We start from the raw sequence: 72,089 nt of genomic DNA on the forward strand, positions 1-72,089 counted from the left end.
CAACAATATGTTATTGCATATGTTGTTGTATATGTATTAGTGGAGACAGGGTTGCAGGTACCAAACATCGACTCCACCTGGCTCCATAGGTCTGAGTGTGTATTCATCCCAATGGCAAGTTGATCGGAGATGACATGAAAACCCATTCTACACTCTAGGCTTAGCTGATCACCTTGTCAGTGGTGTTGTGGCATAAGTTAGTGGCTAGTCTTGTATTGGTATTTCCTTGCGTCGAGTTGCTTGTTATGTGTGAGTGTATGATTTATATTTAATTAATTAAACGGATAATGTGATTTATTAGTGTCTAATTAATTTATCCTATAGTTGGATTAATGGTTATTTATTTGATTATTTTATTAATTGATAATTATTTATTTTTGAGAGTGGTATTTAATTAATTGGGATTAATCTAATTAATTTAATTGATTTATTGTTTAATGGTTTATTTATTATTTATTTATGATTTATTTATTGCTTTGATTTATTTAATTATTAAATTATTGTTGAAATTGATTTATTTGATTTTATATAGTGGTGCTATTTATTTGTTGTTTATTATTAATTTATTATTTAATTTGATATTTAATTAGTACTATGGTTTATTAATCTAATGATAATTATATGTTGCATTAATATTATTTGTATAAGCAGGATATAATAGAAAGTTTACTTACCCTTGCATGTGATTCGTTAATTTTTAATTGGTAGGTAAATAATATTTGCCTCGAACTATGCATGGTAGGAATATTATATTATTTCTTGGAATTTTCTAATTAGTCATATTTTCCTTATAGTTTTGAGTATGATTTTTATTTAATGGGCTTTCTGAGAAGACTGTTGAGTTAATCATCTGACAGAATTCTGGAATTGATTTTCGATTTGGATTGGAGATTGTTGGAGATTTGGATTGCTAGTCGATTTTTCTCTCCTTTGATTTCAACCATTATTGGATTTGTGTTTGCAGGTTTGTTCTTCTTTTCCTTCGAATTTTTTATTTCTAGAAAAGCATGTCTTCACTGTAACTATACAAAAATTAATTGTTGGAGTTTGTTTAATATAATTTGGGGGAAAATTAGATTGAATTTGAAAAAATAGATTTGAATTGGAAAGGAAATTTGGAAAGGGAATTTGTAGATTATTGTTTTCAAGTTTTGAGATATTGCTTGTCAGAAGTGCATTTTCTATCTTTTTACTATGAATGGTTATTAATCCTCTTTTGTGATCGAGATGTGATGATAAGCCTTTAATTTGTATGATATTCCCTTTGTGTAAAGTACTATTTTTATCTCCTTTGCTTTAGAGCTATGATTTTGAGATTTTGAACTCCCTATAGCTTGTCGAGAGACTTTTTATTCCGCTGTAACTTGCACATTTTGTATGTAGTTCATTTGGAAGGGTTTGTGGTTGTATTTGGGCTTTGAATAACATTCATGATGTCTCTGTGAGGTTGTTGTTGAGCTATTTGTTGGTCATTTGGTGGAATTTATTATGTGTTGTATTGATGTTTTATCATTGATGTCAACACTAGTTGTTTGGATACTTTATTGACACCCTTCTGGTCTTGATAGGTTAAGAGATTTCTGGTTAACTTGGATCCGGCATGATTCAACAAGCTCCGGTATAGTCTAGTGATGGAATTGTCTTGTTCATGATACTTATACTCATATTTGGTCATTTGGTTTTGGTCTAGAGATCAGATGATATCATGCTTGCTTAGAAGCTTGGTTTCTAGTTTCGGAGAGGGTTTCACCAGTAGAGCTTTTGATGGAGATCTTTGATGAATTACATAAGTGGTGTTGGTGCAGCTTCTGATGGAGTCTCAGGATGTTGTTGGTGATCATGTTCGAGACTTTGCATTTGGAGATCATTGTTGAAGTGTGTGGACCTATACTTGGTCTCGATTGATCTAGGTTATGGACTGACATTAATGTAACGTGTGGATAGGACCTATTGATGCATTTCTAAGATGTCCTATGTGTTGATATTACTTGTTTGGTCTTAGGCCGACATGGTTTGTAATTATGTAATTAGTTTATTGTCTGGTGGCTGACCTGATTGTTTATGGTCTAGGTTTTGTATATATAGATGTAAGATCTCATTGTAGATCATCATGGTTAATGTAAGAGGTCATGGTCAAGGAATGTAATGTGCGAATAAATGTAATGTCATTCAGGAAGAGGAGTTGGTCGATCATTGGATATCGAATTGGGATAATGTAAGAGGATTTCGTCCTCTAATATTGAGCTTAATCGGAACTGTAATCAGGCATAGGAGATGTTATCTTTTGTAGTTCAACACTTCCCTGAATTGTAGTCTGGATTTGTATGTAGTCAGTGAGACTCCTTTTGTGATAAGCAGTGTGCTCTAGGTTGTTGGCCTTCCTGCAAGTGCATTCCCCTTCATTGTAATTCACATACTTAATGTAGAAGTATTATCTAACTGTGGGTAGGCTTCCCACTATGGTTTTTCCCTTTACCGGGTTTTCCACGTACAAATCTTGGTGTTGTGTGAATGGATTTTATTCTATGATTATTGCTTATGCTTAATTGGATTAACTGCTATTCCGATATTATTGTTTTGGGTTTCGGTATTAAAGTTTAAATTGCTAATTACTTACGGTAATCTGAGACAATTGATTCACCCCCCCTCTTCGTTATCTTTTGGTTATCTGAACTATCTAACAATTGGTATCAGAACTCTAGTCCTCTCTGTAGAAAGCTTAACTGCTTGAGGAAGATCCTATGGTGACTAACAGTTCAAGTTCATCCAATTATTCTGGAGCTATCTTTTGAAGGGATATTCTGAGGCTTGATGGAACAAATTACACAGTATGAAAGATTCGGATGGAGACTCATCTGAGATGTCTTGGCAAGGAGATTTGGGAGATCACATAGAATGGTGTCATACCCTATAATTTGGGATTTGGAAATCCTCCTCCGACAAAACTAGACAATGAGCTTGAGAATTATTGTAGAGCAAGAGAATCCCTCTTGTGTGCATTTTCTGATCAGCAAATAATGGGATTAACAGACAAATCATTTGGAAAGGCTATATGGGATAAGTCGAAGACTCTTAATGAAGGTGACCCTACAATGAAGATTGCTAAACTTGATGGTTACTGGGTGAGATATGAAAACCTGAAGATGGAAGAAGATGAAAGGATTACTGTATTCATGGAAATGGTAAATGAGATTGTTATGGGAATTCAATGTTGTGGTGGAGCTCTAAGCGAAGATGAAATTATTTCTAAAGTCCTGAGAGCCCTACCACTGACTTACAAAATGAAGGCTACTACTATCAATGAGTTGGGAACAATGGCTAATACATCTGTCAACAGAGATACTTTTGTTGGGAAACTATTTGCTTTTGAGCTTGAGGAATTTGGACCTTTTGGAGCTGTGAAGACTGAACCAACTTTTCATGCATCTACATCTGCAACCGATAAGCAATACTGGAAAGCTTTATATGCAAAAGAATTAGAAGATATGAAGAGAGAAGATGATGAGTTTGAGCAACTTGGAGCACTATTTTCTAGAAGAGTACCAAAAGGACTGATAGGAAGTAAGTATGAAGGAAAAGAACCTTTTAAATGTTTTGCATACAATAAGATTAGGCATTTTGCATCTAAATGTCCTAAAACGAATTCAAGATTTGAAGAAAGAGTTAAAAGATCATTTAAGCCTAACCCTAGATATCAGAACAAATATAGATTCAAGAAAAAATGAGACAAATCATGCTACATAGTGGATGAGGAAGGCATTACTAATTTAGATGATGAACCAACATAGGACTTTGCTAGTGGATCCAACAATTGGAAAGAATGGGTATTCTTGGCTATCATGGAAGATGATCCGGCACTGGAAGAGAATGTACCTGAAAAGAAGGCACTTGCTACTAAATTTGAGGAAAATGATGAATGGGTAATTAATAGTGGTTGTTCACATCATATGACTGGAGATAAAGGGAAGCTTCTGTCTTTGCAAGAATTTGATGGTGGACTAGTTAGATTTGGAGATGACAAGTCATGTATGATCAAAGGAAAAGGAACTATATCATTGGGTGGTAAGAACAATACTGACAATGTTTATTATGTTGAAGGTTTAAATCATAATCTTTTGAGTGTAGGACAATTGGTAGATAAGGGATTTCAATTATAGTTCAAGGATGGAAAATGCAAAATCATTAACAGATCTCGCTTGGAGATTGCAATCGGTACATAGACAAAAGGTAATATATTTCATTTGAACTTCGGTGAGAAGACATATTTGATTACACAGATTGATGAGAGTTGGATATGGCATAAAAGGTTGTGTCATGTGAATTTTGATTGCATTGTAAAGATCAGCTCAACAAAGGCAGTTAGGGATATACCTAAGATTATGAATCCCTATAATCCGATGTGTAAAGAATGTCAAATGGGTAAACAGGTCAAAACCTCTTTTAGGAGTATACAAGATAAATCAAATGATGTTCTTGATCTTATTCATATTGATTTGTGTGGCCCTACTAGAGTTAAAAAATTTCATGGTGATAGATATTTCATGCTAATCATTGATGATTATTCTAGAATGATGTGAGTTACTTTTTTGAGAGAAAAATCTGAAGCATTTGAAAATTTTAAAATCTTTAAGGCTAAAGTGGAAACTAAGATAGGATTGAAGATTAAATGTTTGAGATCAGATCATGGTGGAGAATTCACATCCAGTGAGTTTAATAAATTGTGTGACAAGCATGGCATAAGAAGACAATTTTCTACTCCCCAGACACCTCAGCAGAATGGAGTTGCGGAAAGGAAGAACAGAACTATCTTGGATGTTTCTAGAACAATAATGATGGAAGTTAATCTACCTCATATCTACTGGAGAGAAGTAGTGATTTCAACAGTTTATACATTCAACATAGTACACATCAAAGGAAAAACCGGTAAGAAATCTTATGAATTATGGTTTGGCAATACACCTATAGTTAAGTATTTCAGAATTTTTGGTAGTAAATGTTATATTAGGAGAGATGATACTATTGGGAAATTTTATCCTAGAAGTGATGAAGGCATATTTATTGGTTATTCTAATGAAAGCAAAGAATATAGATATTATAATAAGAGATTGTAGATAATTGTGGAGAGTGATAATGTCAAAGTAGATGAGATGAGAAAAAGTCAAATCAGAGTTCATGAGAAGGAACCGGCAGTGGAAATGATTATATATGAACCGGTAGCACCTTTACCAGAATAGAGAGTTGAACCAATTACTCCGGCAACATCAAAGAATTCTATAGTAACTGAAGAAAAGGGAAGAACAACAAAAAGTTAGAAGACTCCTAGGTATGTGAGATTGAATCATTCTGAAGATCAAATAATTGGGGATAAGAACAATGGAGTGATGACAAGAAGAAGATTGGCAACTAATGAGGTATGTTTAATTTCACAAGTTGAACTGGTATCATTAATTGAGGCATGTAAAGATGAACATTGGTTAAAAGCTATGGAAGAAGAATTACACTAGATTGAGAAAAATAACACATGGACTTTTTTGGTTCCCCCGCCTAAAAGTAAAAATGTCATTGGAACTAAATGGGTTTTTAGGAATAAATTGAATGAGGATGGTCAAGTTATAAGGAATAAGGCTAGATTGGTTTGTAAAGGATATTCTCAAAAGAAACGAATTGATTATGGAGAGACTTTTGCACCTGTAGCTAGGATTGAAGCTGTAAGATTATTTCTTACCTATGCTGCTTACAAAAACTACAAGGTTTATCATATGGATGTTGAATGTACATTCTTGAATGGGGATCTTGATGAGGAAATTTATATTGAGAAACCTGGTGGTTTTTCACTATCAGATGATACTGATATGGTTTTCAAGTTAAGGAAATCTTTATATGGATTGAAACAGGCACCCAGAGCTTGGTATGCAAGGTTGGATAAATATCTTTTGAAGCTTGGCTTCACTAAGGGTAGTGCTGACAGTAATTTATATTATAAAATCATTGATGATGATATACTGATTGTTGAAGTATTTGTTAATGATATTATTTTTGGAGGTGAAGATAAATCATGCATATAATTTTCTAAGAATATGGAGAAAGAATTTGAGATGTCTATGATTGGTGAGATGAATTTTTTCTTAGGTTTGCAGATTACTCAAACTGACGAAGGCATTTTTATCTGTCAAACTAAATATGCTAAGGAATTGTTGAAGAACTTTCGTATGGGAGATTCTGAACCGGTAAGTATGCCTATGGTTAGAAGTGAGAAATTAACAAGAAAAGATGTTTCTGCACCGGTAAATAATACAAGATACAAATCTATGATTGGAGGTCTGCTCTATTTGACTCAGACTAGGCCTGACATTATGAATAATGTTTGTATTATTTCAAGATTTTAGAGTGATCCTAGAGATAATCATGAGATGGCGGTGAAAAGGATTTTTAGATACTTGCAAGGTACATTAGAATATGGCTTGTGGTACCCTAAGGATGATAACTTTACTTTATGTGCATATACAGATGTTGATTGGGCTAGAGATGTTGATGACTGGAAAAGTACTTTCGGTGGACCTTTCTTTCTTGGAAAGAAGTTGGTTTCATGGATCAAAAAGAAAAATTCATGTACTTCTATATCTACTGTTGAAGCTAAGTAGGTTGTTGTTGATACTAACTATACACAAGTTTTATGGATGAAGCAAATGTTGAAGGACATAAAGGTGGATTGTGATGCACCAGTAGTTATTCATTGTGATAACTCTATTGCTATTGATATATCAAAGAATCTGGTATTTCATTCTAAGACAAAGCACATATCTATCAGGTATAACTTTTTGAAAGAGAAGGTGGAAGCAATGAAGTTAGACTGGATTATGTGAACACTAAAGAGCAGATTGTAGATATTTTCACTAAACCTTTATCCAAGGAATCGTTTGAGTACCTGAGAGACAGATTATGGGTTTCTGCCCCTCCGAGAAAGACTTGATTGATGTGGTTCAACATCGGTCCAACATGTATTATTTGAGATACTATTCATTCTGGCACTGATGTGGGATGCTACTGCTCAGGGGGAGTAGTCAGCTTTGAGATTCAGAGGCTTATATTTTTGCTTTGATATTTCTATCAAATTTTTGGGATTGATGTGAAAAATTTAAAGAGATAGAAATTCAGAGCTTTATAGAGATATTATTCACAAGGCGAGAGATATTGATTATTGGTTGTCTTCAACAGGGGGATACTTGTTTGGCATTTCTTGGTGCTTAGATGTTTTTCACATCTAGTGTTGCCATAAATGCCAAAAGGGGATATTGTTGGCCATTTGGTGGAGTTGATTATATGTTACAATGATGTTTTGTCATTGGTGTCAATACTAGTTGTTTGGATGCTTTACCGACACCCTTCTGGTCCCGGTAGATTAAGAGATTTATGGTTAACTTGGATCTGGCATGATTCGGCAGGCTCCGGTATAGTCTGGTGATGGAATTGACTTGTTCATGATACTTATACTCATATTTGATATGGAGATCGGATGCTATCCTACTTGCTTAGAATCTTGGTTTCTAGTTCCGGCAAGGGCTTCACAGGCAGAGCTTTTGATGGAGATTTTTAATGAATTGCATAAGTGGTGTTGGTGTAGCTTATGATGGAGTCTCAAGATGCTATCGATGATCATATTTGAGACTTGGCATTTGGAGATCATTTCTGAAGCTTGTGGACCTATACTTGGTGTCGGTTTATCTAGATTATGGACTGGCATTAATGTAACGTGTGGATAGGACCTATTGATGTATTTCTGGGATGTCTTATGTGTTGATATTACTTGTTTGGTCTTAGGCCGACATGGTTTGTAATTATGTAATTAGTTTATCATCTAGTGGCCGACCTGATTGTTTATGGTTGAGGCTTCATATATATAGATGTAAGATTTCATTGTAGATCATCATGGTTAATGTAAGAGGTCATGGTCAAGGAATGTAATGTGCGAATAAATGTAATATCATTCAGGCAGAGGAGTTGGTCGATCATTGGAGATCGAATTGGTTTTATGTAAGAGGATTTAGTCCTCTGATATTGAGCTTAACCAGAACTGTACTCAGGCATAGGAGATGTTATCTTTTGTAGTTCAACACTTCTTTGGATTGTAGTTTGGATTTGTATGTAGTTAGTGAGACTCCTTTTGTGATGAACAATGTACTCTAGGTTGTTGGCCTTCCTGCAAGTGCATGCCCCTTCATTGTAATTCACATACTTACTACAGAAGTATTATTTGGCTATGGGTAGGCTTCCCACCATGGTTTTTCCCTTTACCGGGTTTTCCACGTAGAAATCTTGGTGTTGTGTGAATGGATTTTATTTTGTGATTATTGTTTATGCTTAATTGGATTAACTGCTATTCTGGTATTATTGTTTTGGATTCCAGTATTAAAGTTTAAATTGTTGATTGCTTCTGGTAAGCTGAGACAACTAATTCACCCCCCCTTTTCAGTTGTCTTCCAGTTATCTAAATTGTCTAATACTATTAGGTCTCCCTTTTGATGTCATGTCTTCTAGGTGCCATTTTAAGCACTATAGGAGAAAGAACTTCATGTTATTTTTTAGTTTCGAAGTTTGTAGTTTCATAATTTTGTATTCCCTCTTCATTTTTTCATCATTATAGACCTCCTAGGTTGGGATCATGTGTCATTTTTGACCCTTGAGTAGATCTAGGCAAGTGCACTAACCATATGTGCTTATTTCACTAGGTTTTTGGCAATTTCGCCAAAAATGCTACTAAATTCACCAAAAGAGCTAGAAAATGGACCCAAAACACTAGAGTACATACCAAAAAAATTGGTCTGCATACCAAGGGTGTGATTCTACATACTAGGGGCATTGATCAGCATTCCAAGAGAGCTAAACTGCTCTGGAGGTGCAGGGAAGCTAAGTTTGAGCAATGTGAGTGACTTTTTAGGTTTTGTGCATTCTTCAGAGGCATGTATGGTCTGTGTTGAGCTTCTTTGAGTTGTACTCTGATAAGAGGTTTGTGCCTTACCATTGAGGTGTTTCTTATGCGATGTATTGCTCTGAAAAATGTTGTCCTCAATTTCAACACAGCCAAAATCGTGAGGCAACCCTACGAAACTAGTCCGTTCCATACCTTACGACCTTCGAGAGAGCTTGATCGACTCTGTCGATTAGCTCATTTAGCTTCCTTCTTTTCATTTTTAGTGTTTTCAAAGTTTTTCTAAGTTTGCAGTTTTACCTGCAGTTCAGACTTTAACGTCCGAACTGCAAGGTCCTTCTTTGCAAAATTTTGTACAAAAGTCCGATGTGCACATGTTGGTTTTAGGCCTGCGGTTCAGACTTTAAAGTCCAACCTGTAGGTAGTCTTCCTTTGCAGTTCAAACTTTAAAGTCTGAACTGCAAACTATTTGGCTGAAGAGTGCATGTCGGACTTTAAAGTCTGACTTACATAGGTTTTTAGCCTGCATGTCAAACTTTAAAGTCCGACATGCACTGCGAGTTAGCAATCAATGTAGTATTTATTGTTAATTAAAGGGTTTATTTAATTTAATTTTGTGCTTCATTTCTTCATTGTTACTTGTGATTTCTTCTTCTCCGCATGTCCTCCTCTGTTTTCGCTCACCGCAACTCAACTTTGTTCACATCACCATCGCGTTTTTCGATCATTGTGGCAGAGAAGGTAGGGTTTTGTGTTTTATTTTCAGGTTTTTTCTTCTTGTTTGTCTTTTTTTTTTCCTTTTTTGCCTTGTTTTAAATTTTTTGGTTTTTCTTGGTGTATCGAGAGGGCAATCGGACTTTAAACTCTAAATGCCCTCCTAGTCTTATCCTTCTCCAACCTGCATGACAAGGTTTGAAACCTGATCTGTAGCTGGATGGAAACTTCTTTGCATGTGGGATGATAACCTTCGAATATTGTACCTTAAAGTCTGATATACAAAGAATTGAGGATTTGATTGACATGTCGGGTTTTAAAACTAAACATGTCAATCAATTGTAAAGTTTGATGTGTTGGTTTTTCCAAAAGGTTTTACCCTCGCACATCGGACTTTAAAGTCCAATGTGCTAATAAACTTACCCTGAATTTGCACATCGGACTTTAAAGTTCAATGTGCTAATTAAGATGTTTATCCCTACACATCAGACTTTAAAGTCCGATGTGCAAATTTTGTTTTCAAAAGAGCATGTCGGACTTTTTTCCTCGACCTGTTGTTTTTGGCAGTTTTACTCCTAAGCCTGTTTTGAGTCCGGTTTTTCAATCTGATTGAGAAAAATTGATTTTGATAATGATGATAACTATCAAAAGAGATAATCCTCAGTGTTGAATGTAGTCATCACGAATGTCAAATCTCCCTCAAGATAAACCCGAGCCTTTCACGAGTCAATTGGAATCTTCTCCGGGTAAAACATCAACAAAAAAGATGAAGTACAAATACGATAAGTACTTAAATATGTACCCAGAGAGTTCATTAGACTCAAATATTAAGGAAATCAAAGACACTGAGATTGGACATGTGAGTATGCAATAATTTATTGACCGAGTTGAGAAAGCTCTTGCTCACTTAACCAATCTGATCAAATCTGAGTTGCATAAATATGCATCCTTCCCAGTTGCAGCTCACGACTCAGAATTTGTACTTGCAATAGCGGATCACTTTGATTCGAATACAAGACAGGTGAAGGACACAGATCAAAATGTCATCATGACTCTGGATAGTGTATTTTTCAATAGTGTCTTCAAAGGCTCTTCAATTGAAGAGGTAGCTGACATTTCTCAAGAGAGTGCTCAAGAGTACTATGAGAAAAATGAAGTTAAATGCAAGAAAGTGGTCAACACTGTGTACCTCTCTACTTCCATACATTCTACTACCCCACGATGGCCCAATTCCTTCCATAGGAGTGACTTCAATGAGGAATACAATGACATGGTTACCATGTTGTCAAGAGTAAAGGGGCTAAAAGACTCTCATTACTTTCAAACCTGAATGTGTTACTATATGAATATAATTAGGAAAGGGGTTGCAAGAATTGATTGGGGTGAACAGATCAGCAATGCGCTCTGTTCTTAATTGAAGGAGGTCAAAGTAACACTGAAATTCTACATGACCTCATACTTGGTTTATGCAGCTGCTTCTATGAGGCAATATCCAGGTTTGTCTACCAAGGGTGATAGAAGATTGGTGCCTGTCTGGGAATATTATGATCAACTTACCATCAAGAATCAAGGTAGCCACTATAGAAGAGTTAATGATGCCTTCTTTACTGTATGGAAGTGCATATTTGATAGGGGCCTGTAGAAGCAGAGATTATCAGAAGCTGCTTATAACAGGGTATCTCATTTTGGATGTGTTTTCCTTCAATTTCCTACTTTCACTTACATCCGAATTAGATGTTTCTCAGGTGAGCCTTTTATTCTACCAAGATTTCCTTCTGACAAGATCATTCTCATGGAGTTGTGTAGACAACTAATTTATGTGCATGAAAAAAAATCACAAGCACATAAGATTGGGTTGAAGTTACCAGAGTTAATCGATAGGTACTCAATCCTAACCAACCCTAAAGCCAAGAACATGGAGGAAGAAATGCAATGGAATATTATGTGAAGATTCAAGGCACGAAATAATTTTGACTTTCGTGGCATAAAGAACAAACTCAAGAGGAACTATACCCATGTCTATAGGTTTGAAGATATTTGGGCAAATTATCATAATGAGGAGGATATAATAAGGATGGATTTCAGCCGTCTTACCTTGGAACAAATTGAAAACTTGGATTTAGCAAAGATCCCAATGACCATGGAAGACACAGATGACATAATAGACCCTGTCTATTATGAGAAGAAGATTTTTGATTCTCCGCTTCCTCCTGTGCAATGGTCAAAGAAGGAAAGAAAAGCTATCACTAAAAGGAATCTTGGCAAACACCTATGCTTGGCTGATAAAGAAAAATATTAGGATGAAACAGCTTCCTACTAGTTTAGGGGATGATGATAATAGTGATGGCTCGATCGGCAAAATGGCTATAGTTGAGACAAGAACAAAGAGCAGGGCAAATCCACAAGCACTATCTTCAGCTTCAGTGATAAAATCTAAGGGGAAAGGGCCCAAGATTAAATTCATAGTTAAAGGTTCCAAGAAGAGTGAATCATTGTCAGTAGTACAGGAAGAAGTGACAAAAGAAACAGAACAACCACCTGCCAGTGAAGTTGAAAAAGAGAAGGTGATTGAAGAAGGTGAAATTCCTCAACAAGAGGAAGCACAGGTTGAAGAAATATCACATCCAGGTGGATTTGATGCCTAGATCACTTCACAGGTGCCGACTCATTCTGAGGTGATCATCCACTCTATTGATTTTGACTCTGATCAGGAGGATGAGGATTTTCAAGATCGAGATCTAAGTATGGGCATGGAGCAGTCAGAGGCTGTTGAATATTTTTTCACACTAACCAATTTGGATGATTTTCCTTCATCCACCATTGAATCTACGATGTTGGATTTTAATGAAGCCTTGGAAGAGGCACTTGAAGAACAATTTGTTGGCATATGCACACTCCAATGAGACATTGTAGGTGATTGAAGGTTTTGTCATTGATTGCAACCTTACAATCCTATGACACCAACAAGGCATTCCACCAGCACTAGCAAGATCAGACTCTACACTGGCACTCAGATCACTGGCACCGGCAGTGAAAGGAAGCATACCGACACAAAGGCCGACAAGTTTTTTGTTGTTTATATATTTTGTTTATTATTTGTAAAATCTTTGTAAGCCAACTTGGCAAGTTGTAAAATGACTCTTATATAAGAGAGATCATTGTAGAACATTTTTTTTAAAAAAGTAAGAGGAATGTAATTAGGCAAAATAAGGCAGACCTATTATGCGAATTATAGGTTAAGGGTTTATGTAAGAAGCAGAGTAGAAACCGGTACTGGATTTGGCATTATAGATGCTATCTTAAAGGAGTACAAGACACTGGATTTATATAATCCATTTTGTAATTCAGTGAGACTTCCTATTTTGTATTTGAGCAGTGAGCTCTAGGCAGTTGGCCTTCCTGCATGTGCAGGCCCCTCTTGTAGCAGTAATATTCTCTTATTGGCCAGTAAGTGAATATTGTGGGTCACAAATACCACCAAGGTTTTTCCCACATCGGGTTTCCTCGTTAAATCCTTGTGTTATGGTGTGTTTTTCATGTGGTTGTTTTTATCTCTATTTATTGCATTACTTTCTGCTTACCAGTACACAGTATTAATATGCTCTACATGTTTTAAGTTAAGAAAATCTTATAACCAGTTAGATACTGATTCACCCCCCCTCTCAGTATCTGTGGGAATCCTAACAATTGGTATCAGAGCTTGGTCCTCTATTTTCAGAAGCCTAACAGCTTGACAAAGATCTTGACACCAGTAGAGAGGGAAAATATGATGAAGTAACTTGAAGGAGCTCTCTCAGACTATGATGCAGAAAAATTGAAAAATTTCAAACTTGAAGATGATCTAAAGGCTGCTAAGGATATCATTCAAGCACTTCAAGAGAATCTTACTATTTCAAGAAACAAGAGAAGAGAACTTTGTGAAAAGATGCAAAAATGAGAATGATGAAAAAGAAACTCTTAATGATATGATAAACAAGTTGAAGCAAGAGAACATGACAACAAAGAATGAGATGCAGGATATGACTACACGATTTTGTAAATAAATTGAAGATAGAAAGAAGAATGAAGAAGATTTGACCAGAAGACTAAGTGATGCTACAAATGAGAACACAAGACTTCGCTATGAAAATGATTTGTTGAAGACAGATCTGATGCACACTCAGAATGACTCAAATGAACTGATGAGGCAGAAAGAATTCTTAGAAAGAGAACTAGATACTGCAAATCAACATAAAGAAAAATTCAAGAAAAGCTCAGAGGAACTTGGTAACCTGCTAAATAATCAAAAACCTAAAGGTGACACTTCTGGAATTGGCTTTGAAGTTGGTGAAAGCTCTGGTACTACAAACACACAAGATCATAGCAAACCGGTAAGACAACCTACTGCTTATAAATTCAATGGCAAATTCTTTAACTGTAATAAGTATGGTCATAAAGAAAATGAATGTAGATCTAGAAACTATCAGAATACCAATGCACCCACTGGTCAATGTTCAAAATGCAACAAAGTTGGTCATAATTCTGAGAATTGCAGAATGAATGTGAGATGTTATGTTTGTGGAAGATTTGGACACTTATCTAATCAATGCAGAACAAAAACTGGCATAGGTTATGGAAAGGCTATTCAGAGAAATAACGTGATTTGTTATGCATGTAACAAAATTGGGTATATTGCTAAATTTTATAGAAGCAAGTCCTCACCAGCAAACAACAAAGGTCCTAGTTTGAAAGGAAAAGAAAAAGTTGAAGAGGTTAAGCAAGAATTTTCAAAACAATGGATCAGGATATCAGAACTGAATGTGGATAGGAATACTCCTCCACCGGTGGAACCAAGCAACACTCCACCGGCAGGATAGAGTAGCACTCCACCGGCAAAAGTCTCTTCATCAAATTGAAGAAATTTCCTTGAGGGTTTGGCAATCAATGAGACATATGCTATTATTCCCTCGGTTGATGGTAAGAAGTTGAAATTACTTCTATACCGGTAGTTATGTTAAGTGATTACTTAATCGGTAGATATTAAATATGGTAGTTGGCAAATTGACATTATAAATTAATGTTTTTGGCTCCATTTCACTTCACCAAGCATTCAAACATTCAAAGAGCGTGAAATTTCCAGAGCTAAGGCATTTTGAGCAAAGAGGCAAAGCATTTCAGCAATCAATCCTTCCAAAGGCAGAAAAAGGTATTTATAATCATGGCATCCTCTTCTATACCTGAATTCATAGCAAACCCTACTGTGGTCGAGGTAATCAAATGCCCTAGGCCCGTATTTTAGTTAGTTCCCGAGATAGCTAAAAAGGATGACAATGTAGGTGCTTTTTCCCAAACTCCCAAAGGAGTTGTTTATGCAGAAGACCCTAGAATTTATATCCATTGCCATATAGAAGAATTAGGAGATGAAGAAGTCAAGAACATATACAAATCTATCATATGTGATGACTCTGAAAATGTAAAACCTGAACACAAGATTGTTAAAACCCTAGGATTCACAGAAATCCTCTGCATTCTGGAATTCCCCAAGGAAGTAATAAGGATAGTATTGAGCAGGGTACATGGAGGATTCTTTTGGCTAGATTCAATTCATAAAATTACCAAGGAAGCTGTGAAAGTTGTAACAGGGTTACCTTCCATCGATAACAGACCAAACAAGACAAAGAAGGTCTCAAATGACCTGGTAATAAACCTAGCTAGTGCAACATTTGACAGAAGGTCTCTAAGGGTTAATGATGTGACCGATATAAATGTGAGATTTGTTAGCATGATTTTAGATTACAAAGCAACACATGCAAACCGACTTAACTCAATTTCCATTTTATGCATAAAAAGTGCACATGATATGGTTAAGGATAATGTAAAAATTGATGTATGTGAATGGCTAAAGGATAAATTGATTGACAATTTAGGGAAGATCAAGAAGGATAAGAAACGAACATTTAGATTTGGTAACTTACTTGTATGCTTAATGCTACACATAACCAAACAGGTGCCTGGTATAGGTATCAAGAACCTTGGATTTGACATTCCGGTACGAAAACAGTTATCAAACTTGTTCAACAACATGGGTGAAAACAAGGAAAAGAATATTGATGAGTATTTTCAAGCACTAAAGGCCATAATGAACAAAAGAGTCAGACTGTCATAGAAAATTGTACACAAATACAAAGATGATATATGTTTTGTGATTAAAAAGGATGAGATCTGGATGGAAGCAGTTATCCCAAAAACAATTTGGGTTACTAAGATGGGTTATGAGACCGATGACTACATCATTGAAACATATGCTAAAGCACTTCTGGAAGCACCAAATGAACCTAAGGAAGAAGTATTTGGTAGTGCTAAGACCATTGAAAGCCAAATTCAATCTAAGAAGAGAGTAAAGAAAGTAGAAGCAACAGTGAGGAGAGGTTCAAGGCAGGCTAAGGCTATAAAAGAAGATGTACTGAAATAAACCGGTATCACTGAAGATGAGTTACAGGCTCAACAACCAAAAACTCACCTTTCACTGGTAGCAACTTCTTCAGAGAGTGACATGCCAGCTGAATTCCAAAGAGTTGTAAGGAAAAGACAACCTTCACCGATATCCACACCCTCGCCTAGAAGAACTAGACAAAAACAACAGGCAATGAGGTCTCCAGTAAAGAAGATAACCCCAAAGAAAAAGCTAACACCTAAGAAGAAAAGGACTCAATAGAATATTTCTCCGATTGATAGACTGTTGGATGAAATCACAGAAGAAGGAAAACTCAAGAACACAGAAAAATTATATGATACACTATCAGCAAATGAGAAAGAGCAAGTTGAAAACAGTGTCATTTTACACCTGGATATCTATAAGAAGTTTTTGATGGAAGTTGTAGATGAACTACGAGATGAATTATTCAAGAGACTAGAAGCAAGAAGACAATCTGTTGTAGAACTTGACAAGAAAATCAAAATTGAAAAATTACTTGTTGTCTACCCAGTCAACTCTCCAAAAGAAATAGATAATCTAATTGCAAAAGCCAACCGGTCAATATTCTCTACTGCACACCGGCATATTGTACTAATGGCAGGAAGAGTAAAAGAGGTAATAGAAGAAACAGAAAATGGATGGGATATATTCCTTGTGGAGAAGGAAAAGCAGGAAAAGTACAGGAACCCCAAGCCTATCAAAGTCTATCAAAAGGACAAAGATAAGGGTAAAGGAAAGGTTTGTGGACCTCCTAGTATCAAAATAAAAGATAACTTATCCCCACCGCCTCTGATTACTCCATCGGTAACAACAACAGAAGACCAACCGACAGATGATAGTATGGATGTATCACAAGAGGATACTAATCCTAATTCAGAGATACTATACACAGTTGATGTTGATACTCAAAAGGTCAACATTGTGGTAGATAAAGACACAATCGATAAGACTGACATGGCTAGTGAGCCACCAGCAACTGACAACATTGATAACACAGAAGGAAAATTTGAAGATGATAGCACAGGGAAACAAATAGAGACTGGAATAGATCAATAGACAAAGAGACAAATAGAGAAACAGGCTCCAGAACAGGAATAGGTTCATATGAAAACAGTGCCACCAGCAACAGGAGAGAAACAAAAACCTTTGCTTAAGGAAATGGAAACACAGACTGACCTACTAGAGGCCTACTAGAGGTCACTCCAAGCATGGTTACTTCCTGCACCAGTGGAATTCAAAATGTTGGTTCCTCCTCAGCAAATTACAAATCAACCAATGTAACTAAAGTTCTTTTAGATTCTTTGAAGAAAATAACTGATTGTAGTTCACAAGCTTATAAAGCTATAGATGACACAATCCCAATTTTGAGGATGATAGCTCCAAAATGCAACATAGATAACAAGGATTCTTTGAGTCAACTTGACACTTTGTCGAAGTATATTACTGACAACACAGTGACAATTGAGTAGATAAAGGAACAGGCATTCAAAGACAGGTTGGAAATTGAAAAACAAAAATTCTTTGAGGATCAAATAAAGAAGTGTACTAGGGAATTTGACACACTTCTACTGGAACTATGCAACATATTGAAGGAACGTGAAACTCTGAAAAAGATACTTGCAAGACAAACTTTTTGACAGTGGACATAGATAAGAAAATGAGCAAGGCACAAGAAGAAATTAATAAACTTGCTGACAATTTTGTTAATTCACCTGATACATTATCAGTTTTTTAGCAAAAGATAACAGGTTTTGAGGAAGAGTTACTAAAGTGAGAGAGAGAAAAGGAGAGAATAATAAACAAGGCTAAGAATCTAAGACTAAGACTAAGTCTTAGACTGGACTATATAGCATCCCTGAGAAAGGAAATATCTGAGGCATTAGTAAAAGGACATAAAACACCGCCAGAGCATATGTAGCACCTCACCAGTACAGTTCAAAGAACAGAGGCAGCAATAAAAGATAGTAAGAAGTTTAGGGAAAGCATAAATTTGGTTTTGGCGGATCTCTTTCAAATTGTAACCACCTAGTTACAAGGTTGAGATAGAAAAACTACAACTCTATTGACACCTTGACAACCTTTGTCATTGATGCCAAAGGGGGAGTAGTAGTATGAGAAAATAATCAGAAAAAGACTTATCTGCTCAGGGGGAGCTCACATGTTTTTGGTAATATTTTTGGTACACAATTTTTGGATTACAAGTTTTGGAATTTTCTCATGAGTGTTGCCATCACTGCCAAAGGGGGAGATTGTTGGCATATGCACACTCCAATGAGACATTATAGGTGATTGAAGGTTTTGTCATTGATGGCAACCCTACAATCCTATGACATCGGCAAGGCATTCCACCAGCACTAGCAAGATTAGACTCTACACCGGCACTCAGATCACTAGCATCGGAAGTGAAAGGAAGCATACTGGCACAAAGGCCGACAGGATTTTTGTTGTCTAAGAGGACAACTTGAATCTATGAGGATGAATGAAGGTGAGAACATAACTCAGTATAGTACAAGACTAAAGGAGATTGTCAATCAAATCAAAGGAGCAGGCGGAACTATTGAAGAAAAGGATATAACAAGTAAGTTGTTAAGAACTCTTCTACCGGCTTATATAATCAATGAATTGAGGTTTGTACCTAATATGCCATTTTCTTTAGATGCTACTATTGGTAAGCTGCATGCATTTGAGTTAAGTAACTTTGATAATAGTGGATCTTCGGTAAATAAAGTTGAATCTGCATTTAGTTATTTTCATCTTCATGAATCTAATGATAGAATGAAAGAAAGTATAAGTACTCCGAAGGAGATCACAATGGAGCAAGTGAAAGATTTCGTAAGAACATGGAAGTACACAAACTATATGAGGAAATCAGAAAGCAAGAAGAGTTTAAAGCACTATTAGCTAGAATTTTACCGAGAGGGAAAGGTAAGTATAAAGGAAAACTACCTTTGAAATGTTTCAATTGTGATAAAATAGGACATATGGCTTCTAACTGTCCTGACAAAGATTCTACTGAAAAGAGAGATTACCGAGATAATAGACAGAAAGACAATCATTACAGAGGACACTGAGACTTTAGAAGAAGAGATAGAAAGACATGCTTAAAAGTTGATGAGGAATCCAATGATGATAAATCAGATGAAACTGATAGAGAGGAAGTAGTTTATGTGGCTATCAAAGATGGATCAAATGAAGAAAGGTATGAAGAAAAAGCCCTAATATCTCACATAAATACTAATGATTCTTGGATCATAGATAGTGGATGCTCACATCATATGATAGGTGATAAACACAAGTTTGTTATGTTATAAGATTAAGATGGAGGCTATGTAAGATTTGGTATTCATGCACCATGTCTAGTGAAAGGTAAAGGATCTATAACACTTCTTGACAATGCAAGATGCAATGATGTTTATTGGGTTGAAGGTTTGAAATACAATTTGTTGAGTGTAGCACAGCTAAACAATACAGGTTACCGAATAGAATTTCATAAAGGAATTGTCAAAGTTCATGACAAGAATGGAAAGTTAGCTGCTACTGAGACACAAACAAAAGGTACTATATTTCACGTTGACTCAACTCGGAATAAATGTTTGTATGCAAAGATAGATGATACCTGGTTATTGCATAAAGGGTTTTGTCATGTAAAGTTTGATAATCTGATCAAAATAAGTAAGAAGCACCGAGCAAGAGGTCTACCGAGTCTTGAAAAACCTGAGAATGCTATGTGCCAAGGATGCCAGATGGGTAAGATGACAAGATCAAGCTTTACAAGTAAGTCTTACACTTTTAAGGGAATTTTAGATCTTGTGCACACTGATCTTTGTGGTCCTATGAAAGTTTAAAGTTATTATGGTGATAAATATTTCATATTATTTGTGGATGACTATTCAAGGATGATGTCAGTAATGTTTTTAAAAGAAAAATCAGAAGCTTTTCAAATTTTTAAATGGTACAAGGCAAGAGTTGAAAATGAAATAGGAAGACAACTGAAATGTCTTAGATCAGATAGAGGAGGAGAGTTCACATCTGATGAGTTCAACTTACTCTGCAATGATCATGGTATTAAAAGACAAGTCTCTACACCAAGAACTCCATAGCAAAATGGAATAGCTGAGAGAAGAAACAAATCTATTGTGGATTGTACTAGAACACTGATGATTGAAAAGAAAGTGCCACAAACATTTTGGAGAGAAGCAATAAGCACTGCAGTTTACACCCTGAACCGAGTACAACTGAAGAAAGGTACTTTGAAGACACCATACAAAATCTAGTATGACAAGAAACCTAACATAAGTTATTTTAAAATCTTTGGAAGTAGATGCTATGTACACAAAGATGATAGAAATGGCAAGTTTGATCAAAAAAGTGAAGAAGGAACATTTCTAGGTTATTCTTCTAGAAGCAAAGCATTTCAATATCTGATCAAATCATCTAACAAAATAGTAGAAAGTGCAAATGTGAAAATTGATGAATTTGCAGAAAGAAATGATGAAGGAAATTCCAAAGAACCAGAAGATTATGATGAATTTGTCTATGTTCAACCGACAAGTCCTACCAAGAAAACTATTGAAGAAAATGAAGAGAATATCCAATTACTGAGTGATGAAGAAGATCATACAGAGCCTACCAAGCATGTATTAGCCAAGTATGTCAGAAGACATCATGCACCAAGTCAGATTATAGGAGATAAGGATGATCTAGTGATGACAAGGAACAAACTGAGATAGAACACATGTCTGATATCTGAATTTGAACTGAGAATAGTGAAAGAGGCATTTAACAGTGAAGATTAGATAAATGCTATGACAGAAGAGATTGATCAAATCAAGAAGAATGACACATGGACACTAATCCCAAGACCAAAGGACAAAAATGTAATCGGTACAAAGTGGATTTTCAGAAACAAGCTAAATGAAAAAGGTGAGGTCATTTGAAATAAAGCAAGACTAGTTTGCAAAGGTTATGCTCAAGAAGAAGGAATTGATTATGGTGAAACTTTTGCACCTGTGGCTAGACTTCAAGGAGTAAGAACATTGTTGGCATATGCTACTTTCAAAAACTTCAAGGTATATCAAATGGATGTCAAATCTGCATTTCTGAATGGAATATTAGAAGAAGTTTTTATTGAACAACTTGAAGGATTTGTTGAAGACAATAATAAAGATCAGGTATGTAAATTGAACAAAGCATCATATGGTCTGAAACAAGCACATAGAGCATGGTATGAAAGATTGCACTCTTATTTGATTAAGATTGATTTTATAAGGACAAGTGAGAACAACAATATGTACATGAAGAATGATGAAAATGGAATACTAATCTCAGCCATATTTGTTGATGATATTATATTTTGTGGAAATGACTCTCTTTGTAAGAACTTTGGAAATGAAATGAGCAAAGAATTTGAGATGTCATTAATTAGTGAGATAAAGTATTTTATAGGTTTATAGATATTGCAAATGAAAAATGAGATTTTCATTACTCAATCCAAGTACATAAAGGAAATCTTGAAGAAATTTGGAATGGAGGATTCAAAATCAGTAAGTACTCCTATGACTACCAACTGTAAACTATCAAAGAATGATGAATCTACATCTATTGATGAGACACTTTACCGATCCATGATTGGAAAGTTACAATATGTTGTTCACAGCAGACCAGACATAGCACATGCAGTAAGTATAGTTGCAAGATTCTCTGTAGATCCTAAGGAAACACACATGACAACAATCAAAAGAATTTTTAGATACTTGAAAGGCACAGAGGACTATGGCTTAGTATATCAGAAAGGAAATGATTTTGATTTAAAAGTTTATACTGATGCTGATTGGGAAGGCAACATTGATGACAGGAAAAGCACAAGTGGAGGAGCTTTCTTTTTAGGAGAAAGACTAGTGAGTTAGCTTAGCAAGAAACAAGGATGTGTTTCACAGTCAACAGCAAAAGTTGAATACGTTGCTGCAGCATTGAATTGTACCAACATAGCATGGATCAAAAAATTGTTGGAAGGTATAAATGAGAAAGTTACCGAGCAAGTAACTATATTCTGTGACAATACTAGTGCCATTAACATTTCGACGAATCCTATTATGCACTCTAAAACAAAGCACATCTCTATCAAATATCATTATCTTAGAGAAGAAGCTCAAGAGAAGAAAGTGGTGTTGGAGTATGTTAGCACAAAGGAACAAATAGCAGATATCTTCACCAAGCCACTACCAAGGGACACTTTTGAATATCTCAGAAGTAAGTTAGGGGTCCTACCCCTATCTTCTACTCACTGACCGAGTTCAGTGAAAGCATCAATTCAATGACTCTATCGAATATCTTTTTAGAGTTGATGGTGATTTACACACTTTATGATGTTTTCTAAAAGTGTTTAGGAAATAATACAGGAAATAATGCAGGATACAATACAGGGGATAGGAATTGAAGACAAAATGCTCTAAGTTGACACATTACAGCAAGAATTCACTTCATACAGGAAGAAATTATGTTTTACTTCTTTACTTTTTGGCATTGTTGTCAAAGGGGGAGGAGACTGATTGAAAAGACTGAAACTGAAGATTGATAAAAGAGGGAGAAGACAAGAGAAAAGAGGAGAAGTCTAATGTATGGGGGAGAATTCTTATGACAGCAAGAGAGCATTTCAGAATTTCAGAATCATAGCAATCTGAATCTTTTTAAGATCAAATCAATTGGTTTTGCCATCAATGTCAAAGGGGGAGATTGTTGGCATTTCAATAAGGATGTTGAGAAGGTTGTTGATGATTATGGATATAACTGATTAAGGATGTTTACTGTCTTGATATTATTATTTTGTCATTGATGTCAAGAAATTGATTTTCTAATTCAGTATGATGTTGCCATATCTTGAGAAGTATGATTTGAAGAGTATAAAGATGTTGGTAAAAGACACAGAAAGAATATGATAAATAAGGGGATGAATAAGGTATTCAATGGGCAACTATTACCGAGTCACACAATGATGAGATCATGATGTTTAGATTGTTTTAACATCATACATATGTTGTAAATTGTAAGGTTAATACTATACTATGTCACCAAGCAAAGAACCAAGTCGATAAACCCTATGGAACCTAGTCGGTAAACCCTAAGGTTATCGCTATCGGTTAATGAAGGCAGAATGTCTACCGAGTGAATTTTAGTAATTACCGAGTTGTTACCAAGTTGTAACCGAGTTGTAATAGAATACATTAAATGGTTACATGTGCTATTTAATGAAGGAAGCTGATGAGATGGAACTAATTAAATGATTGGTATGCCATGCATGAAGTTTGTTAATGAATCTATGGCAAAGGAAAATCTGCATGAAGATCTATAGCTCAGATTGAACCGCAATACCCTAGCACAAGTTCCAAGAAATGTATGCAAGTTCCAAGGTGGGATAAAACATTTTCAGATCGAAGGATACATTGAATCTAGTAAAAGTTTGAAGATCTAATGGCTATGATTGATCATGGGAAATGTGATCAAGGAGATTAAGCGGTTGGCAAATTTTTTATAGATAGGGAACTATTGATAAACAATGTATGCACGAGGATGCTACATAGTGATTACTGAGCACATAGGCTTGAAGACCTGTTTGAATAATAGAGTATAGAAGCCCAGCAGATGGACAAGATTAGTTCTATGTCTAGATTGTATTGAGAAAATAAGAATTTGCTTTAGCATTTTAGATGTGAAGTTGCAAATAGATTTTTATTACTGTTATTTTGTGAAAGTGACAAAAAATCTCTTAACCAAGCGGACTTAACAATCTTATTTGTAAAACCCTCTAGCAAGGTGACGTTCTGATTGAGTGTTTGAAATCCTTTAACAAGGTCACTTCTAACAAGGTGAAGATCCTAACAGATATGAGGGAAAACCCTTAACCGGGTCACATATAGCAATGTGTTTGTAATCTTTAATAGGATTTTCTTTTAACCGAGCATACTCTAGAAGAGTATATTTCTTAGTGGGTCCGAAATCCCACAATGGTTTTTCCTATTTGGGTTTCCACATTAAATATGGTGTTATGAGGTTTATGGTGTTCATATGCTTTTGAGTTTGCATGTTTAGCAGTTTTGGTTATATTACAGAAGTATATGTTACTGAGGTTGAATCTGATGTTTTTATGGAAGATTAAGTTTGTATGATTCACCCCCCCCCCCTCTCATCTTGTTGGCTATTGGATCTGTACTTATATTAAGTATCAGAACTATCACCTCAATGGACATCAAAGCTCTAAAGAAGATTGATTGGGTAGGAGCTAAAGGCTGAGTGATGGATGAGTAAATTTCATGGCTAAGGTCAGAAGGATCTCATCTTCTAAGTTCAATAGTGGGACTATTGGCAGATTTTGAAGTAATCCAGAGTCAAATGCAAGGACTCAAAACTTCATTATCACAGGAGATTGAGGAAGTTGAGAAAAGTACTACCTTTTGGAGCAAAGCGGAGGACTTTAGGATAGATGTCCTTGTTGAAAATAAGGTAATTCCTACAAGGGAAAAGTACATCCAGATCTTGTCATTATTTTCTCATAAGCAAGAGACAATAAGGTTGATGATTGTAGAGCTGGATCGAGAAAAGAAAGAAGGTGATGATGAGATTGATCTCATTTTTACCAAAGTTGCCAATCTTCCTTCTTACTTATATGATGGCAATCAGAATCTCGTTACTGGCAAAACTATCACACATGAATTCCTTGCCTTAATAGATCACTGCACGGGACAAGATTTCTCACTTGATACATTTGATAAGCTATTGGAGATCCAGGTTAGTTTTGAAGTCCTTGCATCCATGCTGCAGGATGGGCAAAAGAAACATGTAGAGATTGAAGATGCAATTTCTTGCGTTTGAGTGATCACAAGTTCTACCCCAATGCCAGACAATGCAGAGATGAAAGCCATCTTGGCCAAGTTCAAAGATTTCCAAAAACTAGGAGATGAGAAAGATGAATAAAACATCCCCTTTTTGGCTTTTTCTTTTTATACAGTTGCATCATTAGATGCTGCTAGTTTTCTTGTAGCTGCACATTTTCCTTATGTTGTAGTTGTAGTAAAGTGGGCCTGTGCAGTTGAATAAGTCAACTATGCCCACATTTTTCTCCATTCTTTTCCTATTTAAGGAGGGCCTCATTTGTAAATATTTATCTCTTTCATGCTTAGCAAAACTTTGCAGAATTTTTACCTCAACTATGACTTTGGGCTTTTGTTGTGAAAATTCTATCAAGCAAATAAAGAAAACAATTTTGTTGATCTCAAAATTTGTGTTGTGTCAAGAAAATTGTTTATATGATTTAATGCTCTTATGTCCATTAATTATATATGTTCTTTACTTCTTTGATATTGAAGATATTGCTATGTGGGTAAAAGAGCTCCTGAATTGTGCAAGTAGACTGTGTTCTCCTAGTATATTTGGGAAATCTTCTGATAAATTAAGTAATTAGTGGTAGGTTGTGTATTGTTGCAATTACTTTTAGTTTAAAGAATTAGGAATTCATACTTGAAGACTTTGAGTTGCGAGTTAAATTTCTAACTTTTTGTAATAATCAGTTTGAGTTAAGATTACATTCAAGAGAGACTTTGTGCTAATTGACTGTAAGTTTTAGTGTAGTTTGTTAGATTCATTGTTCTTTTCTTTAAGCATATAAAGAGGTAGAGAAATTGTAACAAGGTGAAGGGAGAATACATAGACTCTGAAAAAAGAGAGTTATATGCCCAACACCAACCCACAGATTTTGATTTCTTATTAATTAGAGAAGAAATTTCAAAGGGAACCTCCCCTTGATGAGAGGAGAGATTAATTTCTCAACATAGCTATGTGTGAATCATATGTTTTGTCATTAGTACGCTGGTGACAAAATATTCACCTAACAGGCAAGAGGGATAATTCCTTGCTATTGAGGATTGTTTTTAAGACTCCAGTGGGATGTGTTTTGCCTCATTGTTGAGGATTTGGAAAGGATTTGGATTCATCTTTGATTTATGTTCATGTTTTGGCTCTTTGATTCTTATGGATTGGTGAAGGCTATTGTTATGTATGAGGCCTTATGTATCCCACTATGTGGAACATGTTCCTTATGATGTTATGAGCACTTTTGTATGTCTTGTGAGCCTTCATTATTGTGGTTATGATGTTATATTGTTGTTGTTGGCAATTTAGAGAAATTGATTATGTGTTGCATTGATGTTTGTCATTGATGTCAACACTAGTTGTTTTGTTGTCTACTGGCTTCCGATAGAGTGGTTGGATTATGATGTTGATCTAGAGATCTTCTCTGGTATGTTTCGGGTTCTGGAATTAGTTTGGAATGGTTATTCATGTGTTTTGATGCATATCACATTCAGTTGGTTTGGGATTTGATGACTTGGGAGCTATCATTTGTTCTAGTAAGCCTTTTGGTTACCAGTAAGGGTTTTACCGACAACACTCTGTTGAAGATCTTCTGATGAATCCGATAAGTGATGTTGGTGCGGCTTCTAGAAGGTTATCAGGATGTTGATGGTTATCATGTTCATTTTCTAGTTGATTGTGATGTTTTATTTGGCTTATGGTGACCTATTATGGGCCCAGTGTTATTCAACTAGGTTATGGACTGGTTTATGTAGCATGTTGGTGGATGATCCTGATGTAATTCATGTTGGATTTATTGATTGGTTTTTGTCGATCATAGGTGGTCAAATTGGGTTTGTGGAAGAGGTTTAAGGCCTCTGGTATTGAGCTTAACCAGAACTGTACTCAAGCATAAGAGATGATATTCTTGCAGTTCAATATTCATTTCGGATTGTAGTTTGATGTTTTCTATAGTCAGTGAGACTCATTTTGTGATGAGAAGTGTGCTCTAGGATATTAGCCTTCCTGCATGTGCAGGCCCCTTATTGTAATATGTATTCATCTTATCAGTGGATAGATATTATTGGTCTCCAATCCCACTATGGTTTTTCCTCTTTGAGGTTGTCCACGTATAAATTTGTGGTGTTATGGTGTTCATCTTTGTGGTTGCATTATATGCTTTTGTGTTTACCAGTTGCTAAGTTGTTATATTAATAAGGTTAAATTTCTATATTCTAGTAGGACACTGATTCACACCCCCCCCCCTCTCTCAGTGTTCTTGGATTCCAACAATTGGTATCAGAGCCTGGTGCCTCAGAGTAAGTCTAATAGTTTGAGGAAGATCCTATATCCAGAATCTATGGAGATAAGTTTGAGGAAGGAACTTCAAGTAGCACTTGAAGATTATATTGAAGTTGTAAGATGAGTTGAGATCTGCAAAGGAATTCATTTTTACTCCGTAGGAGAGGCTGTCATATGTTCAAGCTAAAAGGAAGGAACTTTTACAAAATCAAGATGATGGAGAGAAGGATGCCCTTAAGGAACAATGTCAGAAGATGAGTCAAGAGAATGGTTTGATGAAGAATTAAATACAAGCTCTAACTATGAGAAGGTCCAAGGAGATTGAAGACCGGAAGAAGAATGAAGAAAATCTTGGCAGATCTGAATTAGGCTGGCGCATGAGAATGATATGTTGGGAACTAAATTGGTGCAATCACAAAACAATGAGCAAGAGTTGGAAAGATTAATAACAGTCCTAAGAGGAGATCTGGATGCTACAAATGAATACAAAGATAATTTCAAGGTTGGTTCTACTATGCTTGATGAATTATTGAAGGATCAAAGGGACACTGGAGACACTAGAAGTATTGGATTTGAGCATGGTGAAAGCTCTGGTACTGCAAATTAGGATAACACATCCAGTCAGAAGGTCAATCGGAATCACGGGTCACCCGTAAGGAAACCCAATGCACATAAATTCAATAGTAGATGTTTTGTTTGCAATAAATTTGGTCATATGGCAACACATTATAGAAATGGAGCAAATCATAATCATAATGCAGTTCTCAGATAGTGTTAAAATTGTAAAAAGTATGGTCATAGGACAGAAGATTGTAGAATGAATGTGAGATGTCATGCATGTGGAAAGTTTGGATATATGGCTAATCAATGCAAGTCAAAGAATGATCAAGGATATAGTAAGGCAATCCAAATGAACAATGTCACTTGTTATGCATTCAACAAAGTAGGACATATTGCTAAATTTTGCAGAAGCGAGAACCTACTGGCAGGAAGTGATAAATCTAATGAGAAGGGAAACCATAAGGTTGATGACATTTGGAAGGAGCATCAGAACAAGTGGGTTAAGAAGTCTGAGGATCAACCAACAAAATCAATTGCCCTAGATGTTCATTTGGCTAAAGGATATACCCTGGTTACTCAATCGACAGAGCAAAATGTTCCTACATCGATAGGAAACTCATCTGGTAACTAAGACATTCACCTTAGGGGGAGGCAAATTGATGACAGATCTTGCATTGCCCTTGGTAGTGGTCTGAAAGCCTATTTTAGATATCTGGAGGTCGGTTTGAAGGTTAACTGATGAAGATTTGTTAGATCTTGGATCTGGTTTGGTTTACCGATAAGTCACTTTATGAGTTATGGTTGGTCATACATCTATAGTTAAGTATTTCAAAATCTTTGATAGTGAATTGGAAGTTTGATCCTAGATGTGATGAAGGGTTATTTCTTGGTTATTCTAATAAAAGAAAAGCATATAGATGTTATAACAAGAGATTGTAGAGAATTATGGAGAGCACTAATGTCAAGGTGGATGAGCTAAACAAAGGTCAAATCAGAACTTATAAGTGAGAACCAGAAGTGGAAATGGTCATAACTGAACTGGTAGCACCTATCCCAGAACAAAATGTTGAACCAGTTACCCCAGTAGTACAAACAAATTCAACATTAACTAAATGTTACCTATTTTTCGCTATAAGCTCAATATGCCTCAGAAGGAGAAACAAGTGATAAGAATGAAAAGATTACATGTTTTTGTCTAACTTGTTTTCTTCGTGTGCAGATACAGGAAAGGTAAAATATAGAATGTGGGTTAAAATGTGGCTCCCACGAGGGTTGAGACCAGCATGTTGAGGGAGATGAATGTTATAAAGATAGATAGATCACATAAATGCTCATGCTCAATTGCAAAATTCATTTTTGAATTTGGAGAAGCTTAGAAACCTTCAGGTAAAAGTAAACTATAGGGGTTGTGTGATAGAGGAAAGGCCCAAGAAGGACCATTTATCCCACATTGGTCGCACGGAGGAAATTTATTGCATTTATATGCAAGGCCGCATACATCCTTAGTGTCAAATCTTACGGGCTTTTGACAAGGAGAAATTCAGTGTTGGTGGGCCTTCCACGTGCATACGCATCTCAAAGCAATTAAATTTTGTAGTGAAAGGGAAAATTAACAGGTGAGCAGGTTGCAAAGGATCTGACAACCATCGCTATACCGTTATGCGAAAGTGCTCGACTGTTAATCACTGCGACTTAGCGACTGGTGAGGTGGAGTCCAGGTGGAAGTTAAAGTGGCGCTCAAGTGGATCATGTAGAGAAACAAAGGTGTTCCACGTGGTGACACCGTGGCATAATAGAGAGCCACTTAGAGAGACTAAAGACCGAACAGATTCAGGTAGATCAACGGTGATCAACAAAGATCTAATAGTTGTCGCTATGTCGTGATGGGAAGATAATCACCAAATACTCCCGTGACTTGGCACCAAAGCACGTGTCGAAAAGAGGAAAGTTAAAGCTCAAGCAGATCATTGAGATCCAATGGCAGATTAAGGAAGATCAGACAGTGGAGTGACATTCTAGGGCTATCCATAACTGTCGTTGTACCACGGTTGTGAAGTGCCCAGAACAAATACCCTCACGATAGGTGGCAGGTCAGGTGGTGCTGAGGTGGACTATGAGCGTATCACAAGGTGACACACCTTGTGATAGGTGGCATGTCATCAAAGTTAATGTCAAACAAACCTTGGCTATGATAGATCTCTAAATGGTTTCACCGAAGGCATCGGTTTCATCGAAATAATAGGTATCGATGAAACTACCATTTTGATGAGACATAAAAACTATTTGCCGAGGGAGGTAGTTTGGCTGAAAGATTGATGCCAAACAAACCAAATTAAAATGGTGGGCCCGGTGGTGTTGAGGTGGCAAATGAAACCATGCTCAGGTGGATCAAGTGGCAAATCGAGATTGACATGTGGCACGGATGGACAAAGAGGTAAGGGTCGAGCAGATCAAGAAAGATCAACGGTAGTCCGAAACATCTAACGACCATCACTATACCGCTATAGAAAGAAGCTCACCAATTATCATAGTGACTTGACAACAAAGCATGTGCGGAAAATTTGAGTGGCGAAGAGGTTAAAAATTGATCAGTTTGAGGACATATCAACGGCCATCGCTATACTGCATGATGAAGATGCTCACTAGTTATCTCATGTGACTGGCGAGGTGGCAGTTGAGGTGGTCATCTAGGTGGGCTCAGAATGAATGAGGATGCGCCACGTGGTAGAGAGAAGATGAAGAACCAAGTCACCAAGTCTAGATGGCAGTCCAGATGGCAGACAAAGTGGACCTGCAAGCAAATCAGAGGCTGACACGTGGCAAAATTCTACAGATGAGCGGATGTCTATATTTTTTAAAATAACTTTGAACCGATTCAAAATGGTTCAATGGTTCAAATTTCATTATCATCGCTCATTCCCATGGGCCCAAGATGAAGAGAGAAATAGGAGAGATAAAAGCAAAAAGAAGAGTGGTTAAAAGCCGAACAGGTTCCTAAAGATCTGAGGGTTGTCGCTATACCGCAATGAAAAGATGCATAAAGGTTCATCCTTGCGACATAGTGACAAGCCATCAGCAGTCTCAGTGGTTTGTGTTATGTGCTAACAGTTAATTCAGGCAGCTAAATCAAATGGTCAGGTAACCGATAGTGTCCAGGTGAACTCAACGTGAAATGATGTGAAGTTGTGTTCAGTTTGGGTACCTTTTTTTTGCAGTTTTGGAAGAGTTTCTCTCGCAGTTAAGCCCCCTGATTTTGAGGAAAAGCTTAGAATTGATAACAACTGATCCATCTTGGAGCCAAAAAAATTAAAAATTTGAATTTCTACAAGCTTTTGGTATAAGTGTTTGTTTTTTCTCTTTTTTGAAGGGGGGAGTTCTGGAGTTTTTGTACTTGTGTAGCAATAGATATTCAGGCTCCTGTAACTCATTTTTTAGGAGTTTTTTTCCAGATTTGTAATGCAGAAAGTTCCTTGTTTTCAATAAAGAAGTTGAGTTCCTCCTTAAAATATTTGGTCTAAGTGTTGTGATTGTAAGCATTTTGATTAAAATTTCGTGATTCTTTTGTAGAATCCTTCATTTTATCTTAGTTTCTTCAGATGCTTAGGGTTGAGGTACATGTTATAGTGCAGCTCTCTAATTGTGTATGTGATTCTCTTGCATCAAAATTATGAGATCATTATTATTCTTCTTTTTGTGAACATCAGTAAGCTAGCCTTTCAAGAGAATTGTTTATGCAAACATGTATGTTTGAGTTGTGAGTTTAAGCAATTTCATTAGTTGGTTATCTTGTGGATTTATAAGCAGTTTGCAGGTCTATTATCATTGGTGGATCACCTAGTAGTAGTTAATTTTTGGTTTTATGCATATCCTTCTTCCCTTTCCTTAGAAATTCAATTAATTTCTTTAGGTGATCAAATAGGAAGCTGACCTATAATCCAGAGGTCTTCTCTCATAATAGGATACCCATAGCCTAAGAGTAGTCCAATGTGTCACTGGGTTGCAAGAATTTCAAGCTTGCATTGGGTGCAAATCCATGTGACAATAGTTTTTGGCACGCCCGATGGGATAGTTGGACTTTATAGTTCATAGAGGCCTCTGTATGTTGTCTTGGTGTGTGCAGCAGCAAATTATTTTTCACACCTGGCAACTCAAATCTTTGGTATTTTATCAGTCCAACCTTCCTAGCTTATGAGAAAATACCAAACTAGGCAAAGTGCAACCTCAATCAATCATACCCAGTTATCACCCCCAAAAAGGAGAGCTAGGGTAGTTAACAAAGTTCCAGATCCAGTAGTTGGTGTGTTGCTTGTCAATTCCAATTCTTACCCTGTTGTTACATCTTATAACAATCTACTATTTGCAAGTTCTTCCAATCAGAATATACCAAATATGGCTCTTAATCAGCCCCCTTGGGTTCATCCATTTGTACCTTTTACCTAGGGTAGTCCTTTAAATTTGGTTCAACATGATGACATACCAGCTGCAACACTTAAGAGGAACAAACAACAACTATTGAACATATTAGAGATGTGGCTTCCTTGTGTGGAGTGCATCATATTGTTGCAGAAAATGTTGCTTTGAGACTTTTGGAAACCTCTTTCAAAGGGAAAGCCCTTCAGTGGTTCAGGGGGGCCTCCTTGTGAACTCAATAGCTACATGGGATGAGCTGGGACAACTTTTAAATCAGCATTTTGAAGACAAGTTGGATCATCTTTCATTGGTGGAGCAGCTCACTACCATCAAAAGAGCTCCACATGAGCATATGATGGATTTCAACTACTGGTTTCAATGGACTTGGAATCTGATTCCAACATCGGTAAAACCTTCTAATGATCATGCTTTTTTGTTTTACCTAAAGGCTTTGAATAGTGATATTGCACTCATGATACAGTCTATGGGAGGAATACTTTACCAGCAACATTTGATGTTGTTGTTAGGGCTGAGAATAGTCTTATTCAAGCAGGGAAGATAGCACCTAGGCCTCCCATGCCAATTTTTGTTGATATACAGCCCATTATCCTTGTAGTTCCACCTGTTATAGCTATTGTACCTTCATTTCTAGCATATAATGCTCAAGTTGCAGCTCAAGAGCATGTTCTCCCTAGTCATTTGCAGGAGATAATAAGTATTAAGGAGCAAAACACTAACCTACATAAGACTTTACAAAATTTTGGTAATGAGTTAGTTAATATCAAGAAAGCCCAAACTCAACCACCTTACCAAATTCCTTTCCAAGCTCCCTACCAGGCCTCGTACGAGCCAAACTCTCAAGGTCAAAGAAGGAATTTTAACCAAAGGCCTTTTCAACAATATAATCCTAATACACCCAGTTCCTCAAGGGATATTGTTCCAGTCCAGAACAACTTGGTAGCTGACTATGAGTGATGTTTACCTTGCAACCAGCCACATAACTAATCTACATGCTCCAATGGCATGTTAAATCAGGCATTGGTGGTACAAAATAGTGTTGTTGTTCCAAGAAATTAGTCTCAAGAAGTTAATGAACAACAATCTACACCCATGGAACAAGGTAGTCCTGATGTTACTTTGATGAATTGGCAAGGTGAGGAGTTTTGTGGGGTTAACCAACCTCAAAATTAGTCATATATCCCTGTAGCAGCCAACACAAGATCCAAGAAAAGGGTTGTCAACATGGGGCAGCAGACTGATAAGAATAATGATCAGCCTTTCTCAAGTACCCAAGCTCAGGTAGGATCTTTCTCTGCTCAAAATACATAGATTCTTCAGAGATCACAGCCTGTGGTGACCAAAGATCAGCCAAAAAGCCAACCTCAGCCAACACAAATGCAAAAGGACATTATTGTTACTAAGGGACAATAGAAGGTTAGTATGACTGATTTTAATATTTTGGATCAGCTGAAGAAAACTTATGTTAGCGTGTCAATGTGGGATTCACTAGCTCTACCTGGGCAAAAAGATTTGTTACATGATGCTTTGTCTAAGTTTTCCTTGACTGCCCAACCATCTAATCAGCAAGCTTCAAAGGTTGTTCTTACCAATAAGCCTCAACAGAAGATTGAACAACAGTCTTAGCAATCCAAGGTAAACAAACCACCTCCCTTTTATGTCACTTTAATCATTGGTCAACACCTAGTGCATAACTGCATGATAGATTCAGGTGCAAGTAGCTCAGTCATGCCCAAGCAGTTGATTGACCAATTAGGACAGACTTATGAGCCATTGAAAAAGGGTGTAGTGTAGTTAGATGGGACTGTTGTGAATATTGTAGGATTCATTACAAATTTGAGTCTAACACTCCATGCTTGCCCCAATTTTTCTATTCCGCAAGATGTTTATGTGATAGACCTGCCACCCTACTTTGCAATTTGCTTATCAAGAGACTTTACAACCAAATTAGGGGGTTATTTTTCATCTGATTGGTCACATATGTTTTTTAGGATAAGGTATGGAATTAAAGTTACTATTAAATCAGAAGCTTTAGCTAATGATCACATAGAACCCTATGTCCCTAGTGTTGTCAATGCCAATTTGACCATTCATGAGCAAGATGACCAACCCATTCCGCATGATCCAAACACCCTTATTGATCACACTCCTGACATTATTCTAGATGAATGGGCAGTTGAGAATCTTGAGGAAGATCCTTTTAAAAATATGGATGAGGGAAACCTTGGAGTCTATATGTTTCATGAACAAGGTTTTGTTGTCCCAAATTTGATGAAGGATGTTGGACAACAAGATAATCAACATCAAAATGAGCTCTGGAAGCTCTATTTTAATGGGTCAAGAAGTAAGAATGGTGCAGGTGGTGGTTACATGTTGATTTCCCCTATTGATGATAAGTATTATGCAACTTTCAAATAATATAGATGAGTATGAGGCCTTAATTCATGGTCTACAATGGACAAAGAAGAGAGGAATCAACTATTTGCAGGTTTATGGTGACAGTGAACTAGTTGTCAACCAAGTAAGAGGTCTCCATACAACTAAGAATGATCTTTTAAAATCTTATAAACATAGGGTATGGGATCTTATTGAAGATTTCTAAGCTTTCAATCTGTTGTCTATTCCTAAAAATCTTAATAAGCATGTTGCTAGACTTGCTGCAATCAGAGCATAGTATATTATTCCAAGTGATATTTGTAATATTAATAAACATCAATATGTAAAAGTGATTGTTAGGTCTTCCATTCCTAATAATGTTGATCATTGGCATGTTTTTGATAGTGATCAGTAGATTATTAACTTTTTGAGGGAAGAGGCAAAGTTTTCAAATACCAACCAAGAGAAGCTTAAGCAACAGTATGATGATCAGGTCATACAGCTGAAAACAAACAAGCTACCTAAGGGTTTGGTCACATTGGAGGCGATTTTCAATGAGGATGATCAAGTGAGAAAAGAAAAATCCAGCTTGCAGATCAAGGAGGAACATTATGAAAATGTTGAGATTTTCAAGGATAAGTTGTTAAAGCTTGGCAAGGTGTGTACTTTAGAGGAAAGACATGCATTTGTTTTACTATGTCAAGAGCTTAGTGATATATTTGCTTGGAAATATTCTAATTTAAAAGACTTTGACCCTAGTATTGCCCAACATACCATAGAGCTTGAGCCAAATGCTAAACCTATGAGGCAAAAACAGAGGCCTCTTATTCCAAAGCTTGAGCCCCTTATGGTCAAAGAACTTAATAAACTCATTGAGAGTAGCATCATTTTTCCTATTAAACACACCTCTTGGGTGTCAAACCTTGTCCCATTTAGGAAAAAGAATGGTGAAATCAGACTTTGTATTGATTTTTCGAGATTTCAATAGAGCCTCACTGAAGGATAGATATCCATTACCCTCTATGGAGCAGATTCTGCAAGTTGTTTCGGGTTCTAAGAGATTCTCCTTGCTAGATGGTTTTTTAGGTTATAACCAAGTTTTAGTAGAGGAAGATCAATTTAAAACATCTTTTACAACTAAATGGGGCACTATGGCCTATAAAAATATGCCATTTGGTTTGTCAAATGTTGGTGCCACTTTTTAGTGTGCTATGGATATGGTATTTCATGGTTTGATGTATAAATTTGTACATGTTTATTTAGATGATATCACTGTTTATTCCAAAAATTCAGTTGAACACCTAGCTCACCTAAAGAAAATTTTTGAGAGGTGTAGAGAGTATGGTATATCTCTTAACCCAAAGAAATGTGTGTTTTCTGTTCATGAGGGTAAGCTCCTGGGCTATGTGGTGTCAAAACAGGGTATTACTATTGATCCAAAAAGGGTAAGTTCTATTCTTTCCTTACCTCTACTAGCACACAAGAAGGGCTTGCAAAGCTTCTTGGGTAGGATTAATTTTGTTAGGAGGTTTATTCTAGATATTGCAGAATTATTAAAACCTCTAACTTCTATGTTGAAAAAGGATATTCCTTTCAGTTGGTCTAAGGATGGGAGGAGGAGTTTTGAGCTTATAAAAGAGGCTTTGCAGCTACTCCTACTTTGCTAAACCCAGATTTATCAAGAGACTTTATTTTGTATGATTATGGCAGTATTGACAACATCTCAGCTATGTTGGTTCAAGAAAATGAGCATGGTTTGGAGCAGCCTTTGACCTTTTTCAATCAAGGCCTTTAGGATTATGAGGAGAAATATTCTTTTGTTGAAAAACATGTTCTTGTTGTTGTTAGGAGTTTGAAAAGGTTTAAGTATATGTTGTCTAATAATAGGATTAAGTTGATGGTTTCTCACCCCTTAGTTAAAGAGTTTTTGCTCAGGAAAGACTTAAATGATAAGAGGGTTGGTTGGGTGACTAAGGTGATGGAATTTGATGTTGATATTAAGGTCACCAAGCTAGTCAGAGGTAAGGGACTATGTGTGCAGCTTGTTGATCACACAAAAAATAGTGAAGAGGATGAGGAGAATGTTTTTTTAGCACTCCAAGATGAAGAACAAGTAGTTGTTCGTATTCCTCCTATTAGTTGGGTACAAGAAATGACACATTTCTTGTTGACCGGTGAGTGTCCTCATGGATTGAGTAAGTCAAGAAGAAGGTATTATAGACTTTAGTCCATTCCCTATGTACTCTTGAATGGTTTTCTATTTAGAAAGGATTTTCATGGTGTATTATTGAGGTGCATAGATGTTGATCAAGTTGATAAGGTATTGCATGAGTTTCATGAAGGATCAACAAGAGGACACTTTTCAGCAAGAGCTACAGCTCTAAAAGTTATGAAAGGATGCTATTATTACCCTAATTTGTTCAGAGATGCACATTCCTGGATTAGAAAGTGTAAAGAATGTGCCATGTTTGCAGGAAAAGAGAGGTTGGCAGCACTGCCATTGTAGCCTATTCAAGTAGAACAACCCTTTATGAAGTGGGGTTTGGATTTAATTGGAGTCATAAATCCACCTTCAAGTGTTGGTCACAAGTGGGTGCTCACAACCACTGATTATTTTACTAAGTGGAATGAGCTTGTAGCACTAAAGGAAGCAAATGAGATAGTTGTTTTGAACTTTTATGATGAGTTGATAACTAGATTTGGTGTCCCTGAATCTATAGTTTTGAATAATGCTCTTGCTTTTGTAGGGAGTCGAATATCTGATTGGGCAATAAATAATGGTGTTTATCTCTAAATGGTTTCACCGAAGGCATCAGTTTCACCGAGGGAGGTAGTTTGGCCGAAAGACTGATGCCAAACAAACCAAAGTAAAATGGTGGGCTCAGTGGTGCTGAGGTGGCAGAGGAGGACATTCTCAGGTGGATCAAGTGGCAAACCAAAGATTGACATGTGGCATGGACGGACGAAGAGGTAAGTGTCGAGCAAATAAAGAAAGATCAATGGTAGTCTGAAAGATCTAACAACCATCGCTATACTGCTATAGAAAGAAGCTTGCTATTTATCATAGTGACTTGGCGACAAAGAACATGCGGAAAAGGTGAGTAGCTAAGAGGTTATGAAGATGCTTGTTGGTTATCTCATGCAACTTGGTGACTGACGAGGTGGCAGTTGAGGTGATCGTCCAGGTGGGCTCAGAATGAATGAGGATACGCCACATGGTAGAGAGAAGATGAAGAACCAAGTCACCAAGTCCAGATGGCAGTACAAATGGCAGACAAAGTGGACCCACAAGCAAATCAGAGGCTAACATGTGGAAAAAGTCTACAGACGAGCGGATGTTTATATTTTTTTAAAAAACTTTGAGCTTGAAGTTTGAACCGATTCAAAATGGTTCAATGGTTCAAAGTTCATTATCATCGCTTGTTCCTGTGGGCCTAGGATGAAGAGAGAAATAGGAGAGATAAAAGCAAAAAGCAGAGTGGTTAAAAGCCAAATAGGTTCCTGAAGATCTGAGGGTCGTCGCTATACTGCAATGAAAAGGTGCATAAAAGTTAATCCTTGCAACATAGCGACAAGCCGTTAGCAGTCCCAACGGTTTCTGTTATGTGCTGACGGTTAATGAAGGTGGCTAAATCAAATGGTCAGGTAACTAGTAGTGTCCAGGTGAACTCAACGCGAAATGACGTGAAGTTGTGTTCAGTTTGGGTACTTTTTTTTGCAGTTTTGGAAGAGTTTCTCTCTCAATTAGGCCCCCTGATTTTGAGGAAAAGCTTAGAATCGATGACAGTTGATCCATCTTGGAGCCAAAAAAATTAAAAATCTGAATTTCTACAAGCATTTGGTATAAGTGTTTGTTTTTTCTCTTTTTTCAAGGGTGGAGTTATGGAGTTTTTGTACTTGTGTAGCAACAGATATTCAGGCTTTTGTAACTCATTTTTTAGGAGTTTTTTTCTAGATTTGTAATGCATAAAGTTCCTTGTTTTCAAAAAAGAAGTTGAGTTCTTCCTTAAAATCTTTGGTCTAAGTGTTATGATTGTAAGCATTTTGATTAAAATTTTGTGATTCTTTTGTAGAATCCTTCATTTTATCTTAGTTTCTTCAGATGCTTAGGGCTGAGGTACATGTTATAGTGCAGGTCTTTGATTGTGTATGTGATTTTGTTGCATCAAAATTGTGAGAACATTATTATTCTCCTTTTTGTGAACATCGGTAAGCTAGCCTTTCAAGATAATAATTTATGCAAACATGTATGTTTGAGTTGTGAGTTTAAGAAGTTTCATTAGTTGGTTATCTTGTGGATTTGTAAGCAGTTTGCAAGTCTTTTATCATTGGTGGATCACCTAGCAGTAGTTAATTTTCAGTTTTATGCATATCCTTCTTCCCTTTCCTCAGAAATTCAATTAATTTCTTTAGGTGATCATATAGGAAGTCGACCTATAATCTAGAGGTATTGTCTCATAAGGATACCCATAGCCTAAGAGCAGTCCAATGTGTCACTGGATTGCAGGAATTTCAAGCTTGCATCGGGTGTGAATCCATGTGACAAAACTAAAGATCAGAGCAGAGAAAAAGAAAGTCAGAAGACTCCTAGGTATGTAAGGTTGAATCATTCAAAAGATCAAATAATTGGACAAGAAGAAGGTTGGAAGCTAATGAGGTATGCTTAATTTGTTTAATTATACCAACATCAGTTATTAAAGCTTGTAAGGATGAATGTTAGATGTAAGCTATGAAAGAGGAATTGGATCAGTTAGAAAAGGATAACACATGGACTTGGATATTATTGGAACTAGGCTTAATTGGTTTGCAATAGATGTTTTTAGAAGGAAGGAATTGATTATGTTGAATCCTTGGTCTGGTAGCTAGGATTTTCAGATATTTTTAAGGACTTTTAGGTATGGTTTTTTTTTTTTTGATGACTTTACACTATGAGCATGTTCAGATGCAGATTGGGCTGGGATTATAGGTAATCAGATAGGCTCATCCGATGAAGCTTTCTTTCTTGGAAATAAACTTGTTTCATGGATTAGCTAGAAGTAGTTATGTACTTCTTTATTTACTATTGAAGTTGAGTATGTTGTTGCTGCTACTAACTGTACAAAAGTTCTATGGATGAAATGTTGAAGGATATAAGGGTAGATTGCAATGAACCGGTAGTTATTCACTGTGATAACTCTACTGCTATTGACATATCAAACGGTCTGACATTTCATTCTAAGACTAAGCACATTTCTATTAAGTATAATTTTCTGAAGGAGTAGGTAGAAGAAAATGAAATCAGATTAATTTGAGGAATCATTTGAGTACTTCAGAGACACATTGGCAGTTTATGCCCCTCCAATAGAGACTTGAGTGATGTTGATTGGCATCAGTCTGGTATGCATTTATCAGTGCTATCATTCATTCTAGATTGATGTGTTGGTTTTGGATTGATGTGTTGGTGCTACTACTCAGGGGGAGTAGTTAGCTATGTGGTTAAGAGGATTTATGATTTTTCTTTGATGTTTATGTTAGATTTCTGGCATTGATGTCAAAGGGGGAGAGATATTTATGTGAAAAATGGAGCTTAACAAAGATGTCAGTCTAAGGGGGAGATTGTTGGCACAAGGAGGAGGAACAATATTTTAGATTGGTTGTATCCCATTGGGGGAGTTTGGTTCAAGTCTATGGATGGTTGATTGGTAGAGAACTATTTGGTTCAGAACTTCATTGTCATATCATCTTGGGGAGATTGTTGGATGTCTTCCATTGGGGGAGACTTGTTTGGCATTTCTTAGCACTTGGATGTTTTTCACATCTAGTATTGCCATCAATTCCAAAGGTGGAGATTGATGGCAATCTGGAGGAATTGATTATGTGTTGTGTTGATGTTTGTGATTAATGTCAATACTAGTTGTTTTTGTTTCTACCGGCTTCTGGTAGAGTGGTTGGATTATGATGTTGATTTGGAGATCTTCTCTGGTATGTTCTGGGTTGTGAAAATGGTTTGGATTGGTTATTCATGTGTTCTGATGTGTATCACATTCAATTGGTTTGAGATTTGATAACTCAAGAGCTATCATTTGTTCAAGTAAGCCTCTTGGTTACTAGTAAGGGTTTTACCGACAGTGCTTTGTTGAAGATCTTTTGATGAATTTGATAAGTGATGTTGGTATGGCTTCTAGAAGGTTATCAAGATGCTGATGGTTATCATGTTTTTGTTCCAGTTGATTGTGATGTTTCATTTGGCTTATGGCGACCTATTATGGGTCTAGTGTTATTCGGCTAGGTTATGGACCAGTTTATGTAATGTGTTGGTGGATGATCCCAATGCATTTTCGGTTGGATTTATTGATTGGTTTATGTTGTTTCGGTCTTAGGCTGACTTGGTTTATCATTGGTTTGTGGGATTATGTAATTGATTTATTGTATTATCTTTTAGGTGGCCGACCTAATTGTTTAGGTCCCAAGTTGGTATAAATATAATGTAAGATCTCTTTGTAGATCATGGTATGGGATATAGGATTATTTGTGTGCGAATAATATTGTAATCATATGCAGAGGTTTTGGTCAATCATAGGTGATTGAATTGGGTTTGTGGAAGAGGTTTAAGGCCTTTGGTATTGAGCTTAACTGGAACTGTACTCAGGAATAGGAGATGTTATTCATGCAGTTCAATCTTCATTTTGGATTCTAGTCTGATGTTTTATGTAGTCAGTGAGACTCCTTTTGTGATGAGCAATGCGCTCTTGGTTGTTGGCCTTCTTGCATGTGTAGGACCCTTATTGTAATATTTATTCATTTGATCAATGGATAGATATTGTGGGTCTCCAATCCCATCATGGTTTTTACTCTTTGATGTTTTCCATGTATAAATTTGTGGTGTTATGGTGTTCATCTTTGTGGTTGCATTATTGCTTATTGTTATATGCTTTTGTGTTTATTGGTTGTTGAGTTGTTGTATTAATAAGGTTAAATTTCTCCATTCTAGTAGAACACTAATTCACCCCCTCTCTCAGTGTTCTTGGATTCCAACAGTTGTATGTTCCACCCTAAGGTCTAGGTGCATGCTAGGGGGAGTGGGCTTCCAAGTGAGTGATTGGGATCGCAAGGGGGTAGATAGCCAGGTTACCCATGATCTAGATCACCGGATATCTCATTGGGAGTTTGACTTTGTAATCAAGTGATAGCTTAATATAATAATTTTTTGAGTTGGGTATCATAGTTCATCTTAATAAGATAAGAATTCCTTGGTGGCCACTTTGCCTTGCCCAGAGGTAGTGATCTGGGATACGATTGGGAAGGCCTTGGCAACTCGAGTAATCTAGTCTCCCTTACTAATGCAATCAAGATAGGGAGATCCAATGAAGGACAACCCATCCTTGCAACCTAACACAAACACCGTGCAAAATATACCAATAACCGGTAACACAATGCTAGAAATAGCAAAAAGAACAATTGATAACAACACAAAATACATAACCGGTAAACAATATGAACAATTCTTATTACAGTCTGAAGAATTACATATACCACATGTTGGATTGCAGTCAAGGATACAAACAATGCTTACAACACAAACATAAGATCTGCAGATCATCCTCATATCAAATCAGCCTCTGGAAACAATTTGTTGGTTCAACCCTAACCTGGACCTCAACCCTTCTGGCTTTAGTCCACTGGACCAGAATCTCGCTGGTTCTACATCTTTGCTTGATCTCTAAACTTCATCTTCTATCTTCTGACTTCTGTCTCCTCAAATGATTTGCAAACTTCAATTTATACTGTCCACAAATAATAACAACTTAAACAAGTTGGCCCAAAGACCAACCGGTTTATGAAACGTGCTAATGGTAACATGTCGGCTCAAATCACTAAGAACATCACAAAAGCATAAAACCTTGCGTGGACCTTCAAAAATATCAGCCAAGGCCCAAAACAACATCTCCAATGATCCGCAAGTCACAAAAATCAACCGCAATCTGATCCAACTTCGCTCAACACACTGCTAGACTAACCAGTAAGAACATATCAACTAGGCCACTACCGGAATCGATACATCACTAGGATTAAATCCAAATGCCATGAAACTCAAACATGAAAAAGACCATGAACACAAGGGAATAAACCCAAAACCACAATGGTAAACTCTCAAACACGAAGAAATGCCATGATATCAAGCAAGTCCACTACAAACTGCCTCAACTGGTAAGAACTACACCAGTGCTCCTGCATCACTTACCCCATTAAGGTTGAGATGGCTCCGCATGTGCATCTAGGATGGCTAGGATGTGTACCCAGGTTCCCATTTTTTGCATGTGATGACACTCTTTTCCCTACATGTAGGTGCTAGTGCCTTGAGCCTTGTTTTGATGGGTCACCTCTAGAGGGTTTATGTTTGGAAGTTTCATGTTGGAGATTTTATGTTTTTCATCTTGCATTTGTTTTGTGTTGGTCTTTCCTTTGGATTGTTAGGTGTCATCCTAGATCTAGAGTGTGAGTGGGATCTTGTGTCGTCTCCTAGCATAAGGAGTGGTTCCTTTGGTTCCACAAGGTCGGGTGGTTTGATGCCTTCTTCCATTGGGATGTGCTTCGTTGGATTCTCTTGTGTGGATGTGCATCTTTTATCTCCTTAGTTATGGATTGATAGTTATAGAAGATTGATGTAAATGATTCTTATAGCATATGTATGTAATTAGACTCATGATGTAAATTTAATTTAATTGAGATCTATGCTCCTCATTGTGTAAGGATATTGTATTCATGGAATGATAGGTATTAGGAGAACTTAATGATGTAACCTGTGACATTGTTTTATTAATGGAAATGGATTTATGGATATGCATATAGTCTCATGTAATATTGGAAATGTGATAGATCATCTTGGGATTAGTTTGTGATGATTTTATAAATATATAAGTGATTGGGATTAGCAACATTTGGTATCGATGCTTAAAATGAACCTAAAAGGGGTTGGTTAATGTATGCTTAGTAGATGGATATATTCATGTTATATAATAGTGAATGATCATGTATGCATAGAAAGAATAAATCATGTTAGAGATAGTATGAAAGTGTGAAATCATGCTTATGTTGTTATGTTATTGCTTATGGTAGTTTAGGTAATGACATTGAGATACCCTAGGGAATGCTTAGATGTATTGTGATTATTTCCACTTGTGTTATGTGTTTTTGTGATTATGTTAAGATGGTGAAATGTTATTTGATTAATGGATGTTTATTGCATATGATTAGTTAATTGTATGGTTGTATTAGTAGATGTTTTAAAAAGAAATTATCTCTATTCACATTTTAGTTAGTGTATTTCACTAAGGTATTTTGGTGGGCATTACACCAGGGCACTTGGGGTACCCCTTCCTAGACTAGGGTGCTTGGGGCACCCTTGTCCTCAGGGTTCCCTCCAAATTTTGTAGGGAACTCTATCTTAGTCTTAGAAAGTAGATTTACATAAACTAGCTATAGGGAAAAAGACTAGGGTGTTCTGGGCTTCTTGGTTCCACAGATTTAGCTCTAGATCACTATTACAAGTGCACAGTTAGATTTCATATCCATTTCTACGTCTGTTACAGAATATCTATTGGATTATCAATTAATTGTAACATTATAAGTTCTCATTTACATGATACTTTTATCAAAGTTTAAAATTGTCTCAAACTTATTCATTTGTCAAACATTATACGAAACCAAAATCCCTAAGATCATGTTTGATTCTCTTGGACAAGATTTAGTCGAATTTTATCACATCTTTGTGTGGTTTTGTGTTCCTAATGTAAGGCCATTAGAAAGTTGGTCTTGGTACTATCTCACCTGGATCTCACTTTCCATACTTTACACACGCACACACACATATAGATATGTATGTATGTATGTATGTATGAATGATATATATACATATATATACATATGTACATGTATACATATATATGCATATGTACATATATATAGATATATGCATATGTACATATATATAGATATATGCATATGTACATATATATATAGATATATATACATATGTATGTATGTATATGTATATATATGTATGTATATATATATAGATATATACATATGTATACATATGTATGTATGTATATGTATATATATATGTGTGTGTGTATGTGTGTGTGTATATGTATATATATGTGTATGTATATGTGTGTGTGTGTATATATATATATATATATGTACATGTATGTATGTATATATATATATATATGGTGTGTGTGTGTGTGTAGGTTGTGTGTGTATATAGACACACACATATATGTATGTTTGTGTGTGTGTGTGTGTGTACACACACAACATATACATATACATACATACATATATGTGTGTGTGTGTATATACATATGTGTATATATATACATACATACATATGTATATACATATATATATTGTAACTAGGAAATCAAGCATAAAGCATCACAACAATTAAATTAGCTAACTACGAAAGCTAAATTGCAATGAAAAAAAATCCTAATACATTCAATGAAGGAATTGAAGATAAGATATAAAAAAGAAAAGCAAACCAAATACAATCTCCTTCAATTGACCTCCATTGTTTTTCTTTCTCCTTCAAATTTGTGGATGCCACCTACAATGCAAATGTGTTGCAAGCAAGATAATGATGAAATTGACAGCATAAGGATACTCGAAGCGTGGTTCCAATTGAATAAGAAAAGGGTTCAATTTATAGAAGAATTAGGATTGATTGGATGACCAAGATTGAATTGAGACCGAAAATAATCAACGGACAAGATTGAGTACACAACAGAGCTGCCATTCAAGAAAGGATGAAAATAGAAGAAAGCAAATGAGAAGATATTATGAAAATAAATAATAAAATCTTTAATTATCTTCTCATAAATACCAAATTAGAAAGTTGAAAATATCAAGAAGGTTTAAAAATTATTAAATATCTTCATTCGAAAAGATAAATAGAAGAATTAAAAATAAATAAAATATCCTATCACAAAAAGCAGATTTTTGAAGATGCATTCCTCATTTTTTAATTTAAAAATTAAGATTAATGAGATATTGCCAAAAAGATTGATTTTTAAAAATCAAGGAAAGATATTGGTTTCCAAATTTTGAAAATTAGGAGGATTTATGAGAAGATTTAATAATTAAAAATTATTAAATATCTCCACATAAGAGCATAAAATGGAAGAATAAAAAATTAAGAAAAGAAGGAAATAAGGATGAATTAATAAATAAAATTTATTAATTATCTTTATTTTGGAGGAGGATAAATATGATAAATTAATAAAAATAATTTATTAATTTATTACTCATATTTATGAATTAGTTAATTAAATAAAATGAATTTATTTAATTAATGGACAAAGGAGACAAATAAATAAATTATTAAATTTATTTATTTAGGACTTAGAAGAATTGTTAGTAAAAGGGGGTTTAATTAATTAATTAATCCTAAGAGGCACTATGCGCATGATATGTTAAAAATAGGAGACACATGTGTTGACCATTTTTTAGTGTCTACATTTTGCCCCTCTTTGAAACAATGTGATTATGAGCGTTGTTTCAAAGAAAATTGAAAAATAAAGTCATGCCCCAACAAACTAAGGGATGGAGGTAGGATGCCCCCTCGAGAGATTGTTGATGGATGAAAGAAATGAATGATTGATACCAAATGAAAAAAAAAAATTGATTGATCAAAGAGAATAATAATTGACTTGATGAATAGATAGAAGGATTCATGAAATAGAAAAAAATGTTAGCCAAAAGAAATTCAAATGAGAAGTGAAGAATGATTAGTGTGATGAAATCTTGCTTTCACAAATGCAACTAGTAGGTGAGATCCTTTAATTGATATGGCAAAATGGATGTGGCGCACCATGACAATGAAGGCCAAGGTGATAATGCATCCCTTTACGCAAGACAAACATGTTCACAGACAAGGAATGGTTCAAAAATCCTAAGACATACTTGCCCCAGAATGTTATGAAACACTCCACAAATAGAAGACAAAAATAATAAAGGACCATGAGCCATCCCGACCACTCTAAATCACTTAGTGACATCATCGAGCAACATAGGAACATGGTCGAAGAAAAAAATAAATTAATAAAAAGATAAGACTTGCAAATTCAAATAAGTCAAACAAAAATTCAGATCTTCGTTGCCAAAGTGATAGTGTCATGATAAAACGACGATAATATTGTCTAGTTTCAGGGAATGTAGTACCTCATCTAAGATAGGACATAGTCTAGTTTCAAGTATACCACCCCTTGTATAAGACCCATGATAATATTGACAAGGACAAATGATATTGATGTTGATTGATTGACATGACAATTTTGATCAGTTTGAATGCCTAGTTTGATTGAAAAGTTCATCTGTTAATGCATGATTTGTTAAGCACAGTGTTGTAACATGTTATCTATTTGTCTATGTACAAAAGGGATAGTTTATTGGTGAAATGAAACAAAAGCGATTGTTTTTGAATTTTTAATGTTTTGAAATTTTTAGGGTTTTTGGACATTTTGATTTTTAGGGCTTATTTCTTCAAGACATTTTATGAATGTTTTTGAATTATTTCAGGACATTTTTTGATGTTTTTAAATTATTTCAGGACATTTTTTGAATGTTTTTTAATTATTTTAGGACATTTTTCAAATTTTTGAGGACTTTATTTGATTTTATTTTTTTTATGATTTTGCCCCCAGTGTCTAGCAAGGCAAGGAATATGACAGGTGAATAAATAGGCTTGCTGAAATGTTGGTGGATAGAGGGAAGACAAAGGCCTTTTATTATGGAGACAACGCGGATGCAATTTTCAAGGGCTATTACGTGATGGGACAAGAGATTGGATATGACAATGTAAAGCAGTGACATGGCATGAGGGATATGTCAAAAGGTTTTGAAAAACATGTTTTGCATTTCATTTCCTTATGTTAGATCAAGATCAAGGGACATAAAGAGTGTATGGATGATGACAGGATATGGACAAGATAAGCAAGATCAAAAAAGGATAAAGGACATGGAAAATGAGATGAGACTAAGGCAAGGATTTATGCAAAGGATTGGACCAAACGGATGGAAGGATGGAAAATATGCATTGGATAATGGATAGGGTATTGGAATAATTGGGCTTCAGTGGATGGAAATGAAGGCAAGATCAACTTTGGAACACACCTTAAGGGGTGATGGACTAATGGAGGAAGAGTGGATTTTGGGTATGGAGATTTTGATGAAGGAATAACTAGGGATTTTGGGACATAAGGACCCAAAATGGATGAAGGAGGTGATGGATGAATAGAAATTTTGGATGCCAAGTTAAATTTTTCTTTTTGTGCTTCAAGGAGCCGCTTAGGAACCCACATTGTTTTGGATTTTTCATGCTTTTGTTGTTCTTTGGAACACATAGCTTGCACAAGGGATTTAGGAACCCATATGTATTTTGACTTTGTTTTATTTTGCTTAGTGGGCATTTTTGGCCTTTTGGACATTTCTTTTTCTTTATAGATCATATCGTTCTTTGTTTTGACATGTTGATTATATTGGACATGTTGATCCTTGAATACATGCAGATTGCTAGACTTATGACTTTTATACTTGGCATCCAAATTGCTTGTAGGGGGAAAGGAATGCATGGATGGATATGAATGAAATGGAGTTATTTTGGATTGATGAAATTTACTCAAGGATGTGTTCCTTTTCTGACCTTGCATAGAAAACGAAGGGATATAAGGACCAAAGATGGATGGAAAGTATGATGGGGAAGGTGTATGTTTTGATTTTGATGGAGGGATACCAACGTCTTGAGAGTGTTGTGTAGACATGACCCTTAAGATATTCTTTGATATGGAGGGGTTCTTTCTCACAAAGGTCTAGCCCTTTGCCTTTATGAATATTTTGATAGGTAGGATACTGTGTGCTTTTAGAGGAAGATGCAAGTCCATTATTAGGTGGACATGACATGAGAGAAATAATGAGATCATAAAGTGGATCAGAATGGACCAAAGTGGAAGAAACCATTGTGCATATAGGGGGTTCATGAACATCTTGCACCAACATATTAGAATCATGAGGGGGATTAGGATCACTAGGGGGATCAGGATCATGAGGGGAACTAGGATTGTGTGGTGGACATGGATCAATGATAGGCTCTTCAAGAGATGGAATGGGATAAATAATGGGATCATCAAAAGAAATGAGATCTTGGAGTGTATATGGAGGATTAAGACAAGGAGATAAAGGAACAAAAGGATCTTTTGGAGGATTTAAAGGAATAATTTGATCTTGACAAGGAGGAAGATCATTGGAATCCTCTTTAAAGGTGCTTTTCTCTTGACTTTCAATGGGATCATTGGAAAGGATGGAAGGGATATATGGAATGTCAATGGGATTTGAAAGGACTTTTTTTTCATGAAATGGAAGGGGAGCGTTTGGGATTGGATGGACTAGGATATCTTGATCTTGCTTAGGGAATGGAGTGTAAATAGGACTTTGGATAGGATGGACAAGATTAGAGGAATCATCATGAGTTTCTAGGAAGATGGGATCTTGGTCAACAATTGGATGGGATGATAAGGTTTCAGGATCTTGATCTTGATCTATTTCAAGACACGTTTCTTCATGCTCTAAATTATCCTCTTGACATGGGGTTGGACTTTGGATATGCATGGGGAATTTTGGCAAGGGATCAATGCTTTGGTACAAGGGGGGTGGACTTTGAATGCGACTCTCTAAAAGAGAAGCATTTGATGGCATTAAATCTTGCATTTCCAAATAGTACAAGGGATTTGTATAAAGGCATTGATTAACATGTATTTCTGTGGCAAACAACCCTTGGGAGAATGCATTATTTGATGCATCATTTGGAGGTGATAGTGTAAATTGCTCTTGTGAAACTTCAAAATATGATGGAATGGGAGGGGAAGTGGAGGCCACTTGAGGGTCAAATTCTTGATGGATGGATGAGCCATTGCTAGACATTGGTGTATAATTTTGATCATCCTCTGGAAAATCACTTAGGACTCTCTTTAAGAATTGTCTAATAAGGCCACCTTTCTTTGGAGACACATTTGAATCCTTGTGAGGTTTTGACATCATTAGATTTGTATTTTGAACTTTCTTGGCAAGAATTTGGTCTTGGTTTGATGTCATGTTTTGATATTGGACTTGGTTCAATGGTTCTAACATGTTTAAAACTTGGCTTGGTGTGTGCTACAACCTTTGTTTTTGAATGTTTGGTTGTGGTTGTTGACATTGATATGTTGATTGAACTTGTTGATATTCCACCATTTGTTGACATTGTATAGTTGGTTGGACATATTGTTGAAATTGGACCATTGGTTGTGTCTGTTGGAAATGTTCGAACTGTTGAATAATTGGTTGTGTTGGTTGAAAATGTGATTGATAGTAAACACCTTCTTGTTCTTGTTGTGGAGGCACATAATGTTGTTGTCTCTTTTCTTGAAATTGTTCATCATCTCTATTTGTGAGAGGAGAGATGGTATGTGTGATCATTCGATAAGAAATCTTACATCAATTGGCTCAATATTTGGATTTCAACTTGGAAATTTTTGAAACATTTTGGACATTTGTGATCTAATCTTCTCACTATTTTTCACCTTCTATTCGAAGATCTCTTTTTCTTGAGCTAGTTTTTCCTCCAGTTGTTATATTTGGACACTTGTTTTGTCTACAAAGTTTAATCAATGTTGATTTATTGTTGGGTTAGATATAATTGTGATTGCCTGGGATTAAAATTTGATTGCATTGTCGGTTGATATATCAAACTTTGTTGCATCATTAGAGCTTGGAACCTTGTTTCAATAGACATGGCACTATGCAATGTTTTTGGGATTTTTCATTTTTAGGAATGATGTATGCAACTAACGCAAGCTAGGTGATTGACAATGCAACTAAATGTTTTTGTACCTTTTGAATTCTTGGAGACAAACTTTTGAAATGCAAAGCTAAAGACACAACCTTGGGAAATTGAAGTGAATCCAAGACCTTAATTGACAAAAGGACAAAGGACAAAATGATGATAGGACAATAGGACAATGATAATGTCTCACCTATACGTTTGGATACTAAGATAGGTTTGACAAAATGATGTTGAAGACAAAAGGACAAATGTTGGACAAGGTCAAGACTCCCTAACAAAAACTTAGGGTTTAATCTAAAGTTTTAATTTTTCAAGTTTGGAAAACCTAATTTTGAGACTAAATACAAGAGGACAATGATAATGACAATGACCTAAGGATATGATATGGATATGATATGGTCTCAAGATATGATATGATATGACAAAATGATATGAACCAAGTACATGAATAGAAATGTTTGACAATGTCAACCTAAGAAAAGACCTAGGGTTTGGAGTATGCAATGACAAAGCTAATGTGATAGGGATATGTGAAGACCAATAACTTTGGAAATGCAAAAAACAACCTAAGCCAAGACCTAATTTTGGTATGATAATGATAATGCAATGGAGACTTAGGAAAATGATTCCAAATCTAAGTGCAAAGGAATTATGACAATGCAATGGACTAAATATGAAAGGCAATGTGAATGTCCTAAGACCTAAGTTTGGACTATGCAAAGTCTAATCCTAAGTGACATGTATTTTGAGATAGAGATTTCCAATGTTTTGACAAGCCATGTTGATAAAAAATTTGCAAATTGTTGGATGAATATTTTGAAGTTCTTTTGACCAAGGTTAACTTTGTTTGAATCTTGTTTGGACAATTGAAACTTGTTTTTGACTTGTTGAATGTTGTTTGAACTTTGAAAACAAGGTTGTTTAGGACCACTTGTGACATTTTTTTTTAATTCAACCTTTTACAAGCATAGAAGACAAGATGTTTGTTTGACTTTGACCGAAGACAATCATGCACCTTCAACAACAAATACTATGGTTGGCAAGGACAATAGCCATTGGATCTCACTTGGTTTCCCATCTACGCTTACTCAGAGTGGATACTTAGATGCTTGACCCCACTGGCTCCACTCCATGACACTCACTTCTCTGGGGCATCCAAGCATCAGTTCCCATGAAAACTCCTCATGGTGAACTTTGTATCTCTACTAAGAGTCATAAAACTGTGAGACGACATCAGAGGTCCGACCTCTTGTACCAATGACTAGAAGGTTTTTGGTCTCTAAGCATAGAGGTTCTTAGTCAGGGCATCTATTCAAGTGGACGTAGATCCGACGAATTTAATCATCACTATGCCATTCCAGCACCTGTTGTCTACAACTTTCATTGCAGCCACAGTTATTTATAGTCGTTTGGGAGAGGCTTGGCCTTAGCGCTGTCACCACTTAGGGTCGTTCCCTCTCACCAATGCCTGTCAAGGTACTAGGAAAATTGGGAGGCAAACCCACTATCTAAAGGTTAAAACATACAAGCAAATGAAAAAAAAACATGGCATACATGGTGTTCATTTATCCCTTAGAAAATGAAGTGTGCAATTAAGCTAGAAATAAAAAACATGGTTTCAAATATGTCTTTGGCAACATCCTGCAACAAATATGTCAATAGTTTCAATGTTTGTCTTCTCCCAACAAATGCCAAGGTGCTACACAAAATGATTAGTAACACATAAAACCTCTAAGTTTAGTAGAAAAAGCAACATGCAAGCAAATAAAAGTGACATGCAATGAAAAAGCTTCATGCAAATTAAAAAAAAAGCAACACGTAAGAGAAGAAAAGCAACATGCAATGAAAAAGCTTCATGCAAATTAAAAAAAAGCAACATGCAAGAGAAGAAAAGCAACATGCAATGAAAAAGTTTTATGCAAATTAAGAAAAGCAACATGAAAGCAAAAAACAAAATAGAAACATGCAAACTTAAAAAAGCAATAGGCAAAAAGCAACATGCAACTAAAAAACAACATGTAACTAGGAAATCAAGCATAAAGCATCAAAGCAATTAAATTAGCTAACCACAAAAGCTAAATTGCAATGAAAAAAGATCCTAATACATTCAATGAAAGAATTGAAGATAAGATATAAAAAAGAAATGCAAACCAAATACAATCTCCTTCAATTGACCTCCATTGTTCTTCTTTCTCCTTCAAATTTGTGGATGCCACCTAGAAAGCAAATGTGTTGCAAGCAAGATAATGATGAAATTGATAGCATAAGGATACTCGAAGCGTGGTTCCAATTGAATAAGAAAAGGGTTCAATTTATAGAAGAATTAGGATTGATTGGATGACCAAGATTGAATTGAGACCGAAAATAATCAACAGACAAGATTGAGTGCACAACAGAGCTGCCATTCAGGAAAGGATGAAAATAGAAGAAAGCAAATGAGAAGATATTATGAAAATAAATAATAAAATCTTTAATTATCTTCTCATAAATACCAAATTAGCAAGTTGAAAATATCAAGAAGGTTTTAAAAATTATTAAATATCTTCATTCGAAAAGATAAATAGAAGAATTAAAAATAAATAAAATATCCTATCACAAAAAGCAGATTTTTGAAGATGCATGCCTCATTTTTTAATTTAAAAATTAAGATTAATGAGATATTGCCAAAAAGATTGATTTTTAAAAATTTAGGAAAGATATTGGTTTCCAAATTTTGAAAATTAGGAGGATTTATGAGAAGATTTAATAATTAAAATTTTTTAAATATCTCGACATAAGAGGATAAAATGGAAGAATAAAAAATTAAGAAAAGAAGGAAATAAAAATGAATTAACAAATAAAATTTATTAATTATCTTTATTTTGGAGGAGGATAAATATGATAAATTAATAAAAATGATTTATTAATTTATTACTCATATTTATGAATTAGTTAATTAAATAAAATGAATTTATTTAATTAATGGACAAAGGGGACAAATAAATAAATTATTAAATTTATTTATTTAGGACTTAGAAGAATTGTTAGTAAAAGGGGGTTTAATTAATTAATTAAACCTAAGAGGCACTATGCATATGATATGTTAAAAATAGGAGACACGTGTGTTGACCATTTTTTAGTGTCTATATATATATATATATATATATATATATATATATATATATATATATATATATATATATATGTGTGTGTGTGTGTGTGTGTGTGTGTGTGTGTGTGTGTGTGTGTGTGTGTGTGTGTGTGTGTGTGTGTGTGTGTGTGTGTGTGTGTGTGTGTGTGTGTGTGTATGTATGTATACATATGTATGTGTATATATATATACATACATATGTATGTATGTATGTATATATATATATATATGTACATACGTGTGTGTGTGTGTATGTAAGTATATATGTATGTATATATATACATATGTATGTACATATGTATACATACATATATACTTACATACACACACACACGTATGTATATATATATATACATATGTATGTATGTATATATACATACATACATATGTATGTATATATACATACATACATATGTATGTATATATACACACACACGTATGTATGTATGTATGTATATATGTATACATACATACATATGTATACATATATATGTATATGTATATGTATATACACACACACATATATATACATATGTGTGTACACATACACATACACATACACATACACATACGCATACACATACACATACATACATGCATGCATACATGCATGCATACATACATATATATATATACACATATATATGTATACACACACATACATATATACATACATATACATATATGTATACACACACACACACACACACACCGGTGTGTGTGTGTGTGTTAGCCCTATTTTTAATTGCAAAATTTTAAACGTTCATGTCAAACTGCTCGTATTGATAAGCTCCTCACTAAAATTATCTTCCATCATCTACAAGCTCTTAGGGTTTTAGCTGCGAAATGCAAAGGCATGAACTAGGCATGTAAGTAGTATAACATGTATTTCTCAAGGAATGTCATGATTGCATGATATACCATAATGGTAAAGCTCTCAAAAAATGACAAACGTGTTCATAAATATATCATTTAATTGAGATTATTGTTAGATATTCTCATCGATATGTCATGCATATGCATTTTTAAGGAGGATCTCAAATGTATAACAACAAATACCAAATGAAGCGGTTATTAAAACTTGATTTGTCACTTCACATAATTACCTAGGTCGTCCAAGTTTCTAATGAAATAAAGAAGTTAAATTGCTGAAGATATAGCTTTTCATCAAATTGCATATCAAAATGATATTTATGGGCCAATTTAAAAAGATCTGAAAGAGACCAATTCACTCCACTTCACTTGTCGGTGAGTTGTTCAAGTTTCGAAAGATGTCGATGCATTACAAGTATGAAAAGTTAGTTATTATAACTCACTCATCTGTCGAGGACTTTTTTAGGTTCTTAAGTTGCCAAAAGCTCAATTCATTAACATTGTCAACAGGTTGTTGCAGTTTTCAAAGATTTCGATGGCATAAAGTAGTCGCCATCATTCCCAAATTATCAACTCTATCAGCAACTTACGACATTTTTTCAAATCACTGAAAGTGATGCCCTCATCATAATGATTCGATTTGAGTTGTCTTGCATAACTAAAATATTGATTCATATATTCATCTCATCGATGAAAAACATATCGGTAAGTTTGTAATCCGAAAGAAAAGTGTGAAAGAAGAGTTAGTTATTATAACTAACTCAAAGATAACGTTATGAATCATTCTTTAGCAAGAACTGGAGTTCCAGGACAGAATATTGACATTCAATTAAGGTTCATAAGCTTGTATGCAAGATGTGGAACACAAACATAAATGTGCACAAAGAGTAATGGTGTGTGAGCCACTCAAATCGAACACCCGACATATTGTCCCATGAGATGCAATAGTTGCAGACTGCGCAAAATGGAGATGTTGAAAAAGCTTTTGAAACTTTCAAACAAATGCAATTTGCAAGAGTAATGTCACATTTTCCAACCATTTCCCAGGGCTCTTCACATCTTTACAACAATGTATGGTAATGCACTAAAGCACCTTCAAAGGCAAAATTTTGGCAAATACTATAATTGGAAAAGTCGGGTAGACGTGCGTGAAAAATATGGAAGAATAGCCAAGGCATGTGAAATATTCGGCATGATGTATCACAGAAATGTGGTCTCATCACAGCATATACCGAGAATGGATTTTTTGAAAAGGATTTAGAAACTTTCAAGCAAATACAATAGGTTGAGTTAGAGGTGTGGCAGTTGTGTGGATATTATTTCTTGGTGCCTGAAGGAGATGTCTTTCATTGTTAGACATGCATGCAAAGTGGGATACAATGTCGATGGAAAGTGATGGTGGTGCGATGGTTGACACATGAGACACATGCAAAATCATTGCCAATGGATATGAATTGTTTGAAAATATACATTAAATAAATATCCAAGAATGAAATGATATAGTTGCAGGCATGTCAACTTTTGATAGCACGCCTCAAGGAGATGGCATCTCAAAGAATATGATGATTGCACAAACATGAAGGTGTATGAACAGTTTAATAGAATGCTCGAAAGCAATGTGGTCTCATGATATAAATGCAAATATGGTTGTATAAATGACATACATGAAAGCGTTAGACAGTTCAAATAACTGAAAGATAACTAAGAGGGGGGTGAATCAGTTGTCACAGATTATTGGAAGTATTAGCAATTTAAAACTTTAATACCGGAACCCAAAACATTAATACCAGAATAGTAGTTAAATCAATTAAGCATAAAAAATAATCACAGAATAAAAACCATCCACATGACACCAAGATTTATACGTGGAAAACTCGTTAAAGGGAAAAACCATGGTGGGAAGCCTACCCACAGTCAGTTAATACTTATGCATTAAGTATGTGAACTACAATTGAGGGGCCTCCACTTGCAGGAAGGCCAACAACCTAGAGTGCACTGATCATCACAAAAGGAGCCTTATTGACTACATAGAAATCCAGACTACAATCTAGAGAAGTATTGAACTGCAAAAGATAGCATCTCCTATGCCTGAGTACAGTTTCGGTTAAGATCAATACCAAAGGACTGAATCCTCTTACATAAACTCAATTTGATCTCCAATGATCGACCAAATCCTCTACCTAAATGATATTACATTATTCGCACATTACATTCCTTGACCATGACCTCTAACATAAACATGATAATCTACAATGAGATCTTACATTTATATATACAAACCCTCAACCATAAACAATTAGGTCGGCCACCAAATAATAAACCAATTATATAATTACAAACCATGTCGGCCTTAGACCAAACAAATAATATCCAACACATAAGACATCCCGGAAACACATCGAGAGGTCCAATCCACACATTACATTAAAGTTGGTCCATAACCTAGATCAATCGGGACCCAGTATAGGTCCACATGCTACAACAATGATCTCCATCCACCAAGTCTTGAACATGATCACCAACAGCATCCTAAAACTCCACCAGAAGTTGCACCAACACCACTTATGCAATTCATCAAAGATCTTCATCAAAACCTCTGCCGATGAAACCCTCGTTGGAACCAAAAACTAAGCTTCTAAGCAAGCAGGATAGCATCCGATCACCAAACCAAAACCAACTGACCAAATATGAGCGTGAGTATCATGAACAAGCCAATTCAATAACCAAATCATATCAGAGCCTACCAGATCAATGTTGGATCCAAATCAACCAAAAACCACTCAAGCTACCGGGACCAGAAGGGTGTCGGTAAAGCATCTAAACAACTAGTGTTGGCATCGATGACAAAACATCAGTGCAAAACATAATCAATTCCACCAAATGGCTAACAAAAAGAATCTTCAAACACATGTTAACTATTCGACAAAGTGCTTCTAAGGAGGTGAAATGATTACAAGATATGCACAAAAATGAACTCTTGAAATGTAAGGCGGATGCAATTGGCAGTTTTATAGCTGACTTCCATGACATTTACCAGTATTCCTCTTATGCCGAGATGGGAGCTTTGATAGTAGATTATGAGAAAAATATGAAAGCACAAGGTAACAAAAAACATTGTGGTTGGAATAGCTTTAGGAATAGTTTGTGGTGGTTGTATGGGCTTGCTTTCTTGACTTCAATAAATCACATATTGATAGAGCTTAGAAATGAGGAAGATACATTGCTACTTCAACAAATCCAATGCCATATTCTCTTTATGATGTTATGTGCTTTAAATTATCTTTTTGTAAAAGTGACTTATGTCACTCATGTAGCCACAAGTTAGAATTCAGGTTTAGCTTTTGTAAAAGTTAGTTATCCTAACTTGTTTCCAAAAGGTAGTTATTAGAAGTCATCACTTAGGTAGTTATCCTAAGTGGTTGACTTAGCTAGTTGTCCTAAGTGGTTAGACTAAGTAGTTGCGGGGTAGTTATTTTAAGTGCCAAAGTTGGGTAGTTACTATAAGTAACTATTTTTCTAAAAATAAAGTTAGTTGTTTCAAGTTGGTGCACTTAAAGAGTTAGTTATTCTAAGTATTTATAAAAGTGGTTAAGGTAGTTATCGTAAGTGGTTACTAGCCTCACTTATATATACTTCTTTGTAATTCAATCAGGGGGAGACTCTTACAGAAGGGGAGATGTTGGAGAAATTTTGGATTTTACATTTTTGTACTTAGAGCTTTTGAACTTGTATACTTTCAAAAGAATAATCAAGAATTCATTTAATTCATGTGTCTTGAATGTACTTCTCAATTATTGTTATCAATTTCTCGTATGTTAAATTGATAATTCATTTATGTACTTGTGCAATCTATTGATCTATAGTTCAAATGATATATCTATATAATGAAACACAATCATACCTTGGTATCTTGGTTTGAATGTGATAAGATAACATGTTTCCTTGTAGGTTGAGATTTTTTATCATTTTTTTGTCTTTACATATCAAACATATTTTTTTCTCAAAACCCCTTGTAATAGCTATAAATTGTGGAATCTCAGTGTGTATTTGTATGTCTGCCTTTGGGGTTTTTGTTATCTACTTTCATTAGTTTTGTGTTTTCCTTCCTTTATGTACTTTCAAGTTAAAAGTACACAAAAATCCCAAAAATCCCCCCATCATATGAGGGAGTTTCCCCTCTCAAACACAGAGGAAGATTGTGGCATCGTCGCAATCTCTCTAGTTGTTGGGACAATTGTCATCCCTCTTCCAGCAAACAGGGTCAAGTTTGAAGGAGAATTCACAGTGAAATTTTTTTTTACCAACAATATGTATACATATGTATGTATGTATTGATGTATGCATATAGCTGAAACACATCAATAATCATTCCCCAATGAGGATCATATAATGACATGGTCAGTAACATAATATCTCATCAAATCAATATAACATAATCAATGCATCATCATGTAACCACATCATCATCTATACAATCAGAGTACCACCATAATTATAATCCAAATATCATCATATAACATCATGTCATAACATCATATAATTATCATGCAAATATGATCATCATTGAATCTACATGTATAACCAACTATCAAAATCATCAATGATATCTACACAATCAAAAGAATATAGCTATAAGTTGAGTGTATTGTGTGGATGCCAATACAAAAGAATGACATACACACTAATCAAATGTATCATATAAAGATTCAATATTGGATCAAAATAAAGCAACAATAGAATGCAAACATGGGAGGCATTACAACCCACCAAAGCTATGGTTCTTTCCTTACTATTCCTTTATGAGAGTTTGAAGGGAGATCAACCTCTATGACCACATTAACAAGGGAACTAATAAAAAAATATAAATATAATTACAAAATCTATTTTACCATAGAATATTTCATATCACAAAAATTTAAGAATATTTTCTTTATTATATGTAACATTTAATTCAGTGCATGACTAGACTTAGCCCTTTTACCTAGGTTAATTATGATATGGATTTCTATATTTAACTAATTAGGCTACATATTTGAAGAGGTTGTATTTTCTCCTCTTCATAGATAAATTAGTCTCTAGTTTAGTATTTGTTATGCAAGTGAGATTCTAACTTTTAAAATTTTGATGATGTAATGATCTATTGATTATCTTGATTGATGATGGATGCATGATCACTAATGACTCAAATTTTTCATAAAATATAAGGACATTTGTGCTCAATTCGAGGTATATAGCACATAAATTGATGGGAAACAATCAAAAAATTCAAAGATATCAACTCAAGAAAACAAAAAAGATTAAAAAAAAGAAAAAAAAAAAAGAAAGAAAGGAAATGTCTCATGAATATTCCTATATAAGAATAACTCCACTCTCCTATTCAAATCTAGGGAATAGGAGTGGAGAGTGTTGGGAAAGAGTGTTTATTTAGACCATTTAGAACTGGGATAGAATAATAAGATGATGGATTTAAGTTTAAAAGTAAGATAAATTAAGTACTGGAATATTATATTTACCACATGATAAGAAAGGAGTGTAAAATAAGAAGGTTAAAAGGTGAATAATGTAATTTTCTTTATAACATCTTATTAATCGTGCAATATATTTATTTGTTATAAACATGGTTCAAGTATATAGTAGGTCAAATGTTTTTGACATTTACTGTTACTACTTATCAAATTGCCATTAGTTTATATTCAAAGTCATACTATATATTCTAGTCGGTTAGTATTACCAAATCATGCAGTCGGTACACATAGAGAAGTCGGTATGAACAGTCTAGTTGGTTACAAAAGAAAGCAATCACAGAATGCAGTATTCACCGAGCTGTTTATCGAGTATTGTTTCATGGCTACCGAGCAGTAAAGTTAACTCACCGAATTGATATTCACTGAGTGAAACGTTTTACCAGATACATTGAACCTGGACATGCACATGAAAACTTGTTACAAGATCGAGGCACATCTAACCATTATTACATTGGAAATTGCACTAGAAGATTGTGTATGATTGCAAGGTCAATCTAACCAATGAAATATCTTGTTTAGTTATTCATTCGAGGAATCTTTTTGTAAGATCAAAGCAATGAATTAGATCACTGTTGTAAGAGATCTATTTATATAGCATGGGAAGAAAGAAGTGTATGGGTGTATGAATGAATGTGTGTGTATGTATGAAGGAAGACTGTTACAGAGACACAAAGAGGTCACCGAGAAGGTTATCAGTGAACAGTCGAAGAATAGAGTAAACAGAAGGGTTTACCGAGTTACAATATGGGTTACCGAGGTATGCTACAAGCTAGGTAAACTTATTCTAAGCATATAGAATCTGCTATAACATTTCAGATGTAAAGTTGCAGATATTTGTAAAGTCTTATTGTAATATTTTAAAGTTGGAAGAGAAACCTTTAATAGGGTAAAAGACTCTAACCAAGTCTATAAATTGTAAATCCTCTAACCAGGTGCAGCATTCATATAGTGTTGTAAAATCCTTTAGTAAGGTAGATCTAATAGATCTTGTTACTCCTAACAGGGTAAGCTATCAGAAATAGCTAAATGTAGCTCTAACCGAGCAATCTTTATTATTGCAGTAGTGAAGTTGTGGGTGCCATCTCCACCATAGTTTTTCTCTCTAACCAAGAGTTTCTGCGTGAACAAAATATATGTGTTATGGAGTGAATCATGTATGATTGTTATATGTTTGTTTTAACCTTATTTTATGTTACTGCACTATTTTGTTTATGCATAATAGGAAGGTTATTATTGAAGAAAAGTTTTGGAGTACTGATTCACCCCTCCCCTCTTAGTACATTAGCTTTCCATATTGGGCCTAACAATTGGTATCAGAGCTTGAATCTTGGAAAAGGGTTTAACTACCTTAAGAGAAAGATCTTATCAATGGAAGGCTACAAACAATCTCGGAGGATTGTGTATCTACAAGAAGAGCTGGATAATGCAAATCAAGTGATTGTAGACATGTAAAGACAAATGCAAAAATCTTTGAAAGTAAGGAGAAGATTATCTGATGACTTGCAGGATTCTCAAGAGTTAGTGGAACAAATTGAGACATCATCTAAGAACAGTATATCTGAAGAGACTGAAGAAATGATTGGAATGTTGAAAGAAAAGAACAAAGCATTGGCTGATCAACTAAAAGCAATGAAAAGGGAACATGAACATTTCAGTACATAGATGACTAAAAATCTAGATGCATTAAGGATAGTTGAGGATAAAGCAAGAGATCTACAAAGAGAGAGAGGCAACAACTTGAAGCTCTAGTATCTGATAAGGATGATGAAATCATAAGGTTGACTGGGATTCAACAAAATATGACAGATCAACTAGGTTATGCACATCATGAAGCAATTCTAAAGAATGATGAAAATCAATCATTGAAACTTGAAGTATCAAGGTTGACTGGTGAACTTGAAACAGAGAAGAAATCCAAAGAAACATTGGAGAAAATTTATGAAGCATCAAAGATGTTGGATGAGCAACTGAATACAAGATGACCCTACAAAGAAGGAGGACTCGGTTACAAAGGAAAAGAATCTATCGAGAAAGGAATTCACATTACTGAGAGAGAAGAATCATCAAAACCAGCTGGAAATAGGAATAACATCAAAAGAAAGAAGCCTATTTTCTACTACTGTGGAAATCAAGGTCATACTGCCAACATATGCCAGATCAGAAAAGGTAAGCAACCGAATATCACTAAGCCTAATGGATATTGTTACAATTGCAATAAATATGGTCACACATCTAATCAATGTAGGACAAAGTCTGTTAACAACTATCAGAAGGCAAAATTCAAAGGGTTTTGTAGAAACTGCAATAGATATGGACATAGTACCGAGAAGTGTTGGTCTAAGCAAAAGAACTACATGCGGTATCCACACCGAGCAAACACAAGAGGTTACCGAACTCACACAGATCCTTACCGACAATATGCAGCAGTACCATGGGATTACAATACAAGAATATGGTGCGAATGTTGTGGAAGATATGGACATATTAGTGCCAACTATTTTATAAGGTTTGGAATGAACAACCGAAGATCATGGAGAAATCCTAGTATGGCATGTTTTCATTGTCACAAAGTTGGACATTTAGCTGGAGATTGCAAAAATCAACCTAGAAGAGACACTGAAGAGATAAAAGAAAAATTCAAGATGATTTGGAAAAAGAAGGAAATTATGTCAGATGAAGAAAGCACCTTACCTACCGAGTTAGGTGCACCTATTTCAAATTAGTTAGGAAAAGGTATGAAGGGACTGCATTCTCTAAAGGTTAAATCATAACAGTTCCTATTCTATTATGTACAAAATTCAAAATCTGCATAGTTAAGATGCAATTAGTCAGTTTATAATACTATACAGGAAACCTGTCAAGTCGGTGTATACAGGAAACCTGTCAAGTCGGTGTATACAAGAAACCTAGCAAGTCGGTTAATAAAGGAAATTTGGCTACTCAGTTAAAACAAAAAAAGGAGTCAATCGGTAGAAGGTGAACCAAGTGCATTTAATGTCTTGACCTAACTTGCATGGAGCCCGATAAGGTATTTTGAGTACTTAAAAGTGTTTTCGCGGTCATTTTCATTCACCAAGTTTTCAAGAAGCAGAGCAGAGCGAATCAAGGCGATCAAACTTCATTCAAAGTGAATTTCGAGGTATTTACATCAAATCTATTCACTGTTAAGCTAGTTTCTGATCTAGTCAATTTGCTATTGTCTACCGAGTGTGAAGCGTCAGTCGTTTGTAAACCCTAAGGATAATTTGTCAAATCTTACCCGAAACCTACAATGGCACCCAAGATCCAAGATCCCGTAGTTGTCAAAAATGTGGAGAAGCCCTTGCTGAAATATTCTTTAACTCCCAAAGTTGCCTCTGAACCGGATGACAAAACTGCATTTTCACTCATCCCGGATTGAGTCTTGTTAGTAGAAGATGTTAGATTCTTCACCAAATGTCGTGTTGAGGAACTCGGTCATGTTGAGATTAGTGACACATATGATGAACTTTGCACTGATGGCAAACTAGATAGCAAATTTGAGCATATCAAAATCAAGGGATTAACTGAAGCCCTAGTCTATCCCCGTGTGTTCAAACCCCAGTGGGTTAAGTTTGTATTGAGCAGAGTACATGATGATTTCATGTGGCTACAGGAGAAATCGTTTAAGATCAATAAGGAAATCATTCACCTGATCACCGGGTATCCTATCTATGATCATGAATGAGCACAGAAAATGATATCACAAAAGGAGCTAATCAGTCTAACTGGAGTAGAATCTGATTATCAAGGACTGAAATTGAATAATGTCACTCATGCAGAACTCAAGTTTGCAATTAGAGTAATTGGTTACTGTTTCTTCCAATCTGCAAGGGAAAACAGTATACCATGTGCTGCAGTTGACTTGGCCTACAAAATAGTGAAGAAGGGAATGAAAGTAGATTTATGTGAAGTACTACTAAAGAACTTGTTTGAGAACCTGAACACAATAAGGAAGCTGAAGAAGAACAACTCGAGAAATACACTAAAGTTTGGTTCACTTCTTGTATGCATGTTTTTCTACTTTGAGAAGTTCTTTCCCTCAGTCGATAAAGTAGTATGGGAGCTACACCAACCTATCACCCATCAAATCAATGACCTCATCAAGAAGTTAGGAGATAACTTTAATGATATCATGGATGATTACTTCAGCAAGTTCCAAGAGAAAATGCACAATAGGTACAGGATTCCACCACAGCTGGTAGAAAAATACAAGGACAATATATGTTTTGAGTTAGACATTGATTATTGTTATGTAAATGTTGTTGAACCGAGGACTCAATCATTGCAACCAATGGGTTATGAGATTGATTATGATATAACACAGTAGCAAATTGATGCCTATTTATCATTTCCAAGGCATGCAACCGAACTAAGGTATGGAACCTATGAAGAGGTGAAGGAGAAAGTAAAAATGAGCATTGTAGTACCTAAGGCTACAAGAAAAGCTACAAAAATGATAAAGGTTTTATCTGAGAAATTCGGAGAAGAATCCTCCTCTACACCTGTCAAAGGCAATCTTGCCATTACCAAAGAGGAATCAGAAGCTCAAGAGGCAGCAATAACATTAAGCACAGAGTTGCCTAAGAGTAAAGCTCTGAAAAGAAAAAAATAGGACATTTCAAAGGCCCTACCGACTCCACCAACAAAGAGACCCAACACTAGAGCATCAGCTGCATCACCTAGTAAGAAACAAAAGAGTGTTATTGCACCGAAGGTAACCAAGACCTATAAGAAATCTACTCGGAGACTCATTTTGGCAAAAGAGTCGAGTGCTTCAGAATCTGATGATGCAAATAAATTTCAGATTGTGAAAAGCAAAAAGGTAAATGTTCATAGTGTTGAAAATTTTTGTGCCAATCTTAAAGAATACGGTGGATTTGCAGGATTTAGATATGTAAAGGATGAGACTAGGAATAATGATGAGAAGCAACAAATTGAAGAAGTTGTCATCTGTACACTTCTAAAGTTTCGGCTAGCTCCATTAGAACTAGCAAAGTCACTTCCGAGTGAATTATACTTACATATTGATAACAGATGGAAATATGCAATGGACTTAGAGAAACAAATAAGAGAAAGAAGTCTAGTCCATCTATTTCCTGATATGTCTGTAGCGGAAATCAAGGAGCATTTGACCACATACAATTCTAAATTTCTTGTCAAACAAAGAGCCTTAAAATTGATGAATGGGCTATACATAGATGTGGAGAATGAGACAAAAGCCAAGTGGCAGGAGATCTTCAAACAAAAGGATGTCGATGAACAATCTCAAATTGAAATTGTTGATGTCATCGAGCAAGATCCAGATGTCACTGAGCAAGGTCCAGACCCGGCTGACACTATTCAAATTGATGAAGATGTAATGGATGAAGCAGCACCGGAGCAGGAAATGATTGAAGGCACTACCTATGCAAAAATTGTATCTAGTGAATCTGTTTTAGAACAAGTTCAGCCTTATCCGTCGGTGAAGCCACCTGTCTCAACCGAAGCTCCCAAGGACACAGAGAAAGGCACCGAAGGTAACAAATCTGAAGCAGCAAAAGATACAACCAAAGATCAGATGTCTCAAGCACCGTCGAGCACTGCAAATGTTACAGCTGAGACCCCTAGCACCGAGACACCCAAGGACACTACAACGGCTACAGGAACCGACCAAAGTGTTGCATCTATCGAGCAACCTACCAAGGGTCAGCAAGCCTCACATGCACTTGTCTTAGTGCAACCGACCAAAGGAAAAGAAAGGAAGGTGAGAAAGCATAGTTTCAAATTTGACTTGTCTAAACCGATCGTGTTGCCCAATGTAGACATCTCCAAATTGAAAGGGCAAGCACTCACTGAATTTGGTGAACTATGCAAAGCAAAGGCCGAACAGGAGAAGCAACTGGCCATACAAAAGAAGAATAAAGTACTTCAGAAGGTTAAGACACTACTCACAGAAATACTACCTTCAGCAATAGTGTCAACCAATGCAGCCATCCATATTCAATTGCATGAACTCAGACCCCTAGCACCGAGACACCCAAGGACACTACAACGACTACAGGAACCAACCAAAGTGTTCCATCTACCGAGCAACCTACCGAGGGTCAGCAAGCCTCACATGCACTTGTCTTAGTGCAACCGACCAAAGGAAAAGAAAGGAAGGTGAGAAAGCATAGTTTCAAATTTGACTTGTCTAAACCGATCGTGTTGCCTAATGTAGACATCTCCAAATTGAAAGGGAAAGCACTCACTGAATTTGGTGAACTATGCAAAGCAAAGGCTGAACAGGAGAAGCAACTGGCCATACAAAAGAAGAATAAAGTACTTCAGAAGGTTAAGACACTACTCACCGAAATACTACCTTCAGCAACAGTGTCAACCGATGCAGCCATCCATATTCAATTGGATGAACTCCTAAATTACATTGAAACATCTGGAGTTGATGCATCTGATTACTTAAGCAAGCTCAAAGACAAGGAGCTAACTGCTAAAATGATAGAGGAAGTACAGAAATCCATTGCTGTTGGCAAGGTAAAACTTATCAAATTCATTGCTGAGTTGTCCCCTCAATTCAAGCATATTCTTTATTTATTCCAGAAACTATGTACATTTTCCTTATTCATTAAAGATATCAAGAATAAAACTGATGCAATTGAGAAAGAGATCACCGTTCTCTCAACTAAGTTGACCACCAAGCCTAATTCAATTCAGAATTTTTATACAAAGCTTCAACAGCTCATGGCTCAACAGTTAGAACTCAAGAATGAAGAGCATAAAATCAAGATGGACATAATGACCCTTCAGACATTATTCCTTCCTCATCTCTCATCAGTACAGGAATAGATCAACAAAGCTACACGCCTATCAACTACACAAGAGGGAAGCACTCTTGAAGGCTTAATATCACTCTTAGCTGATATTCAAGCACAAACTTCATTAATGGAAAGTGTAAAGGATTCACTCTCAGTCGCCCTCACCGACGCTCGGACCAAGTATAAGTCTATTTTTTATCAGTTACTGCCTCTGGATGGAAATTAAGTTTTTGATGTTTGTCAAAAAGGGGGAGTAATATTATGATACTACATAGAGGAAAGTAATACCCAGCAATGGGGGAGTAATACTATATTTGGAGAGTGATACAGTTTTGGTAACACAGTTTTGAGTATTGTACACAAGGGGAGTATACCAAGAAAAATATACAGAGCATTCAGAGCACACAAGCACCGAACAGAACTGAACATGCACAAATTCAAAGTTATGTAAAGAATAATGATAAGGGGAGTATATCTACATATACTATTTCATTGACTATTGTATATATTGTCAAGTGTAGTCATTTTGCAAGTATATAGTTTTTGAGTTATAACTTTGAAAGTAGTTTTTGTCAAACATCTCAACTAATGTCAAAAGGGGAGATTGTTACTACTTATCAAATTGCCATTAGTTTATATTCAAAGTCATACTATATATTCTAGTCGGTTAGTATTACCGATTCATGCAGTTGGTACACACAGAGAAGTCGGTATGAACAGTCTAGTCGGTTACAGGAGAAAGCAGTCACAGAATGCAGTATTCACCGAGTTGTTTACTGAGTATTGTTTCATGGCTACCGAGTAGTAAAGTTAACTCACCAAGTTGATATTCACTTAGTGAAACATCTTACTAGATACATTGAACCTGGACATGTACACGAAAACGTGTTAAAAGATTGAGGCACATCTAACCGTTATTACATTGGAAATTGCACTAGAAGATTGTGTATGATTGCAAGGTCAATCTAACCAATGAAATATCTTGTTTAGTTATTCATTCGAGGAATATTTTTGTAAGATCGAAGCAATGAATTAGATCACCGCTGTAAGAGATCTATTTATATAGCATGGGAAGAAAGAGGTGTATGAGTGTATGAATGTGTAAAGCGGAAAATCGCGATCGAACCCTAGTTGTTCTCCCCTCCCCAACTCCAAGGAGAGAGAAAGGAGGTCACTAGGATTGACGGTTTTCACTTAGGGGAGACTTTACATTGAAAGAGGGGTTGAAACCCACAAGATCCAATCCCACACAATGCAAGATTGGATTCTAAATGAGTTTCAAGGGTTGTGACAACAAGGCTACCCTCTTTTGTAAAGAATGTAGATAGAAGGATTGAGCTAGGAATGCATGTAAAGTGAGAAAGATTCACTTATAAACAGAGATAGGAATATAGGATGAAGCTGCGGACCTGGAATTAGTAGTAAAATGTCGAGACGATGTTGTCCTGCAAATTTGACCGAAAGTTGACAGGACGATGGTGCCCGGCGTGCACATGGTCCTCCAAAAAATCCGCGAAACGAAGGGGGATCTGTTCGTCTTTGCACAAGGATTCCAGATCTTCAATTATAGCCGCGTACCTGCAACCTACACACATAAAAGAGAGGACGATTGGGGGGTTAGGGATTAGGGGTTTGCCTTTAGGTCAAACCCCGATTTTGGAATTAACCAAGAAATGAGAATGTTGTAAATGTAAATGATTGTAATGTAATAAAGTACTGATACCTTGTTGTAAGAATGTTTGTATTCTTACATGAGAAGGTGTAAATGTTGTTGTATGTTGTAAGTTGTAAGTGATCTCCTCTTCAATGGTTGAATCCTTGTCTTGAATGCAACACTTAGCCTTGAATGGAGACTTAGAATGCTCAATTGCTTGAAGGAATTCTTGAATACTTGAATGCTTGAATGTTTGAGTGTTTTAATATCGCTTCCGCATCTTGTACATATATGTCCTTCCTTCTTTTTTCATCTACCCTTTCTGAGAGGGGAAATGTAGTTTATATACTTGTCAATTAGGGTTGATAGACTAATTTTTCTGACCTTGGGCCGACATAGCAACCTTATTTTCCAATTTGCAAACTTAAAGACCTGAAGCCCCATAAGAGACCGGGCGCAAAATAGGGCCAGGGACCAGGGCGCTGGGCGCCATGGTCCCACCTCCAGGGACAGCAGGGTGCAAGGAGGATTAGGCCAGGGTGCTGAAAAATGCAGTTTTTGATGTCATGAACAAGTTTCGGGGTCTCCATTCAGGTTCCGTGTTGCATCGCCATCGTGAAGACCCAAATGTAGTCGAAATTGCAAGTGTCGCAATTTTAGGACGTTACATTTAGCCCCTACTTTAGCAGAAGTATAAGCATACGCCCATACTTCTGGTAAAGTACAAGGAAACAACATTGAAAGACTTTCACCACGTCAAGGAGGCAAGATACGCCAAGCCCCCAGTGGACTAAGGATCTTACGACTTCGATTGACAAAGTAAAAGGGAAGATCACGAGGGAGAACCATGACTGTCAATAGTAAGGTTCCCTCACTATGAGTCATGCAAGAGAAATACCAAAAATTTTCAAGGCAAAGCTAAGTTCGCCAAGAAATTTTCAAGTATCCTAAAGGGATAGACGGGGTGTATGCCCCCCTACGTTAAAGCGATCGCACACGCCTCATCAGGGGTGATTGCTTTAAGGTAGTGATACACATAAGAAATGAGAAGGGAAAGGAGCACGTTATCACCAAGATTTAGCCCCCAAGTGTGAGATAAACCCCAAGGATAATAAACACAAAACACAAAGCACGAGGTGACTTCGCTTTCCTCGAGGTCAGTATGTTGTATGATAATTCATATATATCATATGTATGTATGCATAATTGTTCTTCATTCCCCAATCAAGGAAGGTCACCTAGAAGAAGGGAACACATGTGTCTTTTGAGTCAACATGAGAGAGACCAAAAGAGATCTCAATGCTTTGCATCATCCTCAAGTAGACAACACTAAGGACAACAAATAGAAGAATGAGAATAACACATAAAAGAAGTAACAAAAGAGAGGAGGAGAGAATCTGCTATGCTAATGAACTAGTCTAGCACGTCATCCACCCCCCGATCTTGCTGATCAATATTTTGGGAAGGCAGGAAACACGCTAGAGGAGGAACATCCAACATAGCAGATGGAGCTATCACAAGATCCAAACAAGGGCTATGTTCATGTTCCAAGCCACGTTGTTCTTGTCTAGGAGCTAGGATAAGTGCTTTAGAAAATTCGTTAGATAAATGGTTATCAATATCAACAAATTCATATTCACTATCAGAAGCAAGAGAAGTAACATTTTCATCATGAATAACATTTTCATCTATATCATCATCAAGATTTATAAAAATAGGATCTTTAAGTTGCACAAGATCAAGACCATCATGCATCTTATGTTTAGGAGATTTTGGCTCAATTTTCGGCTGAGGAGAAAATGGAATAATACTAGCTGAAGGTGTTTTTGGAGATTGCAAAGTTTGAGAAGCAGCTGCCTGAGCTCTAAGATGACGCTTTCGTCGACGTTCACGCGCAGAACGATTTCGTCTAGTCTTAGTAGGAAGTTGAGGAGATTGAGGAGGAGGAATGTTCTCATCCTTATCACTTGGGTGTTTAGGTTGTGGTTTCTTAGGTTGGATAATAGGAGAAGAGGAAGGTCTCTTCTCTCTATAAAAGGAAGGAGGAGGAACTGCTCCATATAAAGGAGGAATATTTGGTTTAGGAAGGAGACCAAGTCCATCATGACGAGGAGGTATAGGTCTACTTGTAGAAAGTTTATCAGACATAGACATAGTCACATCCATGGGAATAGGTTGGGAATCTTCTTGAGGAAAGACATTATTTTTATCTTTCAAAGGAAGAACTTCCTTCTCAAGAACGATAGGAATATCAAGTTTGGGTGTTCAAGGTTCACTTAGAGATAGGATCATATCTTTTTTCCACTTTTGATAACATTTGAAAAGATGATCACTTCGTGGTGGAAGAGATTGGAATTGTTTAGGCCAAAAATAATCAATAGGAATGCTAGAAGTTCTTTCAACTGGTTTAAAGAGACTATGATTGACAGTAGCAACTTCACCATTATGGGGAAATTTCAAACACTTGTGAATAGGAGAAGCAATAGCTTTCATGGAAGATAGCCAAGGATAGCCTAGCTTCACACAAAATTGTTCGGACGATGGAATAATAGCAAAGTTCACATTAAGGGATTTGTTATGGACCTCAATAGGTAATGTAATAGAACCAATTGCAGGAGAAGAAAATGCATCAAATAATTTCACAATCACATCTATTTTGTCATAGATCACTTGATTCAATTGCAAAGTAAAAATAAATTCTTCAGTAATAACATTAACCATGCAAGAAGGGTCAATAAGCACTCCACAGCAAGGTGTATTCTTGACTTTTGCAACTATATATAAAGGACCATCAGGTGCCCTGATAGTTTCACTGGAATCAAATGTGATGGAAGGTTCTTGAGGAATTTTCTACTGCTCTACAAAGTTAATCACATTCGGAGTCATAGACACAAGACCATCAGGTGAGAAAGAGGAATCATTAGTCTCAATCACATTAGAGGTATGAGAAGGTAAAGGATCAGTAAAAATTTTAAGATTTTGGTTAGGAGGAGCTACAGATGAATTGCCTTTATCATTCACTCCTGAAACAGAGATAGTATTATTATCAATCAAATCTTGAATTTTACCCTTTAAAGCAAAACATTTTTCAGTATCATGCCCAGGTTGACGATGAAATTGACAAAAACATTTGTTATCAAAATAGGGTGAATTAATCTTTGCAGGATCTATTTGGTTTATAGGAGGGAGAGTAAGCACATTTTGTTCCAATAACTTATTCATAATACTATGCAATGATTCATTCAAAGGAGTAAACTTTCTTTCTTTCTTGAAAAACTTAGAAATAGGAGGCACACTTGATGCTGCATTCACATTGTTGTTGATGATGTTTTCATTGAACTTAACGGACTCTCTGTTCGGTTTAAACTTTCCAAATGGTTGTTGACTACTATCACCCTTATCACTCGGAGCCATAGGATTTGCTTGTTCCATTTGACTCACAGTCAGTTGATAATTGTGAAGAGTTGCACACAACTATTGGAAAGAAGTAAACTCAGAAAACAGAAGTTTTTCTCTAATATCTTTTTGTAAATTAGAAATAAAGATTCTTTGAATATCATTGTCAGGCACTGGAAAAGAGATTTGAGCATACAAATGCTTATATCTACCAATGAAATCAGTCACTTTTTCTTTAA

The sequence above is a fragment of the Cryptomeria japonica genome, chromosome 3 (genome assembly GCF_030272615.1).
Source record: "Cryptomeria japonica chromosome 3, Sugi_1.0, whole genome shotgun sequence".
NCBI lineage: Eukaryota > Viridiplantae > Streptophyta > Pinopsida > Cupressales > Cupressaceae > Cryptomeria > Cryptomeria japonica.